Consider the following 72,089-nt stretch of genomic DNA (forward strand, 5'->3'; position numbering starts at 1 on the left):
TCGCAGGTTCTTAGTAGGGACAGAGAATGCCGTGAGAGTAAAGAATTAAGTTGCAAATAATCGCTTTTTAACTTTAAATAATTACCTTTAGAACTCTTTAAAACTCACTTTAAAGACTTTGATTAGTTCTCAGTAAGTTAAATCATTTAAGAAAATCCCAGTTAGCAGTAGCAACTGAAACCCGTGACAAACATACTAACTAAAGCACATAAAGAGAAACAAACACAACACACACACAATTACAGAAAAATACAACTAGCAAACATAACCAAAACCAAATGCGCAAAAAATACGATGCATGTCTATCCCTAGCGTAGGTAATGAGCTCATTTGTCGGTTTCGACCCATACCTGACGCAATTCGACTCGCAAGTCAGATAAGGCATTCCAGCGGCATAACCTCTTCAAGTTTCTACTTCTTGCAGGTGCTGATTCTCCAGCTGAAGTATGCCGAACATGACCTCTACAAGTACTTGCAAGCGCTGATTCTTCAGCTGAAGCATGTGCTCCTTTCTCCTGGAAGCCATTCCATACACACGGGCGTCCCTGCACAATCATTCAAATATAAAGCCTATGGCTTAATATTTTTACATCGGCACCATAACCATTTATTTTCCGTCACCCTCTCTTGACCTTTTAATCATTTCATAATCATACGTGCCATGTTCTCTTTTCCCTTTCTTTCTTTTTCTTAACAAACCGAATTCATATCATAACTTAAAACAAAATCTCTTATCAAAAGATTGAATTTAAAAGATTATACTTTTCTTAATAAATCGGTTTGAAAATAAGAACCTTTCTGTAATAATTCAAAATCAAACAATATTCATAAATCAGATTGGCTTTTAAATAATGCCTTAAACAAAGTCTTGGAGTTTTATAAAAATTTTGGCAGCATTTCTTTTAAAATTCGGACTATGCCACCCTTCCAGGGTCCCTGCTGATGCGTGAGCATCTTTCCTATCTTTTTCAAGTGAATTTGCATTTGAATTTGTTAAGTTTAATCAAGTTTTAAGTATTTTTGAGCCACTATGAATGCTACTTTGAGTCGTGTGCGATTTGGTTTATTTCAGGTAGCATTCGAATGGATTTGATAGAATTTGTGTAGAAGAAAAGGAAGAAAGTGGATGATGCTGTCAACCCTAACCTCCTTACACTCCAATGGGCATAAAATGAGCTACAGAGGTCAAATTGATGTGGTTTTAGTGGCATTAAAAAGCTAACTTTCAGAGCTTTCCAACGTTATATAATAATGTATACTTTTTTTCCAAACCACACGGTGTTGGTGGCGCCAAACTTGGGATTCTCCAAGTTTGGCGCTAAGATGAAGCAAAATTGGCATTACATACGGTTGAAGTGGCGCCAAACTTGGGATTTTCCAAGTTTGGCACCAACCTTAATGAACTTGGTGGTCCCCATTCGTCCCAGGGGAGCAGCTCGAGATGGTTTATTTATTTCTGATTAAACTTTATTTTATTTACAAATAGGAGAAAAATATTATTTAGTTTTGGAAAATATATTTACATTAATTAGGATTAGATATAAAAAGGAAAAGAATCAGCCCTTCGGGCTCATCTCTCTTCTCTCTTACCTCATTCTGTAATTTACAGTTTTTCAGAACCCTAGTTTTTTCTCTGAACCATGAGAAACTAAACCTCCATTGTTAAGGTTAGGAGCTCTGTTTACTCTATGGATTAATACTATTACTTTTCTATTTTTGTTCATGTATTAATTTCAATTTCAATAATTGTTTTCGTTCTTTATCTTATGAATCTGGGTGGAACAGAAGTATGACCCTTGTTCAACTTGAGTTGTTGTAAAACTTGGAAAAGCTCTTTGCTTAAACAACAGTTTGAAAACAATTTCTCCTAAATTTCTAATTATCTGGACTTAACGAGATACGTGACATATAATCCTCTTATATTTGGATAATTAGAATTTCTGTGGCATATAAACTAGAATTGAACTTAACCCTCTAATTGGAATCAAGTGACCAAGGAATTGACAGTTGATGAAGGTATAGGAGACTAAAAAGGTCTAAGGAATTAGGGTTTAGTCACATATAGTTTGCCAGAATTGAATCTTTCATGATTAAAATAGTTGGTAAGAAAAGTTAATCCAGAAGATAAATAGCTCTGAAACCTTAACTGTTTTCTCATATATATTTCACAACCCATTTACTGCTTGCTTTCTAATTCTCTGAATTTACTATTTAATGCTATTGAACTCTCAAACATCATTTTCTATTTGTCTAAGTAAGTAAATCACTCAATCATTGTTACTTGATCCATTAATCCTCGTGGGATCGACCCTCATTCACTTGAGGTACTACTTGGTACGACTCGGTGCACTTGCCGGTTAGTTTGTGAGTTATAAATTTCGCACCAAGTTTTTAGCGCTGTTACCAGGGATTGACTGTGATTGACAACTACTCGTTGTTTGATTGCTTAGATTAGATCACTTTTCTTTTAATTAGTTTTATTTTACTATTATTAATTTTTATTTCTCATTTTTTCTTTTCCTTTATTTTTTCTTATTTTTCGTTTCCCATTCCCCTTTCCCTTCAAAACTTTCGTCCGTTCTTTATTTATTCTTTCCTTTTTTATTTTTATTTTGTTTCTTTCTATTAATTTTTATATTTTTATATTTTATTAGTTTTATTTTATTTTTGTCGTTAATTTTCAAATATATATATATATATATATATATATATATATTGCATCATATATTTATTTTTTCTTAATTCCTGAAATTAAGTTTGGTGTCACCTAGTTATTTTTATTTTAATTTTTACGTTTAAATTTTTTTTATATAAATTTCAAAATTTTTATTCCCATTTCCTTATAATTTTCAAAATTTTATTGCTTTAATTATTTAGTTATTTTATTTTACTTCTTTTACACATGTTATCTCATTGGGAATTCTCTGCACTCTGACGTAGAGATTCCCACTTTTCTTTGTTTTTTATTTGTTTATAAGTAAGAACAGGGATAAAGAGCCCTTTCTTGATTTTGATCCTAAACCTGAGAGGACCTTCAGACGGCATTTGCAACAAGCTAGACTTTACAAGGCTAGTGAAAATCTCAGTGAGGCCTTTGAAATGAAAGCTGCAGAGTCCACTATGGATCACAATCGTGCTATTAATGTCAAAGTGGCAAATCTGAATGAGAATGAACAACCTTGAAGAGTGCTTGGCTCATACACTACACCCAATGCAGATCTCTATGGGAAAAGCATTGTGGTGCCTGCTATAGCTGCAAACAATTTTGAACTGAAGCCTTAGCTAGTCACTCTTGTGCAACAAAATTGTCAGTATCATGAACTTCCTCAGGAAGACCCAAATCAATTTATTTCTAATTTTCTGCAGATTTGTGATACTGTGAAGATGAATGGAGTGAATCCTGAGGTTTACAAACTCATGCTCTTCCCTTTTGCTGTGAGGGATAGAGCAAAGCCGTGGTTAAATTCTCAACCCAAGGAGAGCCTGGACACTTGGGATAAGGTGGTTACTGGATTTCTGACAAAATTTTTCCACCACAAAAGTTGACTAAGCTAAAGGTGGAGGTTCAGACCTTCAGACAGAAAGATGATGACACCCTCTATGAAGCTTAGGAGAGATTCAAGCTACTGACCAGACAATGCCCTCCGGACATATTTTTTAAATGGACTTAACTAGATATCTTTTATGAGGGCTTATGTGAAATGTCCAAAATGTGTTTAGATAATTCTGCAGGTGGTTCATTGCACATGAAGAAGACACTAAAGAAGACTGCTGAGCTTATTGAGTTGGTTGCTAACAACTAATATCTCTACTCATCTAACAAAAATCCTATGAACTCTGGGACTCCTCAGAAGAAAGGCATTTTGGAAGTAGAGGCTTTGGATGCTATTCTTGCTCAAAATAAAATTTTGTCTCAGCAGATGATTTTGATTACTCAACAATTGAATGAATGCAGGTTTCAGCTGTTAATACTCAGAATGCACCTCAAGAGGCTCCTTATGACATGACTGGTAGCTTCATGCAAGGTGAGAATTATGATTATACTCAATTTCCTTTTGAACAGGTCAACTACATGGGGAATGCTCCTAGAAATTCCAATAATGATCCATATGCTAAGACCTATAATTAGGGGTCGAGAAATCACCCAAATTTGGGGTGGACAGAGCAACCTCAGAGGCCACAGAATTTTAACATAATTCTCAGGGCGATTTTCAGCAGAATAATTATAATAACTGCCAGTTTCAGTTTCATCAATAACAACCACCTCAGTAGGCGTATTCTCAACCCAGAAGAACACTGATTTGGAACCACTACTGGCTAGTTTTATGCATGAGACTAGAGCTTCACTCAAAAACTTGGAGGTGCAAGTAGGCCAGTTGAGCAAGTAAGTACCTGAGAGGCTCCAAATACACTTCTTGGTGATACAGTAGTGAATCCAAAAGAGGAATGCAAGGCTATCACCTTGATAACTGGACAAGTGGCAAGTACGGAAGCACATGTTACTGAGGATCCGGTTGAAAAAGAAGCTCCAGAGCAGACTAAAGACACAGTAGTACACGTCCCTCCTAGGCATGTAGACAATCCCTTCCCAGTCTATCTTGACACTCATCCTACATTGCCTAAAGCTCCTGAGTACAAGCCCAAGATGCCAAATCCTCAGAGACTTCAAAAGGAGACCAAGGACAAGCAGTTTTTAAAGTTCTTGAAAGTTTTTAGAAAGTTACAAATCAATATTCCTTTTGTTCAACTTTTGGAGCAAATGTCTCTCTATGTTAAATTCATGAAGGAGTTGTTGTCAAAGAAGAATCCTTTAAAGGGAGATAAGACAGTGGTCTTGACTAAGGAATGTAGTGCCATCATTCAGAATAACTTGTCAAGAAAGACGCCAGATCCAAGGAGCTTTCAAATTCCATGCACCATTGGGAGCCCAACCTTTGAGAAAGTGTTATGTGATCTGGGAGCAAGCATCAATTTAATGCCCTTGTCTGTGATGAAGAAGTTGCAAATCCAAGAGGCACAAGCCACAAGGATAGCATTACAGGTGGTAGACAAATCTATAAAGCCTGCATATGGATTAATGGAGAATATCTTGGTCAAAGTGGGTAAGTTCTTCTTACCAGCAGATTTTGTGATTTTTGACATGGGGGAGGATGAGAATGCCTCTATAATTATAGGAAGGCCATTCCTAGCCACTGGGAGAGCTCTAATTGATGTAGAATTGGGTGAATTAGTGCTTAGAGTGCATAATGAGGAACTGGTATTTTATGTCTTCAAAGATATGAATTCAGCAGGTGAAGAGGAGAGGTGCATGCAGACTGAGATTATTAATCCATACCTTCAAGAACCCCCTGATGATGTACAACAGAATCTGTAGCTCAAACCTCCTTTGGTGACAATAAAAAAAAATTCCTCCTGACATCAAACCTAAGTTTGGTGTCAGGAATGCGTCATCCACCAAGGAGGAGGTTTCCAAAAAGAAGAAAGTACCTAGGGGATAGAGAAACAAAAAGATTCACACTGAAGACTTCTCCCCAAGAATGAAGGTGGTATTCACTGCATGCCCAATCCTGCCTCATACAGTGAACTGGATCCTGCCTCTTGAGCATGTAGAGTTGATCCACGAGAGCACAGGAAATAAGTTCACAGTAAGGGGTGAAGAGCTGAGCCCCTACGATCCTTCTCCTTAGAGGAGCTGACCGTCAAGCTAGTGATAGTAAAGAAGCGCTTCTCGGGAGGTAACCCGATGTTTTCATATCCTTAAGTTTGATTTTTATTTTGATTTTTTTATTTTTAATTTTATTAGTTTTTTTTTTAGTTTCTACTATTTTTCCTTAGTTTTACATGTCTTTTGATCATGCAGAATATTAAGAACAGAAACCAATACACTTAGAAGGAATTTTAACTGCCCTGCAGAGTTGATTCGGACTGGCGCCAAACTTGGGATTTCCACGTTTGGCACCACAATTGACATCACTTGGTAGAATTGAGGAAGGGGGTGGTGCCAAACTTGGCTTCTTGGAATTTGGTGCCACCATCAAGCATTATGAGGAGCAATCTCTCTACCAGGGGGGCGCCAAACTTGGCCCCCCTAAAGTTTGACTTGAAGAAAAAAGAAATTAAAAAAATTAGGGGTGGCGCCAAACTTGGTCCGACCAAGTTTGGCGCCAAGAGGTTGGATTCAATCCATTCAATGGAGCCAAACTTAGGATTTCCCATGATTGACTCCACCAAATTTCCAAAATAATAATAATAATAATAATAATAATAATAATAATAATAATAATAATAATAATAATAATAATAATAATAATAATAATAATAATAAATTAATTAAAAAATTTATTTTTAACCTCTCATACCCTTTTTATCATTTTCTTTTTCTTTTGTAATAATTTTTGTTTTTACTCATCTGTGCACTTTTTATGTCCCTCTCTATTTTTAATTTTTCTTTGCTTAAGGACAAATAAACTTTTAAGTTTGGTGTTGTCATTTCACTTGTGGCTTTTCTGTTTATTTTAATGGCACCAAAGGGAGGTGAATCATCTTCACGGAAGAGCACAGCCTGAAGAATGAGATGGCCACTAGGATAATTGAGGCGGTTGAGTTTCTTTCATTCTATATTTTCTTCCATTCTTATTATGTTATATTCCTGTTTTATGCTATTTTACTTGAATGTCTGCATGATCTTTAGTAATTATGAGTCCTAAGTTCTAGTTTAATTCTGTTATTTTGAAATTTCAGTTATTTATCTTTTAATTGAAGAGATGTCTCATGTACCGTTCACTGATCTTGAATCTAAAAAGAAAAAGAAAAGAAGTGATGTATTGCATGAAAAATTGAGTTATGTTTAAGAGTAGTCTTATTTACTTAAATGTGGTTGTATTATCTGTGCTTCTGAATGCATGATATTAATAGTGCACATTTGAATTTGAATCCAAGGATGTTGATGTATGAGGAACAAGAATTTAGAGAACTATTATGAATTCTCTGAAGTAAACAAAAGCTTAATCCTTGAAGCAATAGAAACAGCAAAAGAAAAATAAAAGCAAGGTCCAAGGCTTTGAGCATCAATGACTAGGGAGGTCAGACATGATTAAAAGCTCAAAGAGTTATTTTCCTAGTCATATGCTTGTGGTGTGAATGTGTCAAGTATGTCTTGAGACAGAACACTAAGAGTTGAGATCAAATGCAATTAACAGAGTATGCCAAAGGCTTTGAGCACCACTGTCTAGGAGTAGCTGAAAGAAAAATCAGAACTTAAAGAGAGTTTCCCAGTTAAGTGCTTGTGGTGTTTTTGTGTCAAGTAAAGCTTGAGACAAAATATTTAAAGTCACGGCTAGGTTCAAGGTGTAAAGCACCAAAGAAAAGAGAATTAAAGGAAATTTGCTGTGTTCAAGGATTAAACTGAAGTATAAAAGATTAGAGAATTCATAATATTATCCGGATTCAAACTCCGAATGACAATGACATTCCTCTTATTCAAAGGAGAGTGAGATGCCAAAACTATTCAGTATTTCAGTAGGTAAACCCCACTTCAAGAAGATATATAAGCTTAATTGAACTCTCATCTCTCATATAAATTCACATCTTAAGCCGGTATTAGTTTTGGTTGCTTGAAGACAAGCAACAATTCAAGTTTGGTGTTGTGATGCGTGAGCATCTTTTCTATCTTTTCCTAGTGAGTTTCCATTTGAATTTATTGAGTTTAATCAATATTTAAGTATTTTTGAGCCACTATAAATGCTACTTTGAGTTATGTGGAATTTGGTTTATTTCAGGTAGCATTCGGATGGATTTGCCAGGATTTGTGTAGAAGAAAAGAAAGAAAGTGGATGATGCTGTCAACCCTAACCTCCTTGTACTCCAACGGGCATAACTTGAGCTACAGAGATCAAATTGATTTAGGTTTAATGGAATTGAAAAGCTAACCTTCAGAGCTTTCCAACGATATATAATAGTATATACTTTTCTTTCAAACCACACGGCGTCGGCGGCGCCAAACTTGGGATTCTCCAAGTTTGGCGCCATGATCATTGCAAACTCACCAAACACATTGCCTTGGTGGCGCCAAACTTGGATCCCAAGTTTGGAGCCTAGATGAAGAAAAAGTGGCATTGCATACGGTTGAAGTGGCACCAAACTTGGAATTTTCCAAGTTTGGCGCCAACCTTAATGAACTTGGTGGTCCCTATTCGTCCCAGGGGAGCACAGCTCGAGATGATTTATTTATTTCTGATTAAACTTTATTTTATTTACAAATAGAAAAATATATTATTTAGTTTTAGAAAATATATTTACATTAATTAGGATTAGATATAAAAAAGAAAAGAATTAGCCCTTCGGGCTCATCTCTATTCTTTCTTACCTCATTCCACAATTTACAGTTTTTCAGAACTCTAGATTTCTCTCTGAACCATGAGCAACTAAACCTCCACTGTTAAGGTTAGGAGCTTTGATTATTCTATGGATTAATACTATTACTTTTTCTATTTTAATTCATGTATTGATTTCAAATTGTTTTCGTTCTTTATCTTATGAATCTGGTGGAAATGAAGTACGACCCTTGTTCTAATTGAGTTCTTGTAAAACTTGGAAAAGCTCTTTGCTTGAACAACAGCTTGAAAACAATTTCTCCTAAATTTCTAATTATCCGGTCTTAATGGGATACGTGACATATAATCATTTATATTTGGATAATTAGGATTTCTGTGGCATATAAACTAGAATTGAACTTAACCCTCTAATTGGAATCAAGTGACCAAGGAATTGGTGGTTGATGAAGGTTAGAGGAGACTAAAATGGTCTAAGGAATTAGAGTTTAGTCACATATAGTTTACCATGAATTGAATCTTGCAAGATTAAAATAGTTGGAAAGAAAAGTTAATCCAGAAGATAAATAACTCCGAAACCTTAACTGTTTTCTCATATATATTTCACAACCCATTTACTGCTTGCTTTCTAATTCCCTGAATTTACTATTGAATGCTATTGAACTTTCAAACATCATTTTCTGTTTGTCTGACTAAGTAAATCACTCAATTATTGTTGTTTGATTCATCAATCCTCGTGTGATCGACCCTCATTCACTTGAGGTACTACTTGGTACGACCCGCTGCACTTGTCGGTTAGTTTGTGGGTTATAAATTCCGTACCACCTACCAAACTGTTTTCAATTCTCAAAAATCATTGATAAATCCAATAAACCATATCCATTACCAAAACATTTATAAATCTGAAAGCTAACCAGGTTCAATATCAGAATCATTTCTTACTTTATATGTATAAATCAAACTTTTCAATACAAAACTCTTCTCTCGATATTTGCAAATATGTAATCAAATCTTTTTTCAACATATAATCACTTCTCAAAATAAGCCTGTAAATCGGATTTCTAGTAAAAAAATCGTTTCTTAATATAAATCAGATTTTTAGAATAAAAATCACTTTTGGTATATTTTTGCTAAAATTCGGATAGAACCTCCCCTAAAATTAGACCTCACATCCCTTACGGGTTCCCTCTCTTTTATAATTTCTCAATTTATCTTGATTCAAACCAGCAATCAATCCAAAATTAACCACGTCAAGTATTAAATCAGTCAAGTAAACAACTTCATCCATTCCGCACAACTGAGACCAATATAATATTCTCAATTCGTACATCATTTAACCAAAATATAACATAACGTACTCACAGCCACAACTCCGGCAATTCTTTATCACAACCAGCTAAATACAGAGTTTTCCAGCATTCTCAAACATTTAAGAAATCAAACACATGTTCATAATAGTTCATCAGCTACCTACCAAGTTTTCAAGCATACCCTTATCATCATCAAATCACATAACCAATAAAAATCATCGTCCTCAAACACAACCACAAATCAATCTTATCACAATCAATCATATTTGCTATTACCAATAATTCTAACTTTCATCAATTAGCCATACAGAACATTTATAAGTTATTTGCAATTACTCAAAAAAAATTTTGGGCATTCTTAATTTAAAAGCTTTCATTTTAAAAATGAACTCCTAACCTCGATATCGTAACTCGTGAAAATCATTGACCACGACAGCTCCGTTAGCAGTTTCAACACTCGCTTCCACGGCAGCAGCAGCAGTGGTTCTGGGTAGCTTCAGTGCTAGCTCCCGGTGGTTGAGGACTCCATCAGCTTGAGAAACCCAGAAACAGAGGCAGAGCATAGCCCTTTTTTTCCAAATCCCCAGTAGCAGCTTCCCTGTTTTCTTTTCCATTTATGTTCCTTTTCACGGCGGACCTTGACAACGGCGGCACGACTCAAAACAGAACTAAATTGAGTGCTAGTACGAGTAGCGACCATCGGTGACGGCGGTGCAGGCTCCATCACTGCGACCGTGAAGCACGACAGCAGCGTCTTCCCTCTCTTCAACAACGTTCTTCTCTCCGTCAACCTTCCTCCATCCACGAGCTTCTCTCAAGTGAGCTGGCAAGAACGACGGTAACACGAGCTTGAGCGACGGCCCCATCATCGGCAGTGGCGGCGCCTAGCGCGGTGACGAGTTTGACGACAACGGCAAGAGGAGAGCTTGGCGGGTCAGAGATTTAAAATCGATGGCACACAGTGAGAAGAAGCTCGACGGGTCAGCGGCGGTGGCATCCCTCTTCGCCGGCAACGCCCCTTTCCCTTTCTTCTTCTTCTTCTTCCTCGTTGTGCTCAGCCTTTCTCTCTTCTCTCTCTGCATTTCTCTCCCTCTGATTTCTTTTCTTTTCTTTCCTTTGTGTTTGCTGAAGTAGTGTGTCATGTGTATATGGGGAGAGGGGTTGGCGGTGGGTGAGTGAGGAAGAAGTGGGCGTGGTTGACTGAGGTGTGAACATGTGTAAAAGGGGTTTATGTGTGTGTATTTTAGAAAATAGGATTAGGATTAGTGAATTAGGAATTAGGATTTAGAATTGGGAATTCAGGGTTTGAGTAGAGTTTTAATTTGAAACCAAATTTAATCAATATAATTAATTTTAAGAATACTATTTTTTATTTTCAAATTACAAATTATTTTTAATTAAATACATTAATTTATAATTTAAAGATAAATAAATAATTTTTTTTGTTCATAAAATTAATCAAAACATTCAATTATGTAATTTAAATTATATATAAAACTCTTTTATCTCCAATTACTAGAAATTTGAATTTTAATTAAGCAAGAACCATTAATTTCAGTAAATAAAAAATATCTAATTATAATTGAAATTTATATAAAACCGAATTAATTTAAAACTTGAAGTCTCATAACCTTTCTAAAATTAAAACCATATATATAAATATAAATAATTTATTATTTATTTTCAAAAAATCTGGAGTCTTTCATCTCCTGAATCTATCAGATGTATGCCATTCAATACATTCAAATGAAAATAGGAAAATAGTGGCGCACGGATGTCTACCGGAATCACTTTAGGCTCAATATGATCAACACCATATGCCTCCCAAATAGACTGGACACAATATATAAAATGCAAAGGATTATTCACCAAAGAAACACAACATTCATTGTAATTCATACGAAAATCATGATTTAAATTTGTTAATAATGTACTTGTCATTCTTGCATCTCATCTAAAACCTCCTGAAGTGAGCAACAGGGTGAAATCTACACAGTCGATTAGCATGCTCACAGTTATGCCACCTGACATGATTCTTTTGGTTAGTAAACTTTATGACTAAAAATTTTAGTACAATATACAAGAGTCAGAAAAATGGTGACTAAATATTACATGTTAGTAAGCGCAAAATGATGTAGGCACCAAGAATCGGAGCGAGAAACGGTAGATGCTAAGCCCAGCTTAGCAATGACGTCAGTTGACCATCGATCTCTTTACAATCAAAACGAGAAGCCTTACATAGCGCTCTGTATAGGTGCACCAAGCATGCAAAACTCCAACTAATAATCTCTTTGATCTTAGCAAAGTTGTGGAGCAACGACAGAAATTTACAATGCATGTTGTCCCAGACGTGTCTCCAAATAAGATTGTCCCAAATAACAACATGATATGATACTTCACGTACCTCTCTATACTAAGTTGATCATTCAACTGCAACCGCTCTTTAAGGTCTCGAAGCCATGTCAACTTGATGAAACTTCCTCTACAATCTGCCTTCCTAAGTGCAATTCCAGACTGGTATATGCATTTAGCCTCTAATGTCTCATAATTACTCATGGTTACACCGATCATCAGAAGACTGTCTGTCAGAAGGCCAAGAATGAGTGACACATCGTCTAAGGTGATGACACACTCACCAATTGGGAGATAGAAAGTATGTGTCTCTAAGTACCACTTCTCAACCAGAGTTATAACTCAAATTTATGCTACGTGATAAAAGCCAGTATCACGTAAAAAAGGATCCACAATTAAAAGTTATATGTATTCGGTGGAAGTAGATGGTTACAGGTCAACACTCATGAACCCTACAAAACATAGACAAATATTAACACTTCAATCAAAGTAAAATAACGAATAATAAATTAAAAAAAATATTAATTATTAACATTAAGATTACACTAAATTTGCAATTCATATTAAATTTACACAAAAATATTAATATTAACATTAGATTTAATTTAAACTTACTTACATACTAGTAATAATATTAAATTTCCAAAATAATATTAATATTAACTTTACAAGTTAAGATATTAATTACCATTAACTCATTTCATTTCATTATTGAAAATATCTTTAAAAAATATTCTATTATATTTCTAAAACACATATTAACAAATATAATTAATAAATAAATAAATTTAACCAAAAAATACATACATACATACAGAAGTTGTCAAATTTGCGAGTCTGAATAAATTCATGGGACTGACGTAGACTCGACTCGCGAATTAACTCGTAAACTCATACGAGTTTACTTATTATGAATTTTATAAAATATATATATATATAATATTTTTCAAATCAATCATTTAAAATTAATAATATCAATCTTAAAACACATAATAAACTAAAATAGTAGTACACATTATAACAAGTACTTTAGAACACAGATTCAACTCCTTCACAATTATACTTATGCAATTAATACAACATAAAATGCACAACTAAAAGTTCTAATAAACTAAAACTGAAATCTTTCAATGTTTTTATTTTTCCTGGCATCAATATCATTTTCACTATGTTCGTCAGAAATATCATTTCTTTTAAGTTTGACATGACCAACAGGATCATAATAATTCACATGTTCATAATTCTATAAATTGTAAAATTACTAATAGTCTTCAACCATCAATCATAATTTTGTAAACTGTAAAATCAAAATTATAAGTTATAATATTAAGATTGTAGTCTGTAAAATCTAAGTGACTAAATCCTAATATGTAATATCTTAAAGCAATAAAATTTTTTAAAATAAAATTACCTGAATGCAATGACGCCCAACGCAAGTGAGGAGAACGATGTCCAGGAAACCAGCTATGACTGAGAATGATGGCAGAAATAGCATGAAACAAAGACAACAAAAAAGAGCTAGACATCATGCAAAAGCCAGAGCATCATATTCACAATGACACAAACCAGAGCAGAGGTAGGAGTTCATAGAAGAAGCATGAAAACTAGCGATGGCGGCAACGCGGTGGAGTTGCGGATAATTGAAGCACGAATCAATGCAGACTAGAGAGCAACATAGGCAGAGACCCAAGGACAATGGTGCATAGCAAAACAGACGTAAGAGAAGTAGGCAAACAGCAGTAGCGCAGTGGAACAGTGGCAATGCAAAACAATGAGAGAGTGAGACTTGAGAGAAACAGCGCAAAGTGAGCGAGGGGCGAGTCTGAGTTCTTTGGTGGTGTAACTGTACCCTAGAGAAAATATTTTTTTTGTCTAAATGATGCCGTTTCGGACAAAGGAGGGAAAAAATGCAAACTCGTTAACTCAGTTATGGGCTCGTGAGTTTGACCGAATCCAGCCAAGTCTAGCAAAATGTATTCAAGATCAATTTATGTCTGAGTCAATTTTATTCTACTATCTAAACTCGTACAAATTTATGAATTAATTTGTGAATTTGAAAACAATATACATATATACTAATATTTATTACTAACAACAACTAGAAAATTGATAATCTATCTATTCTATCGTATAAAAATCGAATTTTTGCACTTAATGATAAAACTGACGTGGCATACTTCTGAGAGTGTTTTCTGATTTATTTCTTTTAACTCATTAAATACAATTCATTACATGGATTAATTATTTGAACTAATTGATTTGATTAGACTTTTAAGTGTCATACAATTTAATATTATGTATATCAATTAATTAAATATAATTGTTAGAGTATAACTAAGATCAATTAGATCAATTAGTATTATTCAACATATCTGAATATCTAATATAGGATATTATGTCTTTATTATTTCGATTCTCTTATCACCTATAAATACCCTTCTATATTGTATCTTTCTACACAACTTGAATACTCACAGACCTATTTTCTATTGCTCACTCTTCCCTTTATAACATGGTATCAGAGCCATGGTATCCTCCTTGAGGAGGATAAGTTGATTTTCTTTTGGTGAAATCATCGTATTATTCATATTTTTCTTTCATGCCATGATCTTTTCCTTCTCTTTTGTCAATACTTTAATGCTTTTCTGACCTCACTGAACTCATCCACTAGTTACTTATTCTCATGCAGAAACCATATGTTTTTCATCACCTTCCGATAGTTTGTCATCTTTTCGCACTTTGTCACTTTTCAGCAGTTTTTCGGTAATTTGCTATCTTTTCAGTAGTTTTTCGGCAGCTGGCCACTCTTATGGTAGTTCTGTCTACGTTCTCTTCCAATAATTTGATCTGCGTTTCCTTCTGACAGTTTCGTCTACTCTTTCTTCCAGCAGTTTCATCTGCGTTTTCTTCTAACAGTTTCGTCTACAGTTTCGTCTACTCTTTCTTCCAGCAGTTTCATCTGCGTTTCCTTCTGACAGTTTCGTCTACTCTTTCTTCCAGCAATTTCATCTGCGTTTTCTTCTGATAGTTCCATCTGTGCTTCCAACAGTTTCATAACAGGTTGAGGATGTACATTGCAATAATAGGCTTCAAACTAATTGATCTCAGTGTGAAAGTTGTAGAATGATTGGAAATTGGTCACCATTCACTTATTTATTTATTTATTTATTTATTTTTTAGATTAAGAAACATGGACCAACTTACTTTCCAATCTCAATGCTTATTTTTCTCACACAAATCGTAATTCTTTCTAATTGATTATGGGTTCCTTCTTCTCATATTCAATACGAAGTACATTCAATTCTATGTTTGGTTTCAACAGCATAACAATATCAGGGACCAAATATTCTGCAGATAGTTAAGTACTTTGGGAAAAAGGATTTCCAGTAGCTAGAGTGTGGCTGTGCTTGCTTGCGGAGCTATTACCAGTGAAAAATTTTGCCCTATTCAGGTGTGATCTTAATGTTCCTTTAGTTACATTTATAGATTGTAGACAACTTGTCTTTCTAGTCAAAAGAAATGTACATGTTAACCGTCTCAATGATACTTGGTCTATATAGCCAACCCTACCTAGTTGGATAAGGATTTGTTGTTGCTGCTAATTTACCATTGCCATTGGTTATGAAACGCTGATGCTTTATTCTATATTTATTTATTATATTTATTTATTCATTATACTTGAAGTGTTTGTATATTATGTTATGTCAAATCATAGAAAATCATCTTCTTTATAGAAGGATTATAGAAATACGAACTACTAGAAAACATGAAATATTAGCCTAAAATAAAGAAAATATTTTTAATCATAGAACTTCCTAAAAATAAACTAAACTAACAAGGAAAGAATATCACAAGTAATCCTATTTATCGAAAAGGTTCATGAAAGAAATTAGAGAATCTAATTAGATTTGATGCCCTTTTTGACATCCAATCAACACTCCCATCAAGTTGGCTTTAAGATATTCTTCACTGACTGCTTGCTTTTTATGCTATCAAAATTCTTCTTAATAATCCTTTGGTTAGAACATGAACATCTACTGATTGTTCTGTGATAGGGATGTACGAGATGTAAATTTGTTTGTCGGTGATGTTTAACACCAGCAGCTGAATTTCATTGGCACCCGAATTGAGTAGATTATTCTTTTACAGTTTGATTTGATACTGGAAAGAACGAGCAAAATCGAACAATTGTTTAGCTATATGTTTTATTATATCTTGTCACTCATGTTACCTCTTTTACAATTGGAAACAAATTTCATTTTAAAATTGAAGCAAATTTCATTTAGAATTGAAGTTCTAAAATCAAATGTTCATTGTATGTTGATTCCAATTTTCTTTCATATACATTATGCATAGCATGGTTTTACGAGAAAGTGATGTTTGACTAGTCAGAGCATGGAGTTCAGTTAACAGGATAGGCATTAGCCTATGGAGCTAGATCCAAAATTCTAAATAACTGGAGCAAAGAAAGGGTGGTTAATATGTTGTGAGTTCTTAGACAAGTGAAGCAACCAAACATATCAATTGCAGTGTCTTTGTTCAGGTCAAGTATTTTGAGTCTTATTTAAGCAATATTTCACCGTTAAGTATTTTTTACAATGAATCAACTTATAGGGAAGTAACTAACACAAAAGTTAACAATATCTAGCTCCATTTTGTTAAAAGTTACTTTGGGTATAGTTGTATAGACAATTAATTTGGAAGAGGATTTTTAAAGGAAATATTAGCCTAGAATAAAGGAAATATTTTTAATCATAGAACTTCCTAAAAATAAACTAAACTAACAAGGAAAGAATATCACAAGTAATCCTATTTATCGAAAAGGTTCATGAAAGAAATTAGAGAATCTAATTCGATTTGATGCCCTTCTTGACATCCAATCAACACTCCCCTCAAGTTGGCTTTAAGATATTCTTCACTGACTGCTTGCTTTTTATGCTATCAAAATTCTTCTTAATAATCCTTTGGTTAGAACATGAACATCTACTGATTGTTCTGTGTGATAGGGATGTACGAGATGTAAATTTGTTTGTCGGTGATGTTTAACACCAGCAGCTGAATTCCATTGGCACCCGAATTGAGTAGATTATTCTTTTACAGTTTGATTTGATACTGGAAAGAACGAGTAAAATCGAACAATTGTTTAGCTATATGTTTTATTATATCTTGTCACTCATGTTACCTCTTTTACAATTGGAAACAAATTTCATTTTAAAATTGAAGCAAATTTCATTTAGAATTGAAGTTCTAAAATCAAATGTTCATTGTATGTTGATTCCAATTTTCTTTCATATAGATTATGCATAGCATGGTTTTACGAGAAAGTGATGTTTGACTAGTCAGAGCATGGAGTAACTAGAGCAAAGAAAGGGTGGTGAATATATTGTGAGTTCTTAGACAAGTGAAGCAACCAAACATATCAGTTGTAGTGTCTTTGTTCAGGTCAAGTATTTTGAGTCTTATTTAAGCAATATTTCACCGTTAAGTTTTTTTTACAGTGAATCAACGTATAGGAAAGTAACCAACACAAAAGTTACGGTATCTAGCTCCATTTTGTTAAAAGTTACTTTGGATATAGTTGTATAGACAATTAATTTGGAAGAGAATTTTCAAAAGAGCTGGTATTGAAACAAGCTTTATTTGCAGTAAAGGGAAAAATAGGAAGAACTGTTCAAATCAATACTTGGAGGCCTTTCTACAAACATGATTTATCTGAAGCTTTAAGAACTTTTTTTTTTCTTTTCAGGGGCTCTTTCCACTCATAATAGAACAGAGAAGGTAAAAGACATTTGCTGAAGAAATGTTTGAACCTGACATTATTTTTTTCTAGAAAAATGTAAAATGTATACAGGCTGTGAATGATTGAGAAATGTGGGAGGAGATGAAAACGGGTGAACACTTGTTAATCCATTGTAAATTAAGGTTCATTCTTTTAGCTGTGTTTCTGGCATTACAAGGAAAAGTGGACGCTGATTGAGAATTGAGATTTGTCAGTGATTCCCGAGATTGAAGATAGCTGAAAGCCTGAAAGAATGAATAAATATGATGGATTCGAAGAATGAAGACAGCTGACTGTTTCCGTACAAGACCGTACCGTTTGATAGTTGTAAAGGTGCTGATTGAAATTGTGAAGTTAATGAAAATTGGTACTCTCTTGGAACTGTTGATAATCCTAGGTATATTGTAAGGATCGGATTAAATGCAGAATCATCTAAGAGTCATCTAAGTGGTGTGAAATATATGGTGGCTGCAAATAGGTTTGGTATAAAATGGTTATAAGATAAAAAAAAATTACTGAAATATAATTTTTGTAAAGTACTCCATATTGGTACAAAATTACTGTGTAATTTAAAAAAAATATTGCTCTGTTAAGCTATTTTACTTTTATTCTTTCAAAAGTATATTCATCACAAAAATTCTGCATGAATAATTTACATCCAGTGAAAAATTTTTAATGAAATAATGTAAAAAAAATTTTTATTCAAGACAGATGTACAAACTTTTTTTAATAATAAACATATTTAAATTATTTTACTTTTATTCTTTGAAAATTCGCAACAATGATTTACATCTAATAAAATTTTTTTAATGAAGTTGCTGTTTGAAATGAGTGGAAGTTTTTTTATATCAACTGACAGATTGTACAGGAGAGTTTCTTTTTATAACAAACTTCTTTTATCAGGATAATATTAAAACTTATCATTATACATATCATGTTATATATATGTTACCTGTAACAAATTGAGGATAGTTAATGGCTTTGGTCATTTGTCTAATTGTAGTTGATCGGACTACTCGTGTATTTATAGTTAATCCGTAACTCTACCTGTGCTTGACAATGGAGTTGGGATAGGAGTTGTATCAGTGGATATGGCAACTTATTTTTTTTGCCAAATCATCTCCCGATAAGTTGCACGTCTTCTAGTTAGGTGTTATTGTCTCTCATATTCCGTCTTCGCCTAGCATATTCTGCCCAAGTGGGTTGACGTTGCCGAATGTTGATTTATTGATTTTTTCATTTCTATTTGTCTATCAGAACATAAAGTAAGAAGACGAAAAGAAAAAAAATTAAAAGTGGAGCAGTTTTTATAATCTTACTTTACGATTGAAAGTGAGCAGTTTTTTAAATTTCTCTCACGATTGAAAATGAAGCAGTTACATAATTTTCTCGTGGGTTAATGCAGAATTTACAAAATGTGAATACGTGACTGAATACGTAATTTTATATTATAAAGATAAGGGTAAAATAGAAAAAAAAGTTGGACACTAAACTTTTCTATGCCCTTTATATATTGTTATAGATATAGATAGTCTCCAAAAATACATAAGAGTACACAATAATACACAAAAATAATGTAGCAGGAATGATATTCTCTAATACTTTAATTTTAAAAAAATCTAATATGATTTAATAATAGTTACTATTGCCTGCAATATTAAAAAAGCTATGTTTATTATTTGTCAAGTATTTAATTTTTTAAATTTTCTTCTCATTTAAATTAAACCAAACTAAATTTTTTCAAAACTAAGAGTTTTGATCCTAGCATATTTCTAAATTAAAAGTACAAAAACGATTCAAAAGTATATATTTTTTTCAAATTAAAAGCACACAATGAATTTCCGTTTATTTTTTTTCTCCAATTTCATTTTCTAAATTTAATCTCATTTTTTGTCCAAAAACAAATCCAAAATATCCCCCTTAAAATCAAATTTTCAGTTATATTAAAATAAACAGATACCACTATTTTTTAATAAATCAGTTTTATTTTTAGGATAAAACATTTAAAATCTCGTTTTTACTCTAAAAAATGACGCCGTTTTGTGTTAAAAAAAAAAACCGTTTGCAACAAAGCAGTTAGCACCCCCACCCCCCCAAAAAATCATTCGGAAACTCAACACCAAACCAAAACCCTAGCCCTACGTTCCTTGCCGCCGCCGTCCCTAGGTTCTCGGCGCCTCCACTTCTTCCTCTTCCCCTGTTCGGAACCCAGGTAGCTCGGCACGTCGCCCCATCCTCGTTGGTTTCTCTGTTCGTGGCTTGGACCAGCTCGCCGTCGTCTCGCCGCTTGCCGTCCGTGTCTCCGTGGAAGGTTAGTGGCCCTGCTTTCACTTTTTCGCCTCCGCTTCTTCCTTTTAATTTTTCTCTGGTTACTGATGGCTGAATGCTCGGTTCTTCTTCTTCCTTTTAATTTCTGAAATCTTTGTTCAAATGTTCTTGTAATGTTTGTTGCTGTGTTGTAATTGCTGGGTTGTTGAATGATTAACTTCTTAATCAGCTCTTTAACAGCCACTCGCTGGTGATTTCCCCCACTTCTCTCACCTTTTACTTACTCATTCTGTTCTTCAAACACCAAATTTTGACATATATGATATATTCCCTTTAAATTAAAATAAAATTTCAATTAAACTAAAATAAAAGTAGATTTTGTAGTTGACTTTATAAGACAGTCACTTGTACATCTTATTTCTATGCAAAGTAAAAGATAATTTAATAAATCTGTTTTAAGATAAAATTAATATAAATTCTAACCAAAAGATTTTATCCTTTTAGTTTAATTTATTATGATTATCTTATCATATCTTTATCTTTTGTTGCATGTTCGAACAATTTAAAGATAAGAGAACTTTTATATATATACACACCATAAGCTAAGAAAATCTATAATTTTCAACTGTTGATTGTTGATCATCTTCTTTTTCTTCTGTCTCCTTCTTTAACAATACAAGTGGTGCATAGTTTTTCTACTTCTTTTTCTTAACTATGGAACATATGGAGAATCAAGAAGACTGTGTAAATGATTTGCCACCACTTCCTAGGTCATACGAAGAATTTTGTAAAAGCATTCCATTAGAACAAGATGATACTTTTTATGATGTTGATGTGTCTCGTGAACTAATTTCTGCAAGCGAAGAATTATTTGAAGATAATCAATATCCATTACTAGACGACTTTCTTAGTCCACAGTCTATTACTGAATTTTTTCAGTTAAATCCACTGTATGCAAAAGTTTTTCTACCTGATGATATGTTTCAACAACTATTTTCTAAAAGAATTTCATCAAAAGAGCTTAGTGATGTTCCTAATGACCCATCAACGACCAATGTTGCTCCAAATAACAAGGTTTATAAGTTACATTTTATTGTGTTCATTTATTTTTTCCAGTGCATTCATTCATCTCTTAGTTTCTTAAAATTTTATGTTCTTGACAGGTTATATGAGGAAGAGGAGAAGATAGAAGTAATGCAAAAATTGGAATCGATTCTTAGAAAACTCATGTCATTGCAAAAATACTTTTTTAAATAGCATTTTTTATTTTTTTCTATTATAGCTTTTTAATAACTTTTTTATGTTATTATTAATAGCTTATCTAGCCAATAGTTTGTGCTAATAATAAATGGAATACAATTGTATTTTTTTGTTAAATGAATATGTTATTTGTTTCCTACTCTGTGTTGTTCTTTTTTTCTTACTATTTTTTTTCAAGGGCAAAATGCGTATATAATTGGAGGTTAAATTGGGTAATGTTACACATATCTACCAAAACGAAAAACGTTACAAGGATTTACAAAGTATTTTGATATAATTCATATTCGAATTATAAAATTTAATACTAATTTAAAGTAGTGCAATTTAAATTATGTATGGACGAATTATTTTAGTAATTCGAATGAGGGTAAATTGAACTACATGCATGTGAATAGAGCTCTAATTTAAATTGGTCTCATTAGACCAATTGATCTCATTTGAATTATTAATGAATGTCCTATAAATATATTTTGAATTTAGCTTTTTTTTTTAATGCGTGTAGTATAAAATATATATTTTTTAATTTTTAAATTATTAATTTTTTAATAAATTTATTTATATTATATCACAAAAAATATTTTATTTCATGTAAAATAATTAAAAAAATAATTTAAAAAATATTAAAAATCCTATAAAAATTTGTAATGTTCTAATGATTTGGGTAAATATAACTTAAATTTTAAATAAAATACGGCTCATTCTTCAACGCTCCTTGTTAAGTATGGAGTGCTGCACACTTTATGAATTCATTAAATCTAAACTCTTCATTTGTTATATTTTATTTGAATGGTTTGGATTTAAAAAGGTAACATTTTAATCAGGTTAACCATTTTTTACAAGTTTTAGAATTTTTTTATAAGTCTCAGATATTAGGCTGAAATTCAAAATAAAAAAATAGTATATAAATATTAAAAACAACATATCTGTAAAAAAATTATTAGACTTTAGAATTAAAATAAATAATACGTAAAAAATAAGTTAAAAATTCATGTACTAAATCTAGAAAAAAAATTTAAATAATATTAAAATTTAAATAAATTTTGTTTTGTGTGAAATAAAATTATAATATTGAATATAAATACAATGATAAAAAATTGTGTTATATATATATTTTATGTATATAATATTAAAATTTAAATAAATTTTGTTTTATGGTTTTATGTGAAATAAAATTATAATATTAAATATAAACACAATGATAAAAATTTTTGTGTTATATATATATATATATATATATATATATATATATATATATATATATATAAAATTTTATTTTGTGAGAAACAAATTAAAACATTAAATATGAATAGAATAATAAAAGATTTTGTATTATATTAATTTAATTAGAAAAATCATATATATAACATAAAAAGCAAACAAACATATAATAATTTTATTTTGTGCGAAACAAAAATTCATATAATTTTTTATTAATAATTTTTTTATTGAAATATGTCATTTTACTATATTTATAATATATTATTTGGGATAATTATATTATTTCAGTTAATATATATTATTTAAAAAATATTTAAAATTTATTATTTTGTATTAAGAATATTATTAAAAATATATTGTTAGTTTTTCTTAAAATAATATTTTCTTTTCTTTGGTTCAAATACTATGACAATAAATTTTTTTTACGTAACTGTGTCTACTCAATAAATATTATATTTATTTATTTCTATATAGTATGTAAAATAAATAATTAATGTTTAAAAAAGTTAATAAAAAAAGAAATATTCTTTTTTTTTTACCAACTTTTAGGTGAATATAGAGACTATGCCATTTGAATTATAACTCGTTGACAAAGAAAGAAATACTCTTAATTATATTTAAATAGAATAATTATTTATTAGGCTCATTCTTATACAAATAAAATTTTTTCTTAGTTTTATATCTGTAATATTTTATATCAATTAACTTTAAAATTTAATTATTTTTTGAATAAATTAATAAAAAATAATACAAATAATTGTTTAAATAAAATTATATTTTAATTTTTCATTCTATTACGTACAAGTTGAGGATAATTTGAAATAAAAGATAATGGACTTGTTATAACTATCATGTATTTTGTGCTTTAACTGCGTCATCATCTGAGAATCATGGCGCCTTCATGGAGACCGGTTCTTCTACAAAATCAGTTTGGAGTTAGCCAACTAGCAGCAGCCACAGACAGCGTCTTCCTTTTCTATGGCAGCAATTTTTTCGGCTTTGAAGGTCCATTTATGGTAGAGGTGGAATGAAGTGGGTTCAAGAGCGTCAAAATCTATGGCTAGACAGAACAATAGTAAAAACACCTGCTAGTAAACAAAACAGTGAAAATGTTTGAAGACATCACATCAACAATAACAGAGTAACGGAGGAATTCGATTAAATTTTTCTGAATTTTTTTTTGGTGTAAAGATAGCCCTCTGTTAAACGAGCGAATTAGTTTTTTTTTGTTAGTGTCGGTTTGTTTGTTCACCTCATAACAAAAAAAATAATAACAATAATAAATAAATTTAATTTACCTGATCACTTTTGATAATATGTTAACTTTTAAAGAGTGCTGCACTCCCTACTTTAACTGGAGTGCACTAGCACTCTACATAATTAATAATAATTTAAAAAATTAAGAAAATATATATTTTTATCATCTACCTGCCTAAGTCCCTAAAACATTATAAATTTTTGTAGTATTCCTAACATCTTTTAAGTCATTTTTTAAATTATTTTGCATAGAATAAAATATTTTTTAATTTTTAAACTATTATTGATTATATAGAGTATTTTATTTAAAATTTGAGTACACGCATGAATATTTGTATTTAAATTTAATTTTTTTTAATTTTTTTAATTTTTATTGATTATGTATAGTATTTTATTTAAAATTTAAGTACATGCATGTATTTACCTGGGACATAACAAATTTTTATATTATTCCAAACATCTTTTAAGTCATTTTTTTAATTGTTTTGCATGAAATAAAATATTTTGTGTGATATAATTTAAGTAAATTTATTAAAAAAATAATAATTTAAAAATTAAAAAAATATATATTTTATATTTCATGCATTACAAAAAAACTGAACTCGAACTATATTTATAGGGTATCCATTGGTAGTTTAAATGAGACCAATTCGAATTACCTTGGGCTGGACTGCTACTTGGTGTGGTAATTCAAATTAGTCCAATTCAAATTAGAATTGTATTCATGTGTATATAGTTCGATTCAACCTCATTTGAATTACTAAAATATTTCGTTTAAGCATAATTTAAATTGCACTGCTTCGAATTAATATTGAATTTTATAATTTGAATGAGTCTCATTTAAATTACATAAAAATACTTAGATCTTTGTAACATTTTTCATTTTGGTAGATATATATAATATTGGCTCCAATTAATTTATATATACATTTTTGCTCTTTTTTCAGACAAGCAATAATGTTTTTAGGGTAAAACACCTAAATAAAACTTTATCTTTAATATCATGTGTCTAACCTAAATTAAATTCAATTACTTATATATTTTATATAAATTATTGCAAACCACAACTATTTAGGATAATTTAATTCTGAATTAGAACGATTTGTGCATTGTTTAACTTCCTTTACTTGGTAAATCGTTTTGGCGTACAACGATATATATAAGCAATTTATTTATGGTGAATTATAAAGTACATATGTAAGTTTATAGATGTTTTTTTTAATAGGATGAAAAAGAAATTAATAAAAATAGGACTCACATCTTGAATAACAATAAAATAATAAAAAATAATTATAAAAAAAATTTATATTCTCTATCTATACCACTCCAATCTGTATAGTAGAGTGTCCCTTTATTTATTATTTAATACCTCTTATTTGTTGTTTATTTGATGTTTGTCTATTAATAATATAATAATACTAGTAATATTCTTAAATACCTTCTTTACCCGTGCTTTTATTATTAGTATTATTTTATTAATTATTTTATCGAAATATTTTTGCACTTATGTTAATATTTACTGCTTAGTACCATTAATTGAATAAAAAAAATTATTTAAAACTTCCTTAACTTTTTGAAATTGAGGTACTAGTGAAACCATGTCTTTTCATAAAAATTTGACGGAATTAAATAAGATTTACGAAATTTTCAAAAGTTTATATATTCTCGTTTTAATGCGAAATAGTTATTAATCTAACATGTATAATGGACTTAGCTATATAGAAAAAAAAATAGTATCATTATTAAAAGAAAATAATATGAATACAACTTTTTTTTATCTAAAAGATATTATCTATTTATTTTAATTTATTATTTTTTATCTTCTTTTTTTCTGTTACAACTTACAAGTCTATAAAATTTGAACTTAAAAGAACTTATACAAATGATATAATAAAAGTTTAAAGTTTTATTAGCAGTAAATATTTTAATAAATGAAAATATTAAAATGTTAAAGTTTTTTCATCTACTAAGAAAAAATTAATTATATATCTTGTATAATTTAATTCAATAATATATGATCTATCTTTGAAAAAGGAAAGTAATTCAAGTAATTGACAGAAATATTAGTTAAAAAAATAAAAAAAGAATTATATTTGCCTTAGTATAATTTTTTATTTGTATTATTTCTGAATTTAAAATTTTTATACTGTTATCCAATATAATTTAAATATTTTGTTTCAATTTTTGCGAATTTTCTTGTAATAAGCAAAATAAATACTTTTGAATAGAATAAATATTCGATTTTTTCCCTTCAATTTCACTTTCTAATTTTATCTTCTTTTTCAAATTTTAATTTAAAAAGAAACACACAAAATATCAGCTTTAAAATCAAATTTTCAATTAAACAAAAATAAAAAAGATTTTCAGTTGATTCTACGAAGTAATAATTTGTACCTTTTATTTTTAGATGAAGTAAAAGATGGTTTAATAAATCAGTTATAGGATAAAATTAATTTAAATTCTAACTCTATGCAGATTTTTAGTAAATCTTGATTAGTTCAATGTCTATTTTATGGGAACAAAATTTACTTCTCTTTTGTGATTACCAATTCTTTTTATGATAAAGAAGCAAGGATTATATATATATATATATATATATATATATATATATATATATATATATATATATATATATATATATATATATATATATATTAAAGAGTAAAGTATCGTTTTTATTCCCCAACGTTTGGGATAAATCTTAAAATTGTTCCTAATATTTCAATCGTCCTATTTAAGTCCCTAGCGTTTCAAAATTGACTCAATGTTGTCCTGCCGTTAGAGATTTGTTAACAGAATTGACGGCGGAACAAAATTGAGGCGATTTTGAAACGTTATGGACTTAAATAGGATGAAAATGTTGGGGACGAAAATAATACATAGAAATAAATTTTAGTTTTATCCTTCAATAATATCAATTTTTTACTGTACATAGTATTCAATTATTTTTTAATCACATTTAATCACAATACTTTCATTCTAAATAAATTTATTTTTTTATAATTTTACACTTAAAGTTATAAGTTAATAAAAAAATATAAAAAAATTATTTAGAATGAAAGTAGTGTGATTAAGTGTAATTTACTTAATGTGATTAAAAAATAATTGAATATTATATACAAGAAAAAATTGATATTATTGAAAGATAAAATTAAAAATTATTTCTATGTATCGTATTTGTCTCCAACGTTTTCGTTCTATTTAAGTCCCTAATGTTTTAAAATTGTCTCAATTTTATCCTGCCGTCAATTCTGTTAACGGATTCCTAATGACAGGATAACATGAAGTCAATTTTAAAACGTTCGGGACTTAAATAGGACGATTGAAATATTAGGGACAACTTTAAAACTTACCCAAATGTTAGGAATAAAAACGATACTTTACTCTTTTTTAAATGAGAAACTAAGAAATCAAAATAAAATTGAAATACTTCAAAAATAAATGAACTTGTTTGAAACATAAAATTTGTTGCAAAGTAAATAAAGAGAATGAAAAATAAACTTTGAATATAAAAAGACTGAATTTAAATTTGTTGAAAGAATAAATTGCATAAATAAAAATTATAAAAATGGTAAAAAAAATATAAAAAATGTGAAAGGAACCTTTCAAAAAAGAACTGGTGACAGACTCGGAAAATTGCTGAGATATAAGCGTGTGTGAATTTTTTCTAAAATAGAATTCCAATCCTTTAATGCTACTGAATGTTCTTAATTTATAGTTTATTTTATTTTATTTTATTGTTTATTTTATTTTAAAGCTCCTCAACTTTTTTTTTACAATGCAAATTTTATTTTATCAATAATTGAAATGTTGATGTTGATATCAGTTGTCAGAAGAAAAAATGATGAATAAATTAAAAGATATCAAGTTGGCTTAACATAACAGAACTATATTCAAATTTGAATTGAATAATTTCTTGTGTTTTAAATTTAAAAATTATTTTTCTATAAATGATAAATATGTTTTTTTATATTTCTTTCAAACAAACAATTAAATAAAAAAAAGAAGTAACTTAATGCTTGTATATGGTGACATAATTGGGTTTGGATGTTGTATTACTTATTTTTGGTACATGCAATTAAAATTATATTAAAAAAAGTGTTACTTATAAATCAAAACCGAGATTTAGATTTTAGACATCTTATTTTGTTTGAAATTTTTTGAAATAAAATAAAAAAAATTTTAGTTCTAAAGAAAAATTATTCCATCTCTCTTCTTGTCAAGTTATACGAGGAGAAGAGAGAAATAAAATAAAAATTAGAATCAAATCTTAAAAAAACTTATCATCATTGTAAAAACACTTTTTTGTTTAATAGTTTTTTCTAGTTTTTTAATTATTATTATAACTTTTTAATAGCTTTTTTCTATTATTAATAGATTTTTTCGCTAATAGCTTTTGCTAATAATAAATGGAATATAATTGTATTTCCTGTTAAGCCAATGTTATTTGTTTCTTACTCTTTATGTTATTTTTTTTAACTGTTATTTGTTTCTTACTCTTATGTTTTTTTTTTTAACTGTTCTCCTGTAAACAATAATGTTTTCATTATTGGTATTACTACTATTAATTTATTATATTATTTATCAAAATAATGATCATATTCTTAACTTTGAAAATTGACAAACCAGGGATCCAAATAAAAATTATCATATTTTTATATAAAAATTTAAATGAATTCAATAAGATTTTCAAAAATTTAACAAAGTTATAATATTTTTATTTTAACACGAAATAGTTACTGATCTAACAGGGACAATAGACTTAGTCGCAAAGAGATATTATCATTTTGAAAGAAAATAATATAAATAAAACTTGAATCTTTTTTAACCACGCACTAATGTGAAATCATTTTATACGAGTCTAATTATATATTATTGCCTATAAATAGTTATTCAAAAGCAATGTAATAAATCTTGTTTATTCTATGAAGGATTAGCTGCATATTATTCTTTCTCTTGATCAATTTTTTTACATTGTATGCTTATAATAATAATGAGGTTAAGACTAAAAGAGTATGAAAAAAACATCTAATGTATTTAATATTTAAGAAGCAAATTTTATTTTTGCATGTCATCAACACGGCTCACAAAAAATAAGTTGGCATGAATCACTAGTGTTAGTATGATATCTAAAGCACTGATTTTCTTTTCCTTTTTCTTTTTCTATTTCTATTTCTACGGCTTAAACAATGTTACAAGAAACTCAAGTATGAATAAAACTGAAAAGAAAAAAAAAATTTGATCTCTCATGCATTGCCTCTTCTTCCATAGAAAAATTTACATGCCCACAACAATTAAAAGTTTAGATACTGGAATAAAAACATCAAGCATGTTGGTATAGTTATTTCAAAACATACATGATTTTGTTTTTCTTTTTTTTTTTTGTGTGAGAACCTAATCCTTATCTTTGATAACACATATTGACTTTTAACAATTCGATATATCAGAATCCTAGGTTCTAGTGGGATTAATATCTCCAGATCTTAAATTAATTTAAATTAATTTTATCTTAAAACTGGTTTATTATATTATCTTTTACTTTACATAAAAACTTATTTATTAGATTTATAATTATAATAAGTTTTATTTATTCATTATTAATAATTATAATAATTAATTTTACTAGTATTTAAAGAAATTAAAAACATAATTTATGTACTTATATGAAACTTATAAATTGTGTATTTATATAAATTGTGGCCTCCTCAATTAGACTCGTTGAGATACGACAAAAATTTTTGTAATTTACGATCCCTTGACTTTCGTCACTCTGCTCGAATGAATGGACAATCTACCTCCAGAGTGGTCTGATGAATCACAGTACTAAAGTTTCAAATCCAATCATCTCCTTCTCGACGCCAGTACACTCGTTTGTGTCTGGTGGGGGTATAAGGATGTCCTGTTGGTGGGATGATTGTGATTGGCCTAGATCCGAAACCATGAATCCAAGCAGCTGGCCGGTTGTACGAACTTGAGTCCCCTACCTCCAAATGTGGTTCACCCCGCCACTACTATTCATGTAGTTGGTATGATGACGTAAATTGCAATGTGGAATATGTCTGAGGAATATATGAGGCAGAGAACTGCTAAGGATGATCTTGTGGTGCTAGTAGAGGTAGAGGTGGAGGTGGAGGTGCATGTGGTTCACCAGGTGGATAGTCTCCTATTACATTGTCTTTTTCATTTTCTTGTAACACACGGTCAGGTTTAAGTGGTTACCATATTTCGCACGGTACAAATACATGTAAATATTTAGTGGATGTTGTAAAGGCATGGGAAGCTCAGCAAGAACATGACTTCGTCGATTGGTCCATTGCATTACCCAAAAAGGTGCTTTGTAGACCAATCAAAATTTTTAGGACCAATCAAGATTTTGCCATGTGCACCGTCCATATCTCTCTTAATATGGGACACCTTTATAAAGGATAAGGATTAAGAGAGGCTGAGCTTAGTGTAACTAATTTTAGTTAACATTAGTTTGGTGTAACTGTATTCAATTATGCAGCTAAACTCTGCATACCTTCTTTTCTTATAAATAGTTGTATCAGTGTTGTAGAAGAGAGATACAATAATACATATATTCAGTTTTTACAACTCTTCTTTTAATTCATCTTTATTCCCTTTCTCTCTGTCGTTCCTTGAGACTTCAGCTACTGAAGGTAGCTTCCTTTCATGGTATCCATAGTAGGATTTATTCTTGATCCATGGCTCAACCTAACAACAATGCACTCATTGCCCCCACCAACGATCCCATTCATAGACAAAGCGTTTCAGAATCCCATTAGTAATCAACTTGATGAAAACAATTTCAAGACTTGGCAACTATAAGCCTTGGCAGCCATTAGAGGCCAAGACCTTGAATCTCACTTGAAGAAAGACTCGATTCTAGTTTATTTTGCATCAGATGAGGATTGTGCAGCAGGAATAGAATCTAAAGAATACAAGCAATGTAGACAAAAAATATTAGAATCTCGTCTCTTTTTTGTTTGCATCTATGGACTAAGAATTTAATAATAAAATGATAGGATCTGAATTCTGTTATGAGATTTGGTAAAAGATTGAGGATTATTTTGCTAAATCCACAAAATATAAGATAAAACAGTTTAAAGTACTTCTCAAGACAATAAAGAAGCAAGGTTTAAAGGCTTCAGAGTGCATTTCCAAGATCAAGCATATCTATGACTCTCTTGTTACCTTGGGTAATTCCATTACTACTGAAGAATAAATTGACATCATTCTTAATGGTTCAATGAGGACTTCCAAATACTGCACACTACCATTTTTTCGAAACTAGAACATTTTTCTTTATCTGAGGTAGAGACTCTTATTGTTCAGCATGAAGACTATCTGGATAAGTATAGAAGACCTGAATCTCTTGCACGACAAGCACACCTATCACAAGCTAATCTTGGGGGAAAGAAAGGTTGTGGTGGCCACTTTTTTAGAAGGTGCAGAGGCAATTTTTGAAATTCTCATCCACAGTGTCAAGTTTGTGGAAAAATTGGCCATCTACCGTAGTATTGTTGTTATAGTTTTGATCAATCTTTTACTTCTCCATCTCGATCACAATCCACTCATTCTTTTACAAATTCACAAGCACCAAGATTTGGATCATCATCCACAGCATCTTTTTCACCATTTAGAGCCTCCACTCCACCACCACGCTCAACTTCATTTCATAATCTAACTGCATTCTTGGTTATACCTTCTTCTGTTTCTAGTGATTCATGGCATTTTGACACAGCTGCTTCCCATCACCTCAAACCTGATCATCCAATCTTTTATCAAGTATATCTTATCAAGGCCTAGATCAGGTTGAAATAGATAACGGCACAGGTATGCATATCTCTCATATAGGTCACTTTTTACTTCTTGCAAAAGATTCAAATCGTATTTTCAATTTATTCCAATTAATTCATACTCCAGATTTAACAAAGAATTTTATAAGTGTTGCTAAATTTGCTAAGGATAATCAGGTTTTCTTTGAATTCCATGTCAATTCTTGCTTTGTAAAGTGCGAACATACTAAGGAACCTCTCTTGCAAGGAATCTGAACCAATAGCATCTATGAATTTCTAAATGTATCTGTACCAAAAATTGTTACGCAACCTGTGAATTCTATGTCGTATTCTGCTCTTTACAATTCTTAAAATATATGGCATATAAAACTTGGACATGCTACAACTAAAACAGTTCAACAAGTTATGAAACAATGTAATATACATTTTAGCAATAAAATTAACTCCTCTTCTTTCTCTTCAATTTTCAATATTGTATGCAAGCAAAAATGCATAAATTATCATTTACAGATTCTTTAACACAATATACTAAACTTTTGCAATTAGTATATTCAGATATTTGGGGACTTCTCCATTAGTTTCACATCTTAGTTTTCATTATTATATAACTTTTATTGATGCTTTTTCAAGATATACACGCCTCTATTTGTTAGTCACTAAGTCTCAGGTTTTTGAAGTATTAAAAAGCTATAAAGCAATTATGAAAAACTTGACTAGTCAGATAATTAAAAATCCTCAAACTGATAATGGTAAAGAGTATCTCCCTCACTCTTTTTAAGATTTTCTTGCAGAGTCAGGTATCAGTCATAAAAAAATATGCTCTTGTATATCTGAACAAAATGGCAGAGTTGAAAGAAAGCATTGGCACATGACTGAAATGGGTCTATTAATGCTCTTCTCAGCATCCATGCCTTTGCTATATTTACTATATGAAGCATTCCTCACTTCCACTTATGTTATAAATAGATTACCAATCACTGTTTTGAATGCTAAATCACCATATGAGCTTCTTTTTTCAGTCAAACTAGACACTACAAGAAAATAAAACATTTGTAACAAAAATTTTGTATTAAATTTAAAATTGTTACAAAAAATAATTTTTTGTAATAATAATTGGTTATTGTTACAGAAGAATAATGTTTTGTAACAACATTATAATTTGTTACAAAATATGATAATATTTTGTAACAATCTAATTTTAGTTGTTACAAATCATGTTAATTTTTGTAACGAACTGTTGTTTTGTTATAAAATATTATAATATTTTGTAACAAAAAATAAAGAAGTTGCAAAAATTCGTAATATTTTGTAACAAAATATTTTTTTGTTCAAAAACTCTAATTATTTTGTAACAAAAAATAAAGTTGTCACAAAATTTAATATTGTTTGTAACAAGTTATTTGTTTGTCACAAAATGTAAGTATATTTTATAACAAATTATTTTTTCAAAATGTTAAACACTTGAAAGTAAAAAAAAATTTGTTTATATAATTTTTTTGAATTATTTTATTTTATTTCAAAAATTAATTTTTTTACATATTATTTGTATTCATTAATTTTTAAAAATTGTAAATATTATTTTATATTTTTTAAAAAAGTTAATATATAATTTTTATTCATAATCAGATTTTTAATATTAACTAAAAAACAATTTGTGAAAACATAAAAAAAATTAATTAAATTATATTTATAAACTCCAATAATCAAATATAAAAGAAAAAAAAACTAAGTTACCAAGTTGCAAGAATGTAAAAAGTAATAGGGTGAATCCGTAAGAAAACCTTAAGTGTTCAATCTCTAACTCGCGCCTCATTACTCATCTTTGTGCCGTCTACTCCACTAAGCACAATGGAGCTCCTGTGGCAAGATGAAACACCAGCGTAGCCTCCGGTAGTGAACCGTCCGCTTCATCTTCGTCTCCTCTCCTCTTCTACCATCGTTTACTCTGCCGTCGTGTCGTGTGCGTTGGAGTCGTGGTCTTCGGCGGTCTTCATCCCGTCTTGTACGTCGTAACTGTGTGGTGTGGTCGTTGTCGTGGTGGCCTTTGTGGTGGTGGTCGTCGGTGCCGTTCGTGGTCACCGTTCCGTCATCTCTGCTCCTCTGCGTCCTGTGCATCGTGCTCTGCCTTTGCTGGTCTGATTTGGCTTTCCTTTCTCTGCTGATGGTCTATTCTGGTTCGATTGCTTCCCTGCTGAAGGTAAGTGCAATTTATTTAAGTATTATTAACTGTATTGTTAGTTGATAATCTACTGATGTTAGCTCAAATAAACATGATAACATTTTTGGAATGCTTATTGTCATGTAGTTACTTTTTCATGATAGCATTTTTAGATGTTTTGGATGATGATTAATTGAATAGATTATGAGGTGTTTGTGAATTTCTTTGGTTTATGGCTGAATGCTTATTTGTGTGTGTGCTTATTTGCTTTTATGTTAAAGAATTGAAGATTAAGAGATTGGAACTTCATTAGGATTCTGTAATTATGTGCTTGACTCAATGAATGGAATATAATTTAGATAATATAGTATAATTTTTTTATTGTTCTATTTTTAAAGTCATGCAAAAATATGTATACATTATTAAACAAGCAACAAACTGCAAGAGAAACATAATTGTAAGTAGCTTTCTCTTTGTTAATTATAGTTATATGAAAGTTGTTATCTGATTTTAAAAGTACCTTACTAATGATTTTTGTTGGAGATAAGTGTGTATGTCCAACAAAATACTATCATGAATTATTATTATTATTATTATTATTATTATTATTATTATTATAAGAATAAATTTTTATAATTTATGATAGTGTCCTTAATTAAAATTAGAAACGAATAATTACGATAGGAATCGTAATAATGAGATATACATTTTTTTGAGTACTTTTAATTTAAATTGTTCTTAATTGTAGAATCACTAAAAATGGGACATTAGTGATTCGGATATATATATATATATATATATATATATATATATATATATATATATATATATATATATATATATATATATATATAATAGCCTTCATTGGATAAAGATTAATAGATCTCATTTATTAAATTATATATATAAATGGTATATATAGAGATATAACCATTGAACTGACTCACTCTAAGAATTCCTAATGGTTATAATTACCGTATATTTGTCAATAGGATATTCTTATGATGAACATAATATTAGAATTTTCCTTTGACCTGCGACTATCATAGTAATTAACAATGTATTTGTTATACTTTGATTCCGGACACCTAATACCCTACGGTGTTAGTTGAATGGACATTGGGTATGATTTAAATTCTTGTAGAATTAATGATTAGTCAAAATGGAATCTATCAACTATGGTAATGAGTTTGAGCTCTACGATTATAATGAATGAAATAAACAATGCCTTGGCCAAGGGGTTTGAATAAATTAAGAAATGGGTTTCTTAAGTCATTCATAATTCATTATAATAATGGTAACAAGTTAGAGTTTGACAATCAAATCGTATTCTAAAAGTTAGCCAAGAGCTGAAAAGATGGAAGGAGTTGTATTTTTGTTCATCTTGGGTTCTTAGTAAAAATATTATTACTACATACTATCGGGTCGTCAAAGAGCGTTGCTAGATGCCAACCTTGATTAGTAAATTTAGTATAACTAATATACTACTTGCTTAGTATTGAACCTATGGGGTCACACACTAACGAGTGTTTTAATCCTTGGTAAATAATCATTTAATTATTATTTTGATTAGATCAAATAAATAATTATATTAATTCAAATGTAGTATTATTATATTCTTTGCTAGCACCATGAATATAATAATATTATAATTGAGAATATTAAATAATTAATTATTTATTCTATGATGGGTTTTAAATATGGATAAGATCCTAACTGATTTTGTTTCAAATTAAGTTGTAATTTGATTCACAAATCAGTCACCAATCTCATACTATATATGTGTATATAATAAAAGAAAGAAAACACAAGTTTTTCTCTTTTACCTCCACATACACAAATATTCCAATTCTTAGTGAAGAATTGCTGGTTCAAGGAGTTGCAAGAAATTTCTCAGTTAAATCCATTGGTCAAGAAGTTGACAACAAGGATCAGTCTCGATGTGGATACACATAGTATCTTCATACTATCGAAGGAGAAAGTTTTCATTCACTAGGGTACTCAGGTATTGGCATCTAACCCATCTTATTTCAATAAAATTTTAAGCACAAAATAGATCAATAGGATTACTTTATTACTTCCGCCGCGTGTTATGAACACTTGTAATCCTTCAGTTTTATGGCTTCTTCATATGGTAGTAGAATCTAGTCTTTTCACACCAAATAATATTGGCTAAGAAAATTTTAATTAGTGATTGCTATTCAAGCTACTTTTGTTGTTTCAAATCTAAATTCTAATACGAGTTTCAAATATATTTTATTGTTTTGGAATAGTTTGATGATCATATATATTTTAGTATTTCAACTCATTTTGTGATGTTACTACTATTTTGATTTAGTTAATTTTTATTTATACCTTTTTGTGTGCAAATAAATACCATGCATGATGCCTTTGAGAATGATGGAAGTTAAGAAATAAAACTAGCTAGGAAAGGGGCTAAGAAATCAAAAGTTAGTTGCAACTTTAGAAAACTTTTTTTGTTTAAACTAATTGAATGATGCTGTCTTTGATTTATTAAATGATGATGATGCTGAAAATTCTGTTTGTTAGAATGCAGAATTTGTTGAAAGCTAAAAGCTAAGTTTCATGATTGAATTAATTGATGATACATGCTAATGATTACTCAAGATGATGTTGGACTATTTGTTATATATGATGCAGTAAATTAATGATAATATATGTGAATTGTTTGAGTGATTTGTGGCTGGATTGTGTTGAATAATGCAAAAATTGTTGATTTCATATGAGTATGCTTAAATGTGAAAACTGACCAAAAATGGTGATTTATTAATCCTAAGTACTTGGGGCTAATTTAATCTTTTCAACAAGTCACAATAGGTAAAAGAAAGTTACAATTCAAGGTTAGAGTGCGTGAAAAGCTAGGAATCAATTTTTGACCTCTCAAAACCTAGGGTTACATGTTGCAGAATTATGTAGTTTCAGATAGCACTTTGTGAACAAAACTTGTAGCAATCTAGCCACTCAAAATGGGTAAAATTATTTTTCTATAAAACTTTGATATGTCTAGATTGTTCCTCTAAAATTTTAGAATTTTTTTATGTGTGGTTTGGGAGATATGATTTTTAGAAAATGGTCATTTTCTGCAGAAATATTGCTGTCCGAATTCTGGAACAGCAACTTCAAAACCACATATCTCAATACTCTGAAACTCTTTGGAGGTGAAACTAAAGAGGGATAAAATATTAGGATGTCTAGTATTTTATGTCCAAATTTCAGGACAATTCGAGTTTTGTAAAGAAAGTTGTGCTTTCTGGAAGCAGGGCTGTTCACTGCTGTGATAGTATCCTTTCTTTAAAACAAAACCATATTTCAAGAGACATAACTTTTTCTAGAGAAGAGAAAATTCTCTGGGACTTGAACTAGATGAAAGATGGATAATTCTAGTTCAACTACACCAAAATTTAGGAGAATCCAACAAAAAATAGATTTTATATGATTTTTTTAAATTGGTTACTGTTTGCTGTTTTTATGAAGTGTACTAAATCAGTAGCCGGTTTTTAAAAAATCATATAAAAGTAAGTTAAGTGGCAAAAGAGATCTCTGGATTAGTGTGGCTTATCTGTCAAGAAAGTTCAAGATAGTCTGGCTTAGCTGTCAAGTTGTTATTCGGTTTTATTTTTTCATTCATGCTATACTTCTCTATTTCCAAACTATTTCCAAAAGTCAAATATATTTGTTATGAGGACTTTGGTGGAAATTGTGCTTTGTAGTGATTTTTAGACAGTTGATACTTATGTAAATTTAATGAATTGAATTATGATTAATTAGGCCGAGTTTATATATTGAATTGTCAATTTTTGATAATTTGCATTCTTGATTGGCTAGTTTTAAACTTTGAGAATAGATTCTTAAAGAATGAGTTCATTTTAACTTGTAAGTTCTAATTTTATTTTTACTCTAATGAAGATAGTATTATATGTGGTTTTTAATTTTGGTTTTCATTGCTCATATTTGCAGGGGTACAAAATTGATGCCAACATGCTAGACTTTATATTGACTGAAATATGCTAGAAGAGTCAAGAATTATAAATTCGATATGATACAATTTTATGTTAGGAAAAAGTTGTGTTTAGTTAAATTTGTAGAACTTATTTTATTGTAAAAGAATCTTAATGACATGTAAGATATTCTAATTATCTATATGATTATATATTATAGTCACCAAAAAAATATGATTATATATTATATAAATGTTAAGTTAGCGTGTTTAGAAAATTAATTGATATATCAATTATTTAATTAAATATTTTAAAATGAATTTTCTATTTTTGTAACTAAGAATAAAAAATGTTACAAGTAAGTAGTATTTTGTAACAAAATATTATGACACAAAAGTTTAAATTGTTACAAAAAATATTTTGAAGATCAAAATTTATCACTTTTGTAATGACTTTTGATTTTTTGTATCAGAAAAATTTGTTACAAAATATTACTTTGAATTGTAACAGTTCCATTTTTCGTTACAAAAATTTTTTGTAACGGGACATACTACAACGACCCCTTTTTTGTTACAAAATCCTTTTGTTTCAAAATTTCGATTTTTTGTAACAATTTTTTTGTTACAAATATTGTTTTTTTCTTGTAGTGAGATTATACTTTTCTAAAGGTGTTTGGCAGTGCATACTATCCACACCTTAGACCATACAACTAATACAAGTTTGACTATAAGACACAACAATGTGTTTTTATAGGATATGCTTTCAACTAAAAAGGTTACAAGTGTCTTGCACCTACAGGAAAGGTTTATGTCTCAAGATATGTGTTTTTTAATGAAACCAATTTTTTATACACTGCCTTATTCACTTCTAAGTCATCAAATTCGCTGACTAATATCCCTAATCATAATAGTATCCCCTCAATCACCAGAGAAATCACTGTTAACCCACCAACTCCAAATAACCCCCTTTCTTCATCCGTTTCTCAAACCCCTACTACTACTCATAATCAAACTACTACAACTATCTCAAATACAAAAGTCTCACTCTCCAAGCCATTGACTGGTCAAATACCTATATCACTCATAGAAATTAACCTTCTTCCTATAGAGCCATCCTCCTATAGAGCCATCCACAAATAGCCATTCTATAACAGCTAGAGCCAAAGCTGGAATATCTAAACCCAAATCATATACTGCTAGCATTATTAGAGCATAAAAGAGTGGAAGATCTTTTACCAAAATCTCCACATATTTCTCTAACTATACTTCACTGGCCTGAAGCTATAAGGGAAGAATACAAGGCTCTAATTCATGCCAATACATGGGATCTCGTTCCTGCTCCATCATAATAGGATGCAAGTGGGTGTTTGCAGTAAAGAAAAATTCAAATGATACTATACATAGATACAAAGTAAGATTGGTTGCTAAGGACTTCCATCAACATGAAGGCATTGATTTTCAAGAGGTGTTTAGCCCTGTCATTCGGCTAGCTATAATCAAGCTTGTTCTATCTCTAGCTCTTTCTCAAAATTGGACAATAAGACAATTCGATTTTAATAATACATTTCTAAATTGAGACTTGCATCAAACCATATATATGACTCAACCAATCAGTTTTAATCAACAATCACCCAATCTAGTTTGCAAACTCAACAAAAGTTTATATGATTTGAAGCAAAACTCTAAGAGAGTGGTTCACTAAGTTAAGTCAGACATTCTTTTCTTTTGGCTTTAACAACACAAAATTAGATACTTCTTTTTTATTAAGTATGACATGAAATCTATAATCTATCTTCTATGCTATATAGATGATATCATCATAACATGCAATGATTCTGATGAAATCCAGAACATGATTCACTCTCTTAATAATGCTTTTACTCTCAAGGATGTAGGAAAACTACATTACTTGGGTAATAAGGTGGACAACAGTGTTGAAGGACAATTACATCTTTCTCAAACTCAATAGGTCAAAAAATTATTATCAAAAGTAGGAATGAATACTGCTGCACCTATGCCAACCCCAATGATTTCCTCTCTTCAACTCCTCTCATCAGGGTCTAAAATTTCTGAAGATCCAACATTGATTAGATTTGTTGTAAGAGCTTTGCAATATGTTACTGTAACTAGACCTGAATTATTTTTTGTTGTATGTAAAGTCTTTCAATTTATGCACGATCCTCTAATTTCTCATTGGAAGGTTGTGAAGAGAATTTTGCGTTATCTACAAGGAACTAAACATCATGGATTAGTCGTCAACAATTGTGGAGATTATAGGATCTATGCCTTCTCTAATTCCGATTGGGCTGCTAATCTTGAAGATAGAAAATTTGTTTCTGGTTATTGTGTCATTTTAGGAATTAATTTAATCTCTTGATCATGTAGGAAACAAGCTACTATAAGCTGGTCCTCCACTGAAGCTAAATTTTGCAACTTGGCTGCATGCGAGCCTGAAACATTTTGGATCCAGAATTTTCTTCAAGAACTGAATGTCAAGCTGAGAACTGCTCCAACAATATTTTTGTGACAATATGAGTACTGTTTTACTCACGGCTAATATAATCCTCCATTATAAGACCAAAAATTTTCAACTAGACAACCAAATTGTTAGAGAAAAGGTGAACAAAAAGCTACTGCATATTGTTCACATACTAGGAACTGAACAACTTGCAGACATATTAACCAAACCACTCACTCTAACAACGTTTGAGAAGAAAAAAACCAAACACAGAGTAGTTCCTAAACCACTCTTGAATTTGAAGGGAGGTATAAATGATAAAGGTTAAGAGAGGCTGAGCTTAGTGTAACCAATTTTAGTTAATAATGGTTTAGTGTATCTGTATTCAGTTATGCAGCTAAATTCTGTATACATTCTTCTCTTATAAATAGTTGTATCAGTGCTGTAGAAGAGAGATACAATAATTCACATTCAGTTTTTACTTTTTATAGTTCTTCTTTCAATACATACAAAATGTGATCAACACCATATGCTTCCCAAATGGACTGGACACGATATATAAAATGCAGAGGATTATTCACCAAAGAAACATGATATTCATTGTAAATACATATGAAAATCATGATTTAAATTTGTTTATAACGTACTTGCCATTCTTGCATCTCATTTAAAACCTCCTGAAGTGAGCAACAGGGTGAAATCTGCACAGTCGATTAGCAGGCTCACAGTTACGCCACCTGACATGATTCTTTTGGTTAGTAAACTTCATGGCTAAACATTTTAATAGAATATACAAGAGTAAGAAAAATGGCGACTAAATATTACATGTTAGTAAGCGCAAAACGATGGGGGCACCAAGAATCGAAGCGAGAAACAGTAGATGCTAAGCCCAGCTTAGCAACGACATCAGTGGACCATCGATCTCTTTACAGTCAAAACGAGAAACCTTACATAGCGCTCTGCACAGGTGAACCAAGCATGCAAAACTCCAACTAATAATCTCCTTGATCTTAGCAAAGTTGTGGAGCAATGACAGAAATTTACAATGCACGTTGTCCCAGATGTGTCTCCAAATAAGATTGTCTCAAATAACATGGTGTGACACTTCACATACCTCTCTATACTAAGTTGATCATTCAACTACAGCCGCTCTTTAAGGTCTCGAAGCCACGTCAACTTGATGAAACTTCCTCTACAATCAGCTTTCCTAAGTGTAATTCCAAACTGGTGTACGCATTCAGCCTCTAATATTTCGTAATTACTCATGGTTACACCGGTCAGCAGAAGACCGTCTGTTAGAACGCCAAGAATGAGTACCACATCTTCTAAGGTGATGACACACTCACCAACCGGGAGATAGAAAGTATGTGTCTCTAAGTACCACCTCTCAACTAGAGCTATAACTCAAATTTATGCTACGAGATAAAAGCCAGTATCACGTAAAAAAGGCTCCACAATTAAAAGTTATATGAATTTGGTGGAAGTAGATGGTTGCAGGTCAACACTCATGAACCCTATAAAACATAGACAAATATTTAACACTTCAATCAAAGTAAAACAAAATATTAATTATTAACATTAAGATTATACTAAATTTGCTATTCATATTAAATTTACACAAAGTTATTAATATTAACATTAGATTTAATTTAAACTTACTTACATACTAATAATAATATTAAATTTCCAACCTAATATTAATATTAACTTTACAAGTTAACGTAATTAATTACCACTAACTCATTTCATTTCATTATTGAAAATATCTTTAAAAAAATATTCTAATATATTTCGAAAATATATATTAACAAATATAATTAATAAATAAATAAATTTAACCAAAAAATACATATATACAAATACAAAATTGTCAAATTCACGAGTCTGAATAAACTCATAGGACAGACGTAGACTCGACTCGTGAATTAACTCGTAAACTCATACGAGTTTACCTATTATGAATTTTTAATATATATATATATATAATATTTTTTAAAATCTAGTCATTTAAAATTTATAATATCAATCTTAAAGCACATAATAAACTAAAATAGTAGTACACATTATAACAAGTACTTTAGAACACAGATTCAACTCCTTCACAATTATACTTATGCAATTAATACATCATAAAATACACAACTAAAAGTTCTAATAAACTAAAACTGAAATCTTTCAATATTTTTATTTTTTCTCGCATCAATATCATTTTCACTTTGTTCATTAGAAATATCATTTCCTTTAAGTTTGACATGACCAACAGGATCATAATAATTCACATGTTCATAATTCTATAAATTGTAAAATTACTAATAGTCTTCAACCATTAATCATAATTCTTTAAACTATAAAATCAAAATTATAAATTATAATACATTAAGATTGTAGTTCGTAAAATCTAAGTGACTAAATTCTAATATGTAATAGCTTAAAACAATAAAATTTTTGAAAATAAAATTACCTGAATGCAGCGACGCCCGACACAAGTGAGGAGAACGATGTCCAGAAAACTAGCTGTGACTGAGAACAACGGCAGCAATAGCATGAAAGAAAGACAACAACAAAGAGCTAGACATCATGCAAAAGCCAGAGCGTCATATTCACGATGACGCAAAATAGAGCAGAGGTAGGAGTCTGTAGGAAAAGCAGGCGAACTAGCGATGGCGGCAACGCAGTGGAGTTGCAGATAATTGAGGCACGAAGCAATGCAGACTAGAGAGCAACATAGGCAGGGACCCGGGGACAATGGTGCAAAGCAGAACAGATGTAAGAGAAGTATACGAACGGCAGTAGCACGGCAGAACGGTGGCAATGTAGAATAATGAGAAAGTGAGACTTGAGAGAAACAGTGCAAAGTGAGCGAGGGGCGAGTCTAAGTTCTTTGGTGGTGTAACTATACCCTAGAGGAAATATGTTTTTTTTTTTTTGTCTAAACGATGCCCTTTTGGACAAAAGAGGAAAAAAATGCAAACTTGTTAAGTCGGTTATATGGACTCGCGAGTTTGACTGAATCCAGCCGAGTCTAGCCCAATATATTCAAGATCAATTTATGTATAAGTCAATTTTATTCTACTATATAAACTCGTACAAATTTATGAATTAATTCGCAAATTTGACAACAATGTACATATATATTAATATTTATTACTAACAACAACTAGAAAATTGATAATCTATCTATTCTATCATATAAAAATCGGATTTTTGCACTTAATGATAAAACTGACGTGGCATGTTTCTGAGAGTGTTTCCTGATTTATTTCTTTTAACTCGTTAAATACAATTCATTACGATGGATTAATTATATGAACTAATTGATTTAATTAGATTTTTAAGTATCATACAATTTAATATTATGTATATAAATTAATTGAGTATAATTGTTAGAGTATAACTAAGATCAATTAGATCAATTAGCATTATTCAACACATCTGAATATTTAATATAGGATATTACGTCTTTATTATTTCAATTCTCTTATCACCTATAAATACCCTTCTATATTGTATCTTTCTACACAACTTGAATATTCAGAAACCTTTTTCCTATTGCTCCCTCTTCCCTTTCTAACATGGTATCAGAGCCATGGTATCCTCCTTGAGGAGGATAAGTTAATTTTCTTCTGGTGAAATCACCGTACTTTTCATATTTTTCTTTCATGCCATTTTTTTCTTCTATTTTGTCAATACTTTGATGCTTTTCTGACCTCATCGATTAGCTCATCCGCTACTTACTTATTCTCATGAAGAAATCATATATTTTTGGTTACCTTCTGATAGTTTGTCATCTATTCGCACTTTGTCACTTTTCAGCAGTTTTTCGGCAGTTTGCTATCTTTTCAGTAGCTTTTCGGCAGTTGGCCACTCTTATGGTAGTTCTGTCTACGTTCTCTTCTGGTAATTCTGTCTGCGTTTCCTTCTGACAGTTTTGTCTGCACTTTCTTCCAGTAGTTTTATCTGCATTTTCTTCTGACAGTTCCATCTGTACTTTCGGTAGTGTCATAATGGGTTGAGGATGTACATTGCAATAATGGGCTTCAAACTAATTGATCTTAGTGTGAAAGTTGTAGAATGACTAGAAATTGTCACCGTTCTCTTTTTTTATTTTTTTATTTTTTATTTAGATTAAGAAACATAGACCAACTTATTTTCCAATCTCAATGCTTATTTTTCTCACACAAATCGTAATTCTTTCTAATTGATTATGCGTTCTTTCTTCTCATATCCAATTCGAACTACATTCAATTCTATGTTTGGTCTCAACAGCATAACAATATCGGTGATCAGATATTCTGTAGATAGTTAAGTACTCTGGGAAAAAGAATTTCCAGTAGCTAGAGTGTGGCTTGCTTGCTTGCAGAGCTATTACCAGTGAAAAATTTGCACTATTTAGGTGTGATCTTAATGTTCTTTTAGTTATATTTATGGTTTGTAGACAACTTGCCTTTCTAGTCAAAAGAAATGTACATGTTAACAGTCTCAATGATACTTGATCTATGTAACCAACCCTATCTAATTGGATAAGGTTTTGCTGTTGCTGCTAATTTTACAATTTCCATTGGTTATGAAACGATGATGCTTTAGTTTATATTTATTTATGACATTTATTTATTTATTATACTTCAAGTGTTTGTATATTGTGTTATGTCAAATCTACAGAAAATCATTCTCTTTATAGAGGGATTATAGAAATACGAAGAACTAGAAAACATGAAATATCATCCTAAACTAAAGGAAATGTTTCTAATCATAGAACTTCCTAAAAATAAGCTAAACTAACAAGGAAAGAATATCACAAGTAATCCTATTTAGCAAAAAGGTTCATGAAAGAAATTAGGGAATCTAATTAGATTTGATGTCGTTCTTGACATCCAATCAAAATATCCTTCACTGACAGCTTGCTTTTTATGCTATCAAAATTCTTCTTGGGTAATAATCCTTTGGTTAGAACATGAACATCTATTGATTGTTCCGTAGTAGGAATGTACTAGATGTAAATTTGTTTGTCGGTGATGTTTAACACCAACAGCTGAGTTCTATTGCCACCTGAATTGAGCATATTACCCTTTTACAGTTTGATTTGATACTGGAAAGAACGAGTAAAATCAAACAATTGCTTGGCTACATGTTTTATTATATCTTGTCACTCATGTTACCTCTTTTACAATTGGAACAAAATTTCATTTTAAAATTGAAACAAATTTCATTTAGAATTGAAGTTCTAAAATCAAATGTTCATTGTATGTTGATTCTAATTTTCTTCCATATAGATTATGCATAGCATGGTTTTACGAAAAAGTGATGTTTGACTAGTCAGAGCATGGAGTTCAGTTAACAGGATAGACATTAGCCTATGGAGCTAGATCCAAAATTTCAAATAACTGGAGCAAAGAAATGGCGGTGAATATGTTGTAAGTTCTTAGACAAGTGAAGCAACCAAACACTTCAGTTGCAGTGCCTTTATTCAGGTCAAGTATTGAGTCTTATTTATGTAATATTTCACCGTTAAGTTTTTTTTCAGGTCAAGTATTGAGTCTTATTTATGTAATATTTCACTGTTAAGTTTTTCTACAATGAATCAACTTATAGGGAAGTAACCAACACAAAAGTTAATAATATCTAGCTCTATTTTGTTAAAAATTACTTTGGGTATAGTTGTATAGACAATTAATTTGGAAGAGGGTTTTCAAAAGAACTGGTATTGAAACAAGCTTTATGTACAGTAAAGGAAAGAATAGGAAGAACTGTTCAAATCAATACTTGGAGGCCTTTCTACAAGCATGATTTATCTGAAGTTTTGAGAACTTTCTTTTTCCTTTTCAGGGACTCTTTCCACTCAAAATAGAACAAAGAAGGTAAAAAACATTTGCTGAAGAAATGTTTAAACCTGACATTATTTTTTTTTCTAGAAAAATGTAAAATGTATACAGGCTGTGAATGATTGAGAAATGTGGGAGGAGATGGAAACGGGTGAACACTTGTTAATCCAATGTAAATTAAGGTTCATTCTTTCTGCTGTGTTTCTGGCATTACAAGAAAAAGTAGACGCTGATTGGGAAGTGAGATTTGTCAGTGATTTTCGGGATTGAAGATAGCTGAAAGCCTGAAAGAATGAATAAATATGATAGATTCAAAGAATGAAGCCAGTTGGCTGTTTCCTTACTAGACCGTATTGTCTGATAGTTGTAGAGGTGCTGATTGAAATTGTGAAGTTAATGAAAATTGGTGCTCTCTTAGAACTGATGATAATCCTAGGTATCTTGTAAGGATGGGATTAAATACAGATTATCTAAGAGACATGTAAGTGGTGTGAAATTTATGGTGGCTGCAAATAGGTTTGGTAGCAGTGAATATTGAAGAAATACTTAAATAGGTTCGGAAACACTTAAATTGGTTCAACGAATTTTAGATTGTATAGTTTGGTATTTAGCAAATTTTTATTCTTTAAAAATTTACGGTTTTTATGAATTTTTGTTAGTTTCAATCAAACTTTTAATACGCATGTTAGACAAATAAAACCTAATAAATTTTATCATAAAATAATACTTTAGTAAAAGAATATATCATTATAAGATAAATTATTATTCTTTTAAAATGATGGAAGAATTATTTTATTTTATAAGAATAATTGTCGATGATATTTATCGAATAAAAAATTATGAGGAGGCAAAGTGTCCAATTTGAATATTTTTTTGAGATTAATTTAAATTTTTTTTGTGAATATGATAATATATTGGGATACAAGTGCATTAGTTTCCTCGTGGTTTTGCTTCACTTTTATTTGTTGGTAATCTTTTATTTTTTAAAATTTTTATAGAAGCTTATTTGTAGGATATTTTTCTATTCTAAAATAAAAAAATTATTTATCCAAAAAATTAATTAGATTTTAATTTATAGAATATATTTTTTGGCGTTTAAGTTGAGTTAATTTTACTAATTTTATAAGATTCGTCGCATCCCGACAAACTTTGTCTCTCTTCATAATCTGGGTACGAAGAAAAATTGAAAAGTTAAATATTAGACAATATTACTGGCGGTAATAGCAACCATTATCATCATCTACAAAGGATATAGAAATACTATACAACAATAGTACACAAAAATGGTGTAGTAGGAATGATATTCTCCAATACCTTAATTTAAAAGAAACCTAATTTAGTTTAATAATGATTGTCATTGCCGCCAACGATGTTAAAAAAGCCATTTTATTATCTGTTCGGTATTCAACTCTCCAAATTTTCTTCTCATTCAAATTAAACCAAATTAATTTTTTCAAAATTAAGAGTTTTATCATCCTATATATATTTTTTAAATTAGAAGCATAAAAACAATTTAAGAGTATAGATTTTTTTTAAATTAAAAATACAGAATGAATTTTTATTTATCTTCTTCCTCCAATTTCATTTTCTAAATTTAATTTCATTTTTCGTCTAAAAATAAACACAAAAATATTTCTTTTAAAATAAAATTTTCAATCATATTAAAGTAAATAGATATTCACCATTTTTTAATAAATCAGTTTTATTTTTAGGATAAAACTAATTTAAATTCTCAACTATTTTATGTTGGATCGAACCGATAACCGATCGGTTTTAAAAAAAACGAAAATCAAAACTAGTTTGCAACTCAGCAGTCTGCACTCAGCACACCTTTTCCCAAACACCCCCCAATAATAATAATAATAATAATAATAATAATAATAATAATAATAATAATAATTGTTTATCAACAAATTAAAGGAAAATTACAGAAATGAGTAATGTATCTTAAATGCCATAAATAGACCTCTGAAAAGGAATACGATACGAAAAGTAGATTTTTATAATGTAGTATTTGGAGTTATTTAGAGCACAAAAAATCATTCGTGAACTCAGCACCAAACCAAAACCCTAGCCCTAGGTTCCTTGCCGCCACTACTTCCTCTTCCCCTGTCCGGAACCCAGGTAGCTCGGCACGTCGCCCCCATCCTCGTGGCTTGGAGCAGCTCGCCGTCGGGTCGCCGCTTGCCGTCCGTGTCTCCGTCGAAGGTTAGTGGCCCTGCTTTCACTTTTTCCCCTTCGCTTCTTCCTTTTAATTTTTCTCTGGTTACTGATGGCTGAATGCTCGGTTCTTCTTCTTCCTTTTAATTTCTGAAATTTTTGTTCAAATGTTCTTGTAATGTTTGTTGCTGTGTTGTAATTGCTGGGTTGTTGAATGATTAACTTCTTAATCAGCTCTTTAACAGCCACTCGTTGGTGATTTCTCCCACTTCTCTCACCTTTTATTTACTGATTCTGTTCTTCAAAGACCAAATTTTGACATATATCCCCTTTAAAATAAATTTTCAATTAAACTAGATTTTGTAGTTGGCTTTATTAGATAGTAACTTGTACATCTTATTTCTATGTGAAGTAAAAGATAATTTAATAAATCTGTTTTAAGATAAAATTAATATAAATTCTAACCAAAAGATTTTATCTTTTTAGTTTAATTTATTATGATTATCTTATCATATCTTTATTTTTTGTTGCATGTTCGAACAATTTAAAGATAAGAGAACTTTTATATATATACACACCATAAGCTAAGAAAATCTATAATTTTCAACTGTTGATCATCTTCTTTTTCTTCTGTCTCCTTCTTTAACAATTCAAGTGGTGCATAGTTTTTTCTACATCTTTTTTCTTAACTATGGAATATATGGAGAATCAAGAAGACTGTGTAAATGATTTGCCACCACTTCCTAGGTCATACGAAGAATTTTGTAAAAGCATTCCATTAGAACAAGATGATACTTTTTATGATGTTGATGTGTCTCATGAACTAATTTCTGCAAGCGAAGAATTATTTGAAGATAATCAATATCCATTACTAGACGACTTTCTTATTCCACAGTCTATTACTGAATTTTTTCAGTTAAATCCACTGTATGCAAAAGTTTTTCTACCTGATGATATGTTTCAACAACTATTTTCTAAAAGAATTTCATCAAAAGAGCTTAGTGATGTTCCTAATGACCCATCAACGACCAGTGTTGCTCCAAATAACAAGGTTTATAAGTTACATAATTTATTTTATTATTTTTCACATGATCTGATCTATTTATTTTAAATGTCTGTAATTTCTTTCTTAAAATGCAATTTTTGTTTTATTAATAATTGAAATGTTCAACAGTTGCTAGAAGAAGAGGTGATGAACAAGTTGGAAGATATCAAGTTGGCCTAGTGGAACAGTATTCAGGTTTGAATTTCGTAATTCTTAGCATGTTTTCTAGTTTAAAAATTGTTTTTCTATTAGTGATAAATACTGTTTTCTCACGCAAAAATTAGGACAAAACACCCAAATAAACCAAAGGCATTCCAAAATTACACGAATCACCCAAAGCCAAAATCGTTACGTCTAAACAATCCCTTTCGATTTACATGTATACATACTAATTCAAACTAATTCAAATTAGGCTGATTCGATTTAGTACCAACATTACTAAATCGAATATAGCTGTATCGATTTACATTTTGGCATGGCTTTGGTTTATTTGGGTTCCCCCCCCCCCAAAAAAAGTAAATTAATGTGCTAATATGCTTACTTTATTTAATCCCCTTATAGTCCTATATTGCCATAGTTTTACGTGTGCTTAATTTTTGTATTTATATCTTAATACCCATATTTTTACAATCGTAACAAGTTTGATTAAATTACAGTGTAAAACGCTTTTGATAGAAACAATAATAGAAGTTTCAAACTAATAAAATTTTTCTGGGAAAAGCAGGAGCCTAAATGCTTGTATGTATTTATTATATGGTGATGTAATTGGATGTTGTATATGTAATATTAGAGAGCAAAAAAAAAGGTTAGAATTTGTCTTATTTAATATTTATTATTTGTCATAATAATTAATGAATGTTAAATAAAATAAGTTGACTATTTTTACTAATTTTTTCAGTTACCACTTACCAATATTTCGGATATTTGTATTACTTGTTTTTGGTATATGCAATTAAATAAAGTTATATTAAAAGAAATAAAGTACAGTGTTACTTGAAAATGGGAATTGAGATTTGAATTTTAGACATTCTATTGTGTTCGTTTATTTTTCTCCGTGCATTCTTCATCTCTTAGTTTCATGTTCTTGACAGGTTATATGAGGAAGAGGAGAAGATAGAAGTAATGCAAAAACTGGAATCGATTCTTAAAAAACTCATGTCATTGCAAAAATACTTTTTTTTTAAATAGCATTTTTTTCTATTATAGTTTTTCAATAGCTTTTTTATGTTATTATTAATAGCTTTTCTACCCAATAGTTTATGCTAATAATAAATGGAATACAATTGTATTTTCTGTTAAATGAATATGTTATTTGTTTGCTACTCTATGTTGTTCTTGTTTTTTCTTGCTTGTTTTTCAAGGGCAAAATGTATATGTAAACCAATTTGAGGCTAATATTATACATATCTATTAAAACGAAAACGTTACAAAGATCTACCAAGGATTTTTATATAATTCAAATGAGATTTATTCGAATTATAAAATCTAATACTAATTCGAAGTATTGTAATTCAAATTATGCATGGATGAAATGTTTTATGCATGGATGAAATGTTTTAGTAATTCAAACGAGGGTGAATCCAATTACACGCATGTAAATACAGTTCTAATTTGAAGTGGACTAATTTTCAAAGGGATTTGAATTGGTCTCATTAATTTGAAGTGGACTAATTTTCAAAGGGATTTGAGTTTAGCTTTTTTTTTTAATGCATGGAATATAAAATATATTTTTTCAAATTTTTAAATTCTTAATTCTTTAATAAATTTATTTAAATTATATCACAAAATAATATTTTATTCCATATAAAATAATTTAAAAATAACTTAAAAAACGTTAGAAGTATTATAAAAATTTGTAATGTTCTAGTGACTTAGTAAATACTTATATGTACTTAAATTTTAAATAAAATACTCTATATAGTTAATAATAATTTAAAAATTTAAAAATTTATTTTTATTATCTACTTACCTAAGTCAGACATTATAAATTTTTATAATACTCTTAACATCTTTTAAGTCATTTTTTAAAATTAGTTTGAATGGAATAAAATATTTTTTAATTTTTAAATTATTATTGATTATGTAGAGTTTTTTATTTAAAAATTGAGTATATGCATGAATATTTGTATTTAAATTTAATCTTTTTTTAAACTTTTTTTTAATTTTTAAATTATTATTGACTGTGTTGAGTATTTTATTTAAAATTTAAGTACGTGCATCTATTTAATTTAATCCCTAGGACATTACAAATTTTTATATTACTCCTAATATTTTTTAAGCCATTTTTTTAATTGATTTGCATGGAATAAAATATTTTTTGTGATATAATTTAAATAATAATAACAACAACAAAGTCTTGTCCCACTAAGTGGGGTCGGCTACATGAATCAAACGACGTCATTGTGCTCTGTCATGTATCATGTCTACAGAGAAACCGTTTACATGTAGATCTCGTTTGACCACCTCATAGATGGTCTTTTAGGTCTTCCTCTATCTTTTGCCCTTTGTCCATCTTCCATCTCATCCACCCTCCTGACTGGATGTTCTATCGGTCTTCTTCTCACATGTCCAAACCACCTGAGACGCGATTCAATCATCTTTTCCACAATGGGTGCTACTCCAACTCTCTCCCTTATATCTTCATTCCTTATTTTATCCAATCACGTATGACCACTCATCCATCTCAACATCTTCATCTCTGCCACACTCAGCTTATGTTCGTGTTCCCATTTAGCCGCCCAACACTCTGTACCATACAGCATAGCCGGTCTTATAGCGGTGCGATAGAATTTACCTTTAAGTTTTAAACGCACTTTTTTGTCGCATATAAAACCAGATGCACTCCGCCATTTTGACCAACCTGCTTGGATCCTATGATTTACATCATGTTCAATCTCTCCATTATCATGTATGACGCACCCAAGATACTTAAAACTTTTAACTTTTCCTAGGATGTTTTCTCCAATCTTCACCTCTATATTGCGGTTTTCCCTTCTTAGACTGAACTTACATTCTATATATTCCGTCTTGCTACGGCTTATGCACAGACCATACACTTCTAAAACTTCTCTCCATAACTCCAACTTCTTATTTAGGTCTTCCCTTGACTCTCCCATAAGGACGATATCATCGGCAAAAAGCATGCACCATGGCACATGCTCTTGGATGTGCTCTGTGAGTACTTCCAAGACTAATGTGAAAAGGTATGGACTTAAGGATGATCCCTGGTGTAATCCTATACCAATAGGGAATTCCTCCATCACACCACCTTGAGTCTTCACACTAGTTGTGGCCCCATCATACATGTCTTTAATTGTTCGAATATATGCGATCCTTACTCTCCTCTTTTCTAAAATCTTCCATAAGACCTCCCTTGGTACCCTATCATACGCTTTTTCAAAATCAATAAACACCATATGTAGATCCCGTTTATTACTATGATACCTCTCCATCATCCTTCTTAATAGGTATATCGCTTCGGTGGTAGATCTTCCTGGCATAAATCCAAATTGGTTCTCTGTTACTTGTGTCTCTTTTCTCAACCTCCGTTCTATCACCCTTTCCCATAACTTCATAGTATGACTCATAAGCTTAATCCCTCTATAGTTTTTGCAACTTTGTATATCCCCCTTATTCTTGCAGATAGGTACCAAGGTGCTCTTTCTCCACTCATCAAGCATCTTCTTTGACCTTAAAACCTCATTAAAAAACTTGGTTAACCAGTTGATGCCTTTTTTTCCAAGACCTTTCTAAACCTCAACTGGGATATTATCAGGTCCCACTGTCCTGCCAATTTTCATCTGCTTTAGAGCCTCTTTTACCTCGAAGTCTCGAATCCTTCGATAGTAGTCAAAGTTTTGATCTTCTTCCCTTGTGCATAATCGACCAAGGCTCGGAAGAGTCTTCTGTCCCTCATTAAATAACTCGTAGAAGTAGCTCTTCCACCTTTTATTAATCTTCTCCTCTTGAGCCAACACCTCTCCAACCTTATCCTTTATGCACTTAACCTTATCCAAATCTCTCGTTCTTCTTTCCCGGCTCTTTGCGATTCTATATATACCTTTTTCTCCTTCTTTCGTGTCCAAAGACTGGTAGAGACCCTCATATGCTCTTGTTTTTACTTCACTTACAGCCACTTTTGTCTCTTTCTTAGCCGCCTTATATTTTTCTCAGTTATCTGCATTGCGGCATAAAGACCACTCTTTAAAGCATTTCCTTTTTATCTTTATCTTTTCTTGTATACTCGCATTCCACCACCAGGACTCCTTGTCTCTTGGTCCTATTCCTTTAGATTCACCAAAACTTTCTTTTGCTGTTCTTCTAATAACTTCTGCCATCTCCCTCCACATCTCTTCTGCGCTTCCATTTCCATCCCACTTTGCCTCTTCTCCTAACCGTCTTAGGAAGCTTCTTTGTTCCTCACCTTTCATCTGCCACCACCTCGTCCTTGGGTTCTTCGTATGATATCTTTTCCTCAACTTTTGTTCAACGCGAAAATCCATGAAGAGCACCCTATGTTGTGTTGTCAAACTCTCTTCCGGGATAATTTTACAGTTAATGCAAAATTTCTGGTCGACTATCTTCAACAAGAAGAAGTCGATTTGAGAGCTTGTCATGCCACTCTTATAGATTATAAGATGTTCGTCTCTCTTTTTAAAACATGTATTTGCGATGAGAAGATCAAAGGTTGAGGAAAAGTCCAAAATAATTTTACCCTCAGCATTGATCACCCCGAAACCATGGTCTCCGTAAATACTCCCATATCTAGTCACTTCTCTCTCAACATGGCCATTTAAATCTCCTCCTAAGAAAATCTTATCTCCCAAAGGTATGCCTTGAACCAAACTCTCTAGATCCTCCCAAAATCTTATCTTGTGTTGTTCGTCCGAACCCACTTGCAGTGCATAGGCGCTAATCACATGGAAAGCACCTCCCTCTACCACAAGTTTGATAGAGATGATCCGATCTCCCACCCTCTTGACATCCACTACGTCCTTCTTCCACTTCTTATCCACAATTATTCCAACCCCATTCCTATTCTTCACCTTTCCTGTATACCAAAGTTTGAAACCAGAAGTATCCAACTCCCTAGCCTTTGCACCAACCCATTTCATTTCTTGTAGGCACATAATGTTAATCTTCCTCCTTGTCATGGTGTCCACCACCTCCATAAACTTTCCTGTTAGAGTGCCTATGTTCCATGTCCCAAATCTCAACCTTCTGTCGCTTCGACCTTTACCTTTTACTTTGTGAACTAGCTTATTTACCCTCGTCCGTTCACGAAAATACGAGAACCCTTGCTCATTTAACACTACATCCAGGCACCGCTGCAGCGGCTCTTGCTTTGACACCGTACTCGAGCCATACAGCGCGTTGCTTCCGGGCAACGACCTAGCTTTAGTGCAATAATGTCTTTGATTCATGTCATGGGGGTTCGGCTATATTTTTATGTTGGTTGCCGAAGACCTAACACAACCCTCCTTCTTTATCCGGGTTTGGGACCGGCTATGTACCGCAAGTGTAACATAGGCGGAGTTGATATAATTTAAATAAATGTATTAAAAAAATTAATAATTAAAAAATAAAAAAATATATTTTATATTCTATGCATTACAAAAAAAAAACTAAACTCGAACAATATTTATAGGGTATCCATTGGTAGTTTGAATAAGAATAATTTGAATTACCTTGGACTGCTATTTGGTGGTAATTCGAATTAGTCCACTTTAAATTAGAGTTGTATTCATTTGTATGTAGTTTGATTCGCCCTCATTCAAATTACTAAAACATTTTGTCCATGCATAATTTAAATTGATTAGTATCATTCCAATTATATAAAAATACTTGATAGATCTTTGTAACGTCTTTTGTTTTGATAAATATGTGTAATATTAGCTTCCAATTGGTAGATCTTTGTAACGTTTTTTGTTTTAATAAATATGTATAATTAATATTAGCTTCCAATTGGTTTATATATGCATTTTGCTCTTTTTTTTCCAAACAAGGAATAATATTTTTAGGGTAAAACACCTAAATAAAACTTTGTCTTTAATATCATGCATGTGTCTAACCTAAATTAAATTCAATTACTTATATAAAATATATAAATTATTGCAAAGCACAACGATTTAGAATAATTTAATTCTGAATTAGGACGATTTGTGCATTGCTTAGTTTCCTTTGCTTGGTAAATTGTTTTTGCATACCACGATATATATATATATATATATATAAGCAATTTATTTATTACTTAATACTTCTTATTTGTTGTTTATTTGGTATTTGTCTATTAATAATATAACAATAATACGAGTAATATTCTTAAATACCTCTTTTACCCGAGCTTTTATTATTAGTATTATTATTAATTACTTTGTCGAAATATTTTTGTACTGTTATATTAATATTTACACTTAATTGCTTAGTACCATTATTTGAATAAAAGAATTTATTTGAAACTTTCTTAACTTTTTGAAATTGAGGTACCAGTAAAATCATGTCTTTTCATCAAAATTTGAAGGAGTTAAATAAGTTTTATGAAATTTTTAAAAGTTTATATATTCTTTTTTTAGTGCGAAATAGTTATTAATTTAACATGTATAATGGACTTAGTTATATAGAAAAGAATAGTATCATTATTAAAAGAAAATAATATGAATACAATTTTACTTTTTTTTTATCTAAAATATATTATCTATCTACTTTAATTTATTATTTTCTTATTTTATTTTCTTTTTTCTGTTACAACTTACAAGTCAATAAAATTTGAACTTAAAAGAACTTATACAAATGATATAATAAAAATTTAAAGTTTTGTTAGCAGTAAATATTTTAATAAATGAAAATATTAAAGTGTTAAAATTTTTTCATCCACTAAGCAAAAATTAATTATATATCTTGTACAATTTAATTCAATAATATATGATCTATCTTTGAAAAAGAAAAGTAGTTCAAATAATTGACAGAAATATTAGTTAAAAAAATAAAAAAAATTCTATTTACCCTATATAATTTTTTATTTGTATTATTTTTGAATTTAAAGTTTTTATACCGTTATTAAAAATAATTTAAATATTTTTTTTCAATTTTTTGTAAACTTTCCTGTAATAAGCAAAATAAATACTTTTGAATAGAATAAATATCCAATTTTTTTCTTTCAATTTCACTTTCTAATTTTATCGTCATTTTCAAATTTAAATTTAAAAAGAAACGCAAAAAATATTTGCTTTAAAATCAAATTTTTCACTAGTGTTAGTATGATATCTAAAGCATTGATTTTCTTTCATTTTTTCTTTTTTTTTATTTCTATTTTTATAGCTTAAACAATGTTACAAGAAGCTCAGGTATGAATAAAACTGAAAAAAAAAATATTTGATCTCTCATGCATTGCCTCTTCTCCCATAAAAAAATTTTACATGCCCACAACAATTAAAAAATTAGATACTGGAGTAAAAAATCAAGCATGTTGATATGGATATTTCAAAACATACATTATCTTGTTTTTCTTTTTTTTTTTTTTTTGTGTGAGAACCTAATCCTTGTCTTTGATAATACATATTTGACTTTTAGCAATTCGGTATATCAGGATCCCAGATTTTAGTAGGATTAATATCTCCAGATCTTAAATTAATTTAAATTAATTTTATTTTAAAACTGATTTATTAATTTTTTTTACTTTACATAGAAATTTATTTATTAGATTTATAATTATAATGAGTTTTATTTATTCATTATTAATAATTATAATAATTAATTTTACAAGTATTTAAAGAAATTACATACATAACTTATGTTCTTATATGAAACTTATAAATTTTGTATTTATATAAATTGTGGCCTCCTCAATTAAACTCGTTGGGATACGAGATGAAAATTTTCGTAGTTTACAATCCTTTGACTTCCGTCACTCTTGCTCGAATGAATAGACAATCTACCTCTAGAGTGGTCTGATGGAATACGGCACCGAAGTCTCGAATCCAATAATATCCTTCTCGACGCCAGTACACTCGTTTATGTCTGGTGGGGGTATGAGGATGTCCTGTTGGTGGGACAATTGTGATTGGCCTAGATTCGAAACTATGAATCCAAGTAGCTGGCCGGCTGTACGAACTTGACTCCCCTACCTACAAATGTGGTTCACCCGGCGAGTACTATTCATGTAGTTGGTATGATGACGTAAATTGCAGTGTGAAATATGTCTTCATGTAGTTGGTATGATGACGTAAATTGCAGTGTGAAATATGTCTTCATGTAGTTGGTATGATGACGTAAATTGCAGTGTGGAATATGTCTGAGGAATATATGAGGCAGTCAGGCAGAGAACTGTTGAGAATGATCTTATAGTGCTGGTTGAGGTAGAGCTGGAGGTGCGTGTGGTTCACCAGGTGGATAGTCTCCTATAACATTGTCTTTTTCATTTTCTTGCAACACACGGTCAAACAAGTTTAAGTGGTTACCATATTTTGCACGGTATAAATACATGTAAATATTTAGTGGATGCAATAAAGGCATGAAAAACTCAGCAAGAACATGATTTCATCGATTGGTCCATTGCATTACCCAAAAAGGTGCTTTGTAGACCAATCAAAATTTTTAGGACCAATCAAGATTTTGCCATGTGCACCATCCAGATATCTTTCTTAATATGGGACACCTTTATAAAGGATAAGGATTAAGAGAGGCTGAGCTTAGTGTAACTAATTTTAGTTAACATTGGTTTGAAGTAACTGTATTCAGTTATGCAGCTAAACTCTGCATACCTTGTTCTCTTATAAATAGTTATATCAGTATTGTAAAAGAGAGATACAATAATACATATATTCAGTTTTTACAGCTCTCCTTTTAAATCATCTTTATTCTCTTTCTCTCTATATTTCCTTGAGACTTCAGCTACTAAAAGTAGCTTCCTTTCATGGTATTCAGAGCAGGATTTATTCTTGATCCATGGCTCAACCCAACAACAATGCACTCATTGTCCCAACAACAATTCCATTCATAGATAAAGCGTTTCAGAATCCCATCAGCAATCAACTTGGTGAAAACAATTTCAAAAGTTGGCAACTATAATCCTTGGCAGCCCTTAGAGGCCAAGACCTTGAATCTCACTTGAAGAAAGACTCGATTTCAGTTTATTTTGCATCAGATGAGAATTATGCAGCAAGAATAGAATCTAAAGAATCAAACAAAAAAGATTATAATCTCATCTATTTTTTTGCTTCCCTCTATAGACTAAAAATTCAACAATAAAATGATAGGGTCTGAATTTTGTTATGAAAGTTAGCAAAAGATTGAGGATTATTTTGCTAAATTCACAAAATATAAGATAGAATAGTTTAAAGCACTTCTCAAGACAATAAAGAAACAAGGTTTAAAGGCTTCAGAGTGTATTTCTAAAATCAAGCATATCTATGACTCTCTTATGGCCTTGGGTAATCCCATTACTACTGAAGAATAAATTGATGTCATTCTTGATGGTTCAATGAGGACTTCCAAATGCTGCACACTACCATTTTTTTTAAACTAGAACATTTTTCTTTATCTGAGGTAGAGACTCGATAAGTATAGAAGACCTATATCTCTTGCACCACAAGCACACCTATCACAAGCTAATTTTGGAAGAAGGAGAGATTGTGGTGGCCACTTTTCTAAAAGGTGAAAAGGCAATTTTTGAAATTCTCGTCTAGAGTATCAAATTTGTGAAAAAATTGGCCATCTAGTCTGGTATTGTTATTATAGATTTGATCAATCTTTTTCTTCTCTATCTCAGTTACAATCCACTCATTCTTTTACAAATTCACAAGCACCAAAATTAGGATCATCATTCCTAGTATCTTTTTTTACCATCTAGAGCCTCCACTCCACCACCACCGTCATCTTCATTTCACAATCTAACTGCATTCTTGGCTATACCTTCTTCTATTTCTAGTGATTCATGGCATTTTGACACTGGTGCTTCCCATCACCTCACACCTGATCATCCAATATTTTATCAAGTATATCTTATCAAGGCCTAGATCATATTGAAATAGATAACGGCACAGGTATACATATCTCTCATATAGGTCACTCATTACTTCTTGCAAAAGATTCAAATCGTATTTTCAATTTATTCCAATTAATTCATACTCCAGATTTAACAAAAAATTTTATAAGTGTTGCTAAATTTACTGAGAATAATCAGGTTTTCTTTGAATTCCATGTTAATTCTTGCTATGTAAAGTGCGAACATACTAAGGAACCTCTCTTGCAAGAAATCTGAACCAATAGCATCTATGAATTTCTAAATGTATTTGTACCAAAAATTGTTACGCAACCTATGAATTCTATGTTATATTCTACTCTTTACGATTCTTACAATATATGGCACATGAAACTTGGACATGCTACAACTAAAACAGTTCAGCATGTTATGAAACAATGTAATATACATTTTAGCAATAAAATTGACTCCTCTTCTTTCTCTTCAATTTGTCAATATTGCATGCAAACAAAAATGCATAAACTATCATTTACAGATTCTTTAACATAATATACTAAACTTTTGCAATTAGTATATTCAGATGTTTGGGGGCCTTCTCCATTATTTTCACGTCTTGGTTTTTATTATTATATAACTTTTATTGATGATTTTTCAAGATATACATGCCTCTATTTGTTAGTCACTAAGTCTCAGGTTTTTGAAGTATTCAAAAGCTGTAAAGCAACTATGAAAAACTTGACTGGTTAGATAATTAAAAATTCTCAAACTGATAATAGTAAAAAGTATCTCCCTCACTCTTTTTAAGATTTTCTCGCAGAGTCAGGTATCATTCATAGAAAAATATGCCCTTATATATCTGAACAAAATGGCAGAACTGAAAAAAAGTATTACCACATGACTGAGATGGGTCTGGCAATGCTCTCGTCAGCATCCATGCTTTTACTATATTGGGATGAATCATTTCTCACTTCCACTTATGTTATAAATAGATTACCAACCACTGTTTTGAATGCTAAATCGCCATATGAGCTTCTTTTTCAGCCAAACTAGATTATACTTTTCTAAAGGTGTTTGACAATGCATGCTATCCACACCTTAGACCATAAAACCAACACAAGTTTGACTATAAGACACAACAATGTGATTTTATTGGATATGCTTTCAATCAAAAAGGTCACAAGTGTCTTGCACCTACAAGGAGGGTTTATGTCTCAAGACATGTGATTTTTAATGAAACCAATTTTTTATACACTACCTTATTCACTTCTAAGTCATCAGATTCCCTGACTAATACCCTTAATCATAATATTATCCCCTCAATCACTAGAAAAATCACTGTTAACCCACCAACCCCAAATAACCCCCTTTCTTTATCAATTTCTCAGACCTCTACTACTACACTTATCTCAAATACAAAAGTCTCACTCTCCAAGTTATTGACTGGCCAAACACCTACATCACCCATAGAAATTAACCTTTCTCTTATAGTACCATCCACAAATAGCCATTCCATGACAGCTAGAGCCAAAGCTGAAATATCTAAACCCAAATCATATACTGCTAGCATTAATAGAGCATAATAGGATGCAAGTGGGTGTTTGTAGTAAAGAAAAATCCAAATGTCACTATGCAGAGATACAAAGTAAGATTGGTTGCTAAGGACTTCCATCAACATGAAGGCATCGATATTTAAGAGGTGTTTAGCCCTGTCATTTGCCTATCTATAATCAGGCTTGTTCTATCTCTAGCTCTTTCTCAAAATTGCACAATAAGACAATTCAATTTTAATAATACATTTCTAAATTGAGATTTGCATCAAACCATATATGACTCAACCAATCGGTTTTAATTAACAATCACCTAGTTTAGTTCGCAAACTCAACAAAAGTTTATATGGTTTGAAGCAAACTCTAAGAGAGTGGTTCACTCTTCTCTTTTGGCTTTAACAACACAAAATTAGACACTTCTTTTTTATTAAGTATGACACAAAATCTATAATCTATCTTCTATGCTATATATATGATATCATCATAAAAGACAATGATTCTGATGAAATCCAGAATATGATTCACTCTCTTAATAATGCTTTTACTCTCAAGGACGTAGGAAAACTACATTACTTGGGTATTGAGGTGGACAACAGTGTTGAAGGACAATTGCATCTTTCTCAAACTCAATATGTCAAAAAATTATTATCAAAAGTAGGAATGAATACTGCTGCACCCATGCCAACCCCAATGATTTCCTCTCTTCAACTCCTCTCCTCAAGGTCTAAAATTTTTGAAGATCGAACATTATTTAGATCTGTTGTAGGAGCTTTGCAATATGTTACTGTAACTAGACCTAAATTATTTTTTTCTGTATGTAAAGTCTCTCAATTTATGCATAATCCTCTGATTTCTCATTGGAAGGCCGTGAAGAGAATTCTACGTTATCTACAGGGAACTAAATATCATGGATTAATCATAAACAAGTGTGCAGATTACAGGATCTATGCCTTCTCTAATTCTGATTGGGATGCTAATCTTAAAGATGGAAAATTCGTTTCTGGTATTGTGTCATTTTAGGAATTAATTTAATCTCTTGGTCATGCAGAAAACAAGCTACTATAAGCTGGTCCTCCACTGAAGCTGAATTTTGGAACTTGGCCGCGTGCGAGCCTGAAACAGTTTGGATCCAGAATTTGCTTCAAGAACTCAATGTCAAACTGAGAACTACTCCAACAATATTTTGTGACAATATGAGTATTGTTTTACTCGCGGCTAATCTAATCCTCCATTATAAGACCAAAAATTTTCAACTAAACATCCAAATTGTTAGAGAAAAGGTGAACAAAAAGCTACTGCATGTTGTTCACATACCAGGAACTGAGCAGCTTGCAGACATACTAACCAAACCACTCACTCCAACAACGTTTGAGAAGTGAAAAACCAAACCCAGAGTAGTTCCTAAACCACTCTTGAGTTTGAAGGGAGGTATAAAGGATAAAGGTTAAGAGAGGCTGAGCTTAGTGTAACCAATTTTAGTTAACATTGGTTTGGTGTAACTGTGTTCAATTATGCAGCTGAATTCTGCATACCTTTTTCTCTTATAAATAGTTGTATCAGTGCTATAGAAGAGAGATACAATAATTCACTTTCAATTTTTATTTTTTACAACTCTTCTTTCAATCGACTTTATTCTATTTCTCTGTCTTTCCTTGAGACTTCAGCTACTGAAGATAGTTTCCACTCAACCTTTGATAAAACCATATTGTCTCCTGAATCTATCAGATGCATGCCATTCAACACATTCGAATATAATTAGGAAAATAGTGGCACTCTAAATCACAAATGTTGATGAATGTCTACCGGAATCACTTCAGGCTCAATGTGATCAACACCATCTGCCTCCCAAATGGACTGGACACAATATATAAAATGCAGAGGATTATTCACCAAAGAAACACAACATTCATTGTAAATACATACAAAAATTATGATTTAAATTTGTTTATAACGTACTTGCCATTATTGCATCTCATATAAAACCTCCTGAAGTGAGCAACAGGGTGGAATCTGCACAGTCGATTAACATGCTCATAGTTACGCCACCTGACATGATTCTTTTGGTTAGTAAACTTCATGGCTAAACATTTTAATACAATATACAAGAGTAAGAAAAATGGTGACTAAATATTACATGTTAGTAAGCGCGAAACGATGGGGCACCAAGAATCGGAGCGAGAAATGGTATACGCTAAGCCTAGCTTAGCAACGACGTCAGTAGACCATCGATCTCTTTACAGTCAAAACGAGAAGCCTTACATAGCGCTCTGTACAGGTGCACCAAGCATGCAAAACTCCAACTAATAATCTCCTTGATCTTAGCAAAGTTGTGGAGCAACGACAGAAATTTATAATGCACGTTGTCCCAGATGTGTCTCCAAACAAGATTGTCCCAAATAACAACATGATGTGACACTTCACGTACCTCTCTATACTAAGTTGATCATTCAATTGCAGCCGCTCTTTAAGGTCTCGAAGCCACGTTAACTTGATGAAACTTTCTCTATAATCTGCCTTCCTAAGTGCAATTCCAAACTGGTGTATGCATTCAGCCTCTAATATCTCGTAATTACTCATGGTTACACCGGTCACCAGAAGACCGTCTGTCAGAAAGCCAAAAATGTGTGCCACATCTTCCAAGGTGATGACACACTCACCAACTGGGAGATAAAAAGTATGTGTCTCTAAGTACCACATCTCAACCAGAGTTATAACTCAAATTTATACTACGTGATAAAAGCCAGTATCACGTAAAAAAGGCTCCACAACTAAAAATTATATGAATTCGGTGGAAGTAGATGGTTACAAGTCAACACTCATGAACCCTACAAAACATAGACAAATATTAACATTTCAATCAAAGTAAAATAACGAATAATAAATTAAAACAAAATATTAATTATTAACATTAAGATTACACTAAATTTGCAATTCATATTAAATTTACACAAAAATATTAATAGTAACATTAGATTTAATTTAAACTTACTTACATACTAATAATAATATTAAATTTTCAACCTAATATTAATATTAACTTTACAAGTTAACGTAATTAATTACCATTAACTCATTTCATTTCATTATTGAAAATATCTTTAAAAAAATATTTTAATATATTTCTAAAACACATATTAACAAATATAATTAATAAATAAATAAATCTAACCAAAAAATACATACATACATACACAAAGTTGTCAAATTCACGAGTCTGAATAAACTCATGGGACTGACGTAGACTCGACTCGCGAATTAACTCATAAACTCATACGAGTTTACCTATTATAAATTTTTTAATATATATATATATATATAAAATATTTTTTCAAATCAGTCATTTAAAATTAATAATATCAATCTTAAAACACATAATAAATTAAAATAGTAGTACACATTATAACAAGTACTTTAGAACACAGATTCAACTCCTTTACAATTATACTTATGCAATTAATACAACATAAAACACACAACTAAAAGCTCTAATAAAGTAAAACTGAAATCTTTCAATATTTTTATTTTTTCTGGAATCAATATCATTTTCACCATCTTCATCAGAAATAACATTTCCTTTAAGTTTGATGATGAGCGGATAATTTATACGCTTTTTGCCATTGTTTTTAGTATGTTTTTAGTATGTTTTAGTTATTTTTATAATATTTTTATTAGTTTTTAGTTAAAATTCACTTTTCTGGACTTTACTATGAGTTTGTGTGTTTTTCTATAATTTCAGGTATTTTCTGGCTGAAATTGAGGGACCTGAGAAAAAATCTGATTCAGAGGCTGAAAAGGACTGCAGATGCTGTTGGATTCTGACCTCCCTGCACTCGAAGTGGATTTTCTGGAGCTACAAAAGCCCAATTGGCGCGCTCTCAACTGCGTTGGAAAGTAGACATCCTGGGCTTTCCCGAAATGTATAATAGTCCATACTTTGCCCGAGATTTGATGGCCCAAATAGGCGTTTCAAGTCAGCTCAAGAATTCTGGCGTAAAACGCCGGAACTGGCACAAGAATGGGAGTTAAACGCCCAAACTGGCACAAAAGCTGGCGTTTAACTCCAAAAAGAGTCTCTACACAAAAATGCTTCAATGCTCAGCCCAAGCACACACCAAGTGGCCTGGAAGTGGATTTTTATGTCATTTACTCATATTTGTAAATCCTAAGCTACTAGTTCTCTATAAGTAGGACCTTTTGCTATTGTATTTTTGTCTTTTGATCACTTGAATCTTTTGATCATGATTTTATGATTGAACCCTCTTTGGGAGGCTGGCCATTCAGCCATGCCTAGACCTTGTTCTTATGTATTTTCAACGGTGGAGTTTCTACACACCATAGATTAAGGTGTGGAGCTCTGCTGTACCTCGAGTATTAATGCAATTACTATTGTTCTTCTATAAAATTTGGCTTATTCTTGTTCTAAGATATCACTTGTTCCTCAACTTGATGAATGTGATGATCCGTGACACTCATTATCATTCTCACTTATGAACGTGTGCCTGACAACCACCTCCGTTCTACCTTAGATTGAGTGGATATCTCTTGGATCCCTTAATCGGAATCTTCGTGGTATAAGCTAGAATTGATGGCGGCATTCAAGAGAATCCGGAAGGTCTAAACCTTGTCTATGGTATTCTGAGTAGGATTCAAGGATTGAATGACTGTGACGAGCTTCAAACTCGCGATTGTGGGGCGTTAGTGATAGACGCAAAAGAATCACTGGATTCTATTCCGACATGATCGAGAACCGACAGCTGAATAGCCGTGCTGTGACAGAGCGCGTTGAACATTTTCACTAAGAGGATGGGAGGTAGCCACTGACAACAGTGAAACCCTACATACAGCTTGCCATGAAAAGGAGTAAGAAGGATTGGATGAAGACAGTAGGAAAGCAAAGAGATGGAAGGGACAAAGCATCTCCATACGCTTATCTGAAATTCTCACCAATGAATTACATAAGTATCTCTATCTTTATTTTATGCTTTATTCATAAATCATTCATAACCATTTGAATCTGCCTGACTGAGATTTACAAGATGACTATAGCTTGCTTCATACCAACAATCTCCATGGGATCGACCCTTACTCGCGTAAGGTTTATTACTTGGACGACCCAGTGCACTTGTTTGTTAGTTGTGTGAAGTTGTGATAAAAAGTTGAGATTGCAATTGAGCGTACCATGTTGATGGCGCCATTGATGATCACAATTTCGTGCACCAAGTTTTTGGCGCCGTTGCCGGGGATTGTTTGAGTTTGGACAACTGACGGTTCATCTTGTTGCTTAGATTAGGTATTTTTCAGAATTTTTAAAATGAATTCTAGTGTTTCAAGGTGATGTTTTTATCATCACCAAAGCTGATTGATCTTCATCAATTTAGCTCTTGAATGCAATGTCCTGCTGAAGCTTGGCTAGCCATGTCTAATTCCTTTAGACTAAAGCTTTAGACTAACATTGCATGATTCTTGGAATTACAAAATCATAAAAACAAAAAAAATATTTCCTGTTTGAGTCTAGTGTCTAATTCTAAGTTTGGTGTCAATTGCATGATTCTGTTCTTCTTGCATTTTTCATGTGTTTTCATTGATCTTCAAGTTGTTCTTGATGATTTACTTGCTCTGATCTTTAAATTCTCTTGTCTTGAGTGTTTTGTTGTTTCTTGCATGTATTGCTTGTTTGATTTTAGTTTTCCATGTTTAGTTGCATTTTGATTGTTCATTAAAAATCCAAAAAAAAATTTTAATTTGTGTCTTTTCAAGTCAATAATACAGAGAATTGAAGATTCAGAACATACAGCAGAGGAATTACACAGAAAAAGCTGGGCGTTCAAAACGCCTAGTGAGGAAGGAAAACTGGCATTTAAACGCCAGCCAGGATACCTGGCTGGGCGTTTAACGCCCAAAAGGGTAGCATTTTGGGCGTTAAACGCCAGAATGGATAACATTCTGGGCGTTTAATGCCAGGATGGCACAAGAGGGAAGATTCTGTTTTCAATTCAATTTTTTTTCAAGTTTTCAAAATTTTTCAAAATCAAATCTTTTTCAAATCATATCTTTTCAATCATATATTTTCAAAATCAATTTCTTTCCTTTTTCAAAAATACTTGCTAACAATTAATGATTTGATTCAACATTTCAAGTATGTTGCCTTTTCTGTTGAGAAAGGTTTAATGTTTGAATCATATCTTTTCTTGTTAGCCAAGTCATTGATTTTAAAAATCAAATCTTTTTAAATTGTTTTCCAAATCATATCTTCTCAATCATATCTTTTTAAAACTATATCTTTTCAATCATATCTTTTTAATCACATCTTTTTCAAAATAAGATTTCAATCATATCTTTTTGATTTCTAATTTCAAAATCTTTTTCAAAAATCACTTAATTTCTTTCCCACTCTTAGTTTTCGAAAATCATCAATCAATTTTCAAAATTCTTTTTCAAAATCTTTTAACTTATTTTCGAAAATTCTTCCCTTCTTCTCACATCCTAATTCTTCTACCTCCTTCTTCTATTCCTCTGACACCTCAAGGAATCTCTATACTGTGACATAGAGGATTCCATATTTTCTTGTTCTCTTCTCTTTCATATGAGCAGGAGCAAAGACAAAAGTATTCTTGTTGAGGCTGACCCTGAACCTAAAAAGACCTTGAAGCAAAAGCTAAGAGAAGCTAAGGCACAACTCTCTGTAGAGGACCTAGCAGAATTCTTCAAAGAAGAAGACATGGCAGCCGAAAACAACAACAATGCCAACAATGCAAGGAAGGTGCTGGGTGACTTTACTGCACCTACTCCCGACTTCTATGGGAGAAGCATCTCTATCCCTGCCATTGGAGCAAACAACTTTGAGCTTAAGCCTCAATTAGTTTCTCTAATGCAACAGAATTGCAAGTTCCATGGACTTCCACTGGAAGATCCTCATCAGTTTTTAGTTGAGTTCTTGCAAATCTGTGACACTGTCAAGACCAATAGGGTTAACCCTGAGGTCTACAGACTTATGCTATTCCCTTTTGCTGTAAAAGACAGAGCTAGGATATGGTTGGACTCACAACCTAAAGAAAGCCTGAACTCTTGGGAAAAGCTAGTCAATGCCTTCTTGGCAAAGTTCTTTCCACCTTAAAAATTGAGTAAGCTTTGAGTGAAAGTCCAAACCTTCAGACAGAAGGAAGGTGAATCCCTCTATGAAGCTTGGGAAAGATACAAACAATTGATTAGAAAGTGTCCGTCTGACATGCTTTCTGAATGGAGCATCATAGGTATCTTCTATGATGGTTTGTCTGAACTGTCCAAGATGTCATTGGACAGCTCTGCTGGAGGATCTCTTCATCTGAAGAAGACGCATGCAGAAGCTCAAGAACTCATTAAAATGGTTGCAAATAACCAATTCATGTACACTTATGAAAGGAATCATGTGAACAATGGGATGAATCAGAAGAAAGGAGTTCTTGAGATTGATACTCTGAATGCCATATTGGCTCAGAACAAAATATTGACTCAGCAAGTCAATATGATTTCTCAAAGTCTGTCAGGAATGCAAGCTGCACTAGGCAGTACTAAGGACGCTTCATTTGAAGAAGAAGCTTATGATCCTGAGAACCCTTCAATGAAAGAGGTGAATTACATGGGAAAACCCTATGGAAATACCTATAATCCTTCATGGAGAAATCATCCAAATCTCTCATGGAAGGATCAACAGAGACCTCAACAAGGTTTCAACAACAATAATGGTAGAAGAAACAGGTTTAGCAATGGCAAGCCTTTTCCATCATCTTCTCAGCAACAGACAGAGAATTCTAAGCAGAGCCACTCTGACTTAGCAACCACGGTCTCTGATCTAATCAAAATCACCCAAAGTTTCATGACTGAAACAAGATCCTCCATTAGAAACTTGGAGGCACAAGTGGGTAGCTGAGTAAGAAAGTTACTGAACTCCCTCCTAGTACTCTTCCAAGCAATACAGAAGAGAATCCAAAAGAAGAGTGTAAGGCCATAAACATGGCCGAATTTGGAGAGGAGGAAGAGGCAGTGAACGCCACTGAGGAAGACCTCAATGGACGTCCACTGGCCTCCAATGAGTTCCCTAATGAGGAACCTTGGGAATCTGAGGATCACACTGAGACCATAGAGATTCCATTGGATTTACTTCTGCCATTCATGAGCTCTGATGAGTATTCTTCCTCTGAAGAGGATGAAGATGTCACTGAAGAGCAAGTTGCTAAATACCTTGGAGCAATCATGAAGCTAAATGACAAGTTATTTGGTAATGAGACTTGGGAGGATGAACCCCCTTTGCTTACTAAAGAGCTGGATGACTTGTCTAGGCAGAAATTACCTCAAAAGAGACAAGACCCTGGAAAGTTCTCAATACCTTGTACAATAGGCACCATGACCTTCAAGAAGACTCTGTGTGACCTAGGGTCAAGCATAAACTTCATGCCTCTCTCTGTAATGGAGAAGCTAGGGATCTTTGAGGTACAAGCTGCAAGAATCTCACTAGAGATGGCAGACAATTCAAGAAAACAAGCTTATGGACTTGTAGAGGATGTTCTGGTAAAGATTGAAGACCATTACATCCCTGCTAATTTCATAGTCCTAGAGACTGGAAAGTGCATGGATGAAACCATCATCCTTGGCAGACCCTTCCTAGCCACAGTAAAGGCTGTGATTGATGTTGACAGAGGAGAATTGATCATTCAAGTGAATGAATAATCCTTTGTGTTTAAGGCTCAAGGATATCCCTCTGCAACCATGGAGAGGAAGCATGAAGAGCTTCTCTCAAAACAGAGTCAAACAGAGCCCCCACAATCAGACTCTAAGTTTGATGTTGGGAGGCCACAACCAAACTCTAAGTTTGGTGTTAAGTTTGGTGTTGCGAGGTTCCAACATTGCTCTGAGTATCTGTGAGGCTCCCTGAGAGCCCACTGTCAAGCTACTGACATTAAAGAAGCGCTTGTTGGGAGGCAACCCAATGTTATATTTATCTATTTTCCTTTTGTTATTTTATGTTTTCTACAGGTTGATGATCATGGGAAGTCACAAAATCAATTGAAAAAGCAAAAACAGAATGAAAAATAGAAAGAAAAATAGCACACCCTAGAGAAAAACTTGCTGGCGTTTCAACGCCAGTAAGGGCAGCAAATGGGCGTTTAACGCCCAGTCTGGCACCATTCTAGGCGTTTAACGCCAGAAAGAGGCACCAGACTGGCGTTAAACGCCAGGAAAGGGCAAGAAGCTGGCGTTAAACGCCAGAAATGGGCACCAGCCCGGCGTTTAACGCCAGAATTGGCATAAAGAGCATTTTTGCTCGCCACTTGGTGCAGGGATGAATTTTCCTTGACACCTCAGGATTTGTGGACCCCACAAGATCCCCACCTACCCCACCACTCTCTTTCTTCTTGACCCATTCACCAATCACCTCAATACCTCTTCCCCAAAAACCCCTCACCTATCAAATCCCACTATTCTCTTCACCACTCACATCCATCCTTCATAAAACCCCACCTACCTCACCATTCAAATTCAAACCACTTTTCCTCCCAACCCACTCTCACATGACCGAACCCAACCCCTCTCTCCACCCCTATATAAACCCATCTTCACTCCTTCATTTTCAAACAACCTAAACACTACTTCTCCCCCTTGGCCGAGCCATAAAGCCACCTCCATCTCCTCTATTTCTTCTTCTTCTACTCTCTTCTTTCTTCTTTTGCTCGAGGACGAGCAAACCTTCTAAGTTTGGTGTGGTAAAAACATTGCTTTTTGTTTTTCCATAACCATTTATGGCATTTAAGGTCGGAGAAACCTCTAGAAAGAGAAAAGGGAAGGCAAAAGCTTCCACCTCCGAGTCATGGGAGATGGAGAGATTCATCTCAAGGGTGCATCAAGACCACTTATATGAAGTTGTGGCCAAGAAGAAGGTGATCCCCGAGGTCCTTTTCAAACTCAAAAAGGGTCAACTTTGATCAATGGTTGGACCAAGTCCTCATAGACATTTGTGAAGAGGGCGCTCAATGGAAGAGAGATTCAAGAGGGAAGCCGGTTCAACTAAGAAGGCATGACCTCAAGCCCATCACCAAGAAAAGGGTGGAGCAAATAAGAGAACCTTATCAAGAGCATGAGGAAATTCCTCATGATGAAATCCCTGAGATGCCTCAAGGGATGCACTTTCCTCCATAAAACTATTGGGAGCAAATCAACACCTCCCTAGGAGAATTGAGTTCCAACATGGGACAACTAAGGGTGGAGTACCAAGAACATTCCATCCTCCTCCATGAGATTAGAGAAGACCAAAGAGTCATGAAAGAGGAGCAACAAAGGGAAGGAAGAGACATTGAGGAGTTCAAGCACTCCATAAGATCTTCAAGAGGAAGAACAAGCCGCCATCACTAAAGTGGACCCGTTCTTTAATCTCCTTGTTCTTTATTTTCCTGTTTTTCAAATTTTTATGCTTATGTTTATCCATGTTTGTGTCTTATGATCATTAGTGTCTTAGTGTCTATGCCTTAAAGTTATGAATGTCCTATGAATCCATCACCTTTCTTAAATGAAAAATGTTCTTAATTAGAAAAGAGAAGAATTGCATGAATTTTGAATTTTATAACAGATTAATTATTTTGATGTGGTGGCAATACTTTGACTTCTGAATGTATGCTTGAACAGTGCATATGTCTTTTGAATTTGTTGTTCATGAATGTTGGCTCTTGAAAGAATGATGAAAAAGGAGACATGTTACTGAGGATCTGAAAAATCATAAAAATGATTCTTGAAGCAAGAAAAAGCATTGAATTAAAAAAAACGAAAAAAATAGAGAAGAGGAAAAAGAAAAAGAAAAAAATTAAGCTGTGATCCAAGGCAAAAAGAGAGTGCTTAAGAACCCTGGACACCTCTAATTGGGGACTCTAGCAAAGCTGAGTCACAATCTGAAAAGGTTCACCCAGTTATGTGTCTGTGGCATGTATGTATCCGGTGGTAATACTGGAAGACAGAGTGCTTTGGGCCACGACCAAGACTCATAAAAAAGCTATGTTCAAGAATCATCATACTTAACTAGGAGAATCAATAACACTATCTAGATTCTGAGTTCCTAGAGAAGCCAATCATTCTGAATTTCAAAGGATAAAGTGAGATGCCAAAACTGTTCAGAGGCAAAAAGCTAAAGCCCCGCTCATCTAATTAATACTGATCTTCATAGATGTTTTTAGAGTTCATTGCATATTCTCTTCTTTTTATCTTATTTGATTTTCAGTTGCTTGGGGACAAGCAACAATTTAAGTTTGGTGTTGTGATGAGCGGATAATTTATACGCTTTTTGGCATTGTTTTTAGTATGTTTTTAGTATGTTTTAGTTAGTTTTTATTATATTTTTATTAGTTTTTAGTTAAAATTCACTTTTCTGGAC

The 72,089-nt window shown here is 31.6% G+C and overlaps 2 long non-coding RNA genes and 1 other non-coding gene across 3 annotated transcripts; 2 read left to right on the forward strand and 1 right to left on the reverse strand.

The window, feature by feature from the left end:
- Nucleotides 1-3,548: 3,548 nt before the first annotated feature.
- Nucleotides 3,549-3,657, reverse strand: LOC112713427 (small nucleolar RNA R71). The gene has a single exon (XR_003158399.1). It is a non-coding gene; the product is annotated as a small nucleolar RNA R71 (small nucleolar RNA).
- Nucleotides 3,658-19,745: 16,088 nt separating this feature from the next.
- On the forward strand, nucleotides 19,746-21,438 carry LOC112713047 (uncharacterized). The gene is made up of 2 exons (XR_003158063.3): nucleotides 19,746-20,082; nucleotides 21,203-21,438. It is a non-coding gene; the product is annotated as an uncharacterized lncRNA (long non-coding RNA).
- A 26,503-nt stretch (nucleotides 21,439-47,941) lies between these two features.
- Nucleotides 47,942-50,493, forward strand: LOC112711354 (uncharacterized). The gene is made up of 3 exons (XR_003157446.2): nucleotides 47,942-48,174; nucleotides 49,301-49,366; nucleotides 50,263-50,493. It is a non-coding gene; the product is annotated as an uncharacterized lncRNA (long non-coding RNA).
- The last annotated feature ends 21,596 nt before the right edge of the window (nucleotides 50,494-72,089 follow it).

This window comes from Arachis hypogaea, chromosome 9 (genome assembly GCF_003086295.3).
Source record: "Arachis hypogaea cultivar Tifrunner chromosome 9, arahy.Tifrunner.gnm2.J5K5, whole genome shotgun sequence".
NCBI lineage: Eukaryota > Viridiplantae > Streptophyta > Magnoliopsida > Fabales > Fabaceae > Arachis > Arachis hypogaea.